This window comes from Alligator mississippiensis, chromosome 2, assembly GCF_030867095.1.
Source record: "Alligator mississippiensis isolate rAllMis1 chromosome 2, rAllMis1, whole genome shotgun sequence".
NCBI classification, from domain to species: domain Eukaryota; kingdom Metazoa; phylum Chordata; order Crocodylia; family Alligatoridae; genus Alligator; species Alligator mississippiensis.
The window spans coordinates 39,579,466-39,645,481 of NC_081825.1; the positions used below are offsets into that span (position 1 = coordinate 39,579,466).

The 66,016-nt window shown below is 41.7% G+C and overlaps 1 protein-coding gene across 1 annotated transcript; it reads left to right on the forward strand.

Moving 5' to 3' along the window:
* The first annotated feature begins 32,512 nt into the window (after nt 1-32,512).
* On the forward strand, nt 32,513-58,811 carry SLC34A2 (solute carrier family 34 member 2). Its single transcript, XM_006260441.3, has 13 exons — nt 32,513-32,620; nt 39,409-39,511; nt 39,615-39,746; nt 40,399-40,527; nt 41,733-41,876; nt 43,307-43,418; nt 45,860-46,055; nt 46,776-46,871; nt 48,971-49,091; nt 49,685-49,852; nt 52,066-52,182; nt 52,280-52,404; nt 54,132-58,811. Exons 2-13 carry the CDS (start codon nt 39,418-39,420, stop codon nt 54,708-54,710), a joined length of 2,013 nt encoding a protein of 670 aa, XP_006260503.1. The 5' UTR covers nt 32,513-32,620; nt 39,409-39,417; the 3' UTR covers nt 54,711-58,811.
* The last annotated feature ends 7,205 nt before the right edge of the window (nt 58,812-66,016 follow it).

A 66,016-nucleotide genomic window follows, 5' to 3' on the forward strand; every position in this document is an offset into this window, starting at 1 on the left:
GCTAGGGCCGATTGGCTGGCCAGTCACCTGGAGCTGGGCCAAAAAGCCCGGAGGAACTCCAACCAGGGGGACCAGGAGTGGAGTCCCCAGTGCAGCAGGAGGAGTGGGAGCACACAGAAGCTCCTTCTGGGAAGCCCTGGTGGGCACCCCAGGAAGGGGTTGCCCCAGGGCTGTATAGACAGCCTCAATTGGAGGCATTGTCCACAGGGCCACCATGGAGGGCTGAGACCTCCAGCAAAGACTGGAGCCTGGCAGAACCCAGCAGAGCAGCAGGTCAGCCACAACCAACAGAGACCCAACTATGACCTCTGAAGTGGGGAAAGGCACCCCAGAGCAGGGTGGTGTCAAATGCAGTCATGAGATAGCCAAAGAAAGAGGGCCGCCGGAGATGCCTACAAAGAAGAGCAGTGTTGCTACTGTCACCAGACCTGACGGGTTAGAGCGGGGAGAAATCCCAGAACACCATGCTCAATGATGAATGATTCCATCATGGTTGGTGGTAGGTGGGGTGTAGGGGAGGTGGAGCCCCATGAAAGAGCTGCAAAGGAAGTGACCCGAAGGGAAGTACCAGGGGAAGGGGGACCAAAATATCATCCTCCCTAGTGAAATGAACCAATCATCAAAGACGTGGCAGGCGAGGCTCCAGTCTCACCCAGAGACTGACTCTTCCGTCCCGAAGAAGTCATGGCCAAGCTCAAGTGGAAGTCGCATGCACGGCCTCCAGTAGATAGACACAAGAGGTTACAGCAAGTCATACCTTACCAAACTGATTGCTTTCTATGATGAGATGACTGGCTCTGTGGATGTAGGGAGACCAGTGGATTTGGTATACCTTGATTTAAGCAAAGGATTTGATATGATCTCCCACAACATTCCTGTAGGCAAGCTAAGGAAGTATGGGCTGAATGAATCGACTGTAAGGTGGATAGAAAACTGGCTGGAGCATCAGCCTTAGAGGGTAGTAAACAATGGCTCAATGTGTTGTTGGCAGCTGGTACCAAGTGGAGTGCCCCAGGGGTTGGTCCTGGGGCTGGTTTTGCTCAATATCTTCATCAATGACCTGGAAAATGGCAATATCTTCATCAATGACCTGGAAAAGTGCACCCTCAGCAAATCTGCAGATGACACCAAGCTGGAGGGAGCAGTAGATATGCTGGAGGGTAGGGCTAGGATTCAGAGAGACCTAGACAAATTGGAGGATGGGGCCAAAAACATCTCATGAGGTTCAACAAGGACAAGTGCAAAGTCCTGAACTTAGCACAGAACAATCCCATTTCCAGTACAGGCTGGGGGCTGACTGTCTGGGCAGTAGCTCTGCAGACAAGGACCTGGTGCTTACATTGAACAATAAGCTGAATAAGAGCCAACAGTGTGCCCTTGTTGCAAAGAAGGCTAATGGCATCCTGGGCTACATTGGTAGGTGTGTTGCCAGTAGGTCAAGAGAAGTAATTATGTCTGTCTATTCAGCACTGGTGCGGCACATCTGGAGTACTGCATTCAGTTTTGGGCCCCTCGCTATAGAAAGGATGTGGACAATTTGGAAAGAGCCCAGTGGCAACAAAAATGATTAGGGAACTGGGGTACATGATTTCTGAGGAGAGGCTGAGGGAACTAGTCTTATTTAGTCTAGAGAAGAAAAGACTAAGTAGGGATTCAGTAGCAGCCTTCAACTACCTGAATGGGGGTTTGAAAGAGGCTGCAGCTAGACTGTTCTCAGTATTGACAGATGACAGAATAAGGAGCAACAGTCTCAAGTTGCATCAAGAGAGGTTTAGATTAGATATTAGGAAGAATGTTCTTACTAGGAGGGTAATTAAAGATTGGAACAGGTTACCCAGAGAGGTGGTGGAATGGAATTTACATCCTTGGAGGGTTTTAAGACCCGGCTAGACAAAGCTGTGGCTGTTATGATCTAGTTATGGATGGACCTGCTATGAGCAGGGGGGTTGTACTAGATGACCTCCTGGGTTCCCTTCCAAACCTAATTTTCTATGATTCTATGCCTCCCTTTGCACCTGAATCAGGGTTCAAGCCCCCTCTCTCCTTTCCTCTGTCCTCTGCAGGGCCAGATCAAGCCCCCTCTCCTGTACAGCCATGTTGGGGTCTGTAGTTGGATGGGGCTTGCCATGCCCACCCTCACTGGATCGGGAATGCTGCCTGCATCTGGCCTGCAGACAGACTTGGCACTGGCCATCAACTGAATAAGTTGATATCAGAAGTACTGAATGCAAGGTTCTCCTTTTTGTGTACCTTCTATTTCAGTTTGAAATAGGTTTAAATGATTTGCATATTGAGAAGTGAAATAAAGGTCTAAGAAAGTGTAAAAGTTTCATTGTAACTAAGGCTTTCCAAGAAGCATGATTTCCATTTCACAAAATGTGTTAATGTTTCAATGTACAATGAAACTAAAACCTGTTGATCATATTTGTGTGTGTGTGTGTGTGTGTGTGTGTGAGAGAGAGAGAGAGAGAGAGAGAGAGAGAGAGAGAAGAAAGCAAATAGAAAAATAAAAATGAACCACAGTATCAACTGATAGTCTTGTTATGGCACTCTCCTTGTTTATGGGGGACCCAACACCAAGTCCTGGTCTGAATTGAGCAGATGGCCTGAACCACTTGGCTTTGGGACATTATGGGGTCTCTAGCTGTCTTTTTCCTTTTGACTAGAAATATCATTCCATTTTGGGCTTGTGAAACCTTCCTGACAACATTTTCATTTTCAAGTTGCAGCTTTAGTTAATCCATGTTTTCCAACACATACAGCATCCTCCAAGTTCCTAATAAGCTTGTATTACAAGATCAATTTTGAATACGGATTTTAGACTCCTGTTTTTAGAACATCAAAAAATCCATAGGGAAGTCTCCGCTATTATTTGTGTTTCCTGTTACTCAAATTACAAAAAAATAATTGAATATGTCATAAATTAAGTGCTCGTATATCTTGGTATGCTGTTGAACTACATGTAGGGGCAGGGTTTTTTCCTTGTATAATTTAAGTTCAAAGTTCCTACTAATTGTTATCTGCATTATTGTTGAACAAAAGCTAAACATCATGTCGCTCAGTTTTCTACAAAATTTAAATCAAGAAAAATACAAAAAAGTTTGAGTAGCTCTTAGAGAAAACAAAAATCATTCGACGAGAAGGGGAAATCTGCAAAATGGAAGTGGAGCTCATAGGGGAGGGGTAAAAGAGGTGGAGTTGCCTGGGTCAGTAGCATAACAAAGTGGGATGATGAGGCACCAGCCTTAAGTGCCGACACTGGGGGTGTATAAAAATAGTAGCAGCCAACAACACAACCACTGAGGTTGTTTCATGCACCGCTATTACCTAGGATGCTCAGGCATCTATTTATGCCTCTGGTCTTGGTTGGAAGCTAGGAAATTGGCTCAGGTTATCCATTTTGCTTCCTGACATGTACTGGCTTCCTGTAGTTCGTGCAACTGTTTATTTAAAACAGTGCTTCTTCATGTTTTGTATACAAGGTACCCCTCATTACACTGAAGGTACCCCTCCAAAAATGCCAGATATTTACTTTTACTCATTTTTAATTACAGAAAAATAATAGAGTAATTCTTTGGGTGCAACAAACTTAGAAACCACAGAGGTCAGAATGTTTTAGGATCCTCTGGGTTTATCTTGTGAACTTCGTGAAACACCTAAAAGTGGTATTATTGTGCAAAATTCTTTAAAGGATCTCATGGCACCCCAGAGTACCTTGGTTAAGAATAGCTGATTTAAACTTTTTTTAAGGAGTTTTGGGTATCTTGCCATTAAATCCAAGTCAAAGATCTGCCGAAGTCAAAAAGCTCAGTGTTCAGGCATGGTTAAAGCATGCCAGCTTCTATGGTCAGAAGGCAGATAAGGGAGTGATGTGATCACATCTGGTCACATTTGGTTCCTCAGCTTGAATAACCAGGTACATATTTACAGTTGGATCAACTAAGTGCAACTTTAAAACCTGGACTGAGGCCTTGAACTGAGTTCATATGTGACTTCCAATGAGCCACCATATGGCCATATGGACATGTACTATAGTTTGCCTAAGGTCAGTGGTTCCCACACATAGGAACCTGCTTAGCAAACTTCTCTTTCTTCTTATTAGTGCTATCACAAGAGCCACCTCACAGGCAGCACAGCAGCAACACAGGAAAGAATGAAACCAGCAGCACCTGAATCTTCATGTGATCATTAACAAAATATACCTAATTATTCTTTTATCTAAGTACCCTTATGCTGGTGCAACTCAATGGAGATACACCAACGCACAGTCTATGGAGAATCAGGCACACTGCCCGTAATGTATACAAACTTAAACTTGCATCTATGTAGAGAATTAAATGTGCGTCAATACAATAAATAAATAAATAGGTATTAATAAATTAGTATTTTTATGTTGCCAAAAGTCAATGTATCAGTATTTATTTCAAAATAAAAAGTCCTGCTTTGATTTTAAGTGTCTTAAGTAACTGCTTAAGTTTGAGTAGAGACTAGTTCCACTCAATTTTGAGGAGAGAGACAGAGTTATTTTAAATAGTGGCCTTATACAAAGCAGATATAATACAAAGCTGGTTCCACTTTTTTGTCCTGTGTTGGATGGCTGTCATCAGGTTTTTCTGTAGCAGTTTTGGGTCTGTTGGATAATATCAAGCTTGTTTATAATACATTATAATCTACTTGATACACCCTAATCTCTGCACTTCACAAGTGATATGACTGTCCTAAATGACCTTGCTCTTTTCCTTACCAGGTTTTTACTGTGAACCCCTCTACACATTATATTTATGCCATGATTAATGTGTTAATCATGGTGTAAATGGACAGGTTGCTAGATATGCAACCAATTTAAGGCTGTTAGGCATGGGGGTCAGAAATTCCCAGAGGAGCAGTTTAATTCCCTAGTGGGGGAAGCCCTTCCCCCCACTGGGAGCCTCTGATCCCCTACCCAAGCTGCTGGGCACCGGGTTTTGATAACTATCTGAATGTCAAGCCCTGGGTTTCAGACCTGGGGCTGTTTGGTGAAGGCCAACAATCAGCTGATTGTCTGCCCAGACAGCGTTGGGTGAACTGGACCTGGGGCTGTCTGAGCCAGGGCTGGCAATCATTTGATTCTCAGCTCTAGCCCCACACTGGGGAAGTGAACTGGTTCACTCCAGGACTGATCAACTGATTGTCAGCCCCAGCCCAACTTGCTCGTGCAGGGAAAGCCCAGCAACCAGCAAGTAATAATGGTAAATTGGGATCTGATCCCCAATCCCAAAATCATGCCTCCTGCCATGCATGTATGGCATAGCAGGAGGTGTAATTGTTGGGAGCGGGGATAAGGTCCCATCAAGCCATTAAATGAGTGTATGCTCCGTGCCACCATTTTGCCTGTCTATTAGCTACCAGATAATTTTTCTTATATCCTGTTTTTTATTTTCATATAAGAGTTTTATACGGGTCCTTGTTCCATCTGCTATTTAGTTCTGCTGTGTCTGCTTCTCTCCCAGAGACCCAAGGAAGTGGTCTGTGATACCCGAAAGCTTGTTTAAGTCTATCCAAGATATCATCCACAAGAAATCTTGCCTCTTACATATTTCCTAGACTAGGGATTTTCAATCCCTGGGCTGCAGCCCGGTGCTGAGCCATGGTGGGTCAGCTGCCATTCCATAGCACGGTTGGCTGCTGGACTGGAAGTGGCCACAGACTAGCAAATCACAGCCCCCCCAGAGCTGGGCAGAGAGGCTGCAGTTCCTTCTGCAGGGCCCACGGCAGCACAGGGTTTGGCCCACCCTCCTCCACCCAGGGGGTATCCTTACCTGTCTGCCGGCTGGAAATTGCAGCCATGGTTGGCTGTGACTCCTGGACCACAGTTTGCCAGGCCACAGCACAAAAACTTTGGGGACCCTGTCATAGACCATTGCAACTACATCACTTCAACACTAGTCTTCAGTAAAGCATTTGATGCAGTGCTAATTTGGAAAATGATTGAACTGGAAGGGAGGGAGATTATTACAAGAGTTGTGGCGTGAGTAAGGCAATGGCAGAAGGGAGGATGAGAGTAGGCTGTGTATTTCAGCACTGAGGAACCACTAAGGGGGAGAGAGGTTGCTGCTCAAGGATTTGTCTTGGAACTGATTTTATTAAATATTTTCATCAGTGATCCTGTCACAACAAATTGGAGTGTGATAAGGAAATTTGCTGATGGCACACATCTGGGAGATATTTTTAATTCACTTTCTTCAGAAAGTTGTATGTGAATCAATACAATTGGATTGGATTGGAATAACGTTCATGGAAAAAATTGGAATACAATTGGATTGGATTGAAATAATTCATGAAAAAAATCGGAATACAATTGGATTGGATTGGAATAACATTCATGAAAATAACATTAATGAAAATAGCATTCATGAAAACCTGGATGACTTGTAGTAGACAGATCTGTCTGTCTCACAAGACAATAAAATTGTGCCAAGTGAGATGGTTCACTGAACATGAAAGATGAAGCGAAGCTGGAGTTACCTCTCCAGGACGCAAAAGTCTGGGCAGTGTATATAGAGACACCAAGTTGCACACACACTAGCATCTTCCTTTCAGCCTTGCTGCTTTACTCCAAATGAAAGGCAGGTGCCAGTATGTTTGGAACCATCTTGGCTGCAGGAGTTGCAAGAACACAGGAGATCATCCATTTGTCCATCAATCAGAGCTCCACTCCTAGACTAGCTGCCAACTCAAGTTAAAGAGCCCAGTCTACCCTATTACAGAGTAGACCTTAGTTCTACAACCTATTGGCAGTATTTTCTCTGCCAGGAGTAAGACTAGTACCCACCTTTAAGGTGCTCTTCTAGACATTTGTATCCGTCAGGTTGCCAGGTTATTTAATTCCAAATACTGGGCAGTGGCTAGCAGTAGCAGGTAGTTCCATCTAGTGTAAACTATGGTAGCAGGCAAACCTGACCTGATTTAAGGACTGACTTGAAGGACTGGAGTAATGGAAATAAGAGGAAATGTAATTGAAAAAAGTTTTCCCAGGGATTAATAATAAGAATCTTGTCCAAATATCTGGTCATAGCAAGATTACTTGTCCTCTGGAAATGACAGGGGAGGAAGTAAGACCTGGGTGTATTAGTTGATCACTGTATGACTGTGAGCCACCAGTGTAACGTGCTCATGAAAAAAGCACATGCAGTCCTAGGGTACATTTGGTGAGCTATTTCCTAGAGAGTTAGAGAAGTATTAATGCCTTTGCAGAAGAAGTGATGAGGTCTCATCTTAGCTGTTGTATGCAGCTCTGTTCACTAACGATCCAACCAGAGGCACTGACAGAAATGACATTTGTCACATGATTGGCCCCTTGAAAGTGCTCTACAGCCATGCCCTGATAGAAGAGAATGGCTGCAGAGCACTTTAAAAATATCCAATCATGTGACAAATTAACCCTCATGTAATGAGGGTTCAGATGAAGGTGCTCCAAAGAAGAGTGCCTTTATTAACTTCTGTCTGATTGGGCCTGAGCTGATGCAGCCCAGCCCCACCTCTAGTGCTATCTGCAGGATGAGAAGGGAGGGGAGGGAGCTCAGGCTGCGGTTTGCCCAGCCTGCACTGGAGGGGAGGTGGGTACATTGGAGCCCCTTCCCTTCTCCCCGCTCCCATCCTACAGAGCACCAGAGCTGTTCGGGTGGTGGGGCTCCTCCTAGATTGGCTCCGAAGTGAACTTGATCCCCTGCCCCCCCCTCCCTCCCCCCCTGCCAGCAGTGAATGTCTGTTGTGTTGGGGGGGCAGGGAGGTTGCTGTAAATCATGGCACTTTCTGTGAAGCAGCATGAGTTACACTGGGGAGCTGCATGTCTGTCAGTGCCCTAAAAGACCATGGGTTGCTTAGCCTAGCAAAATGAAGGTAGAGAAAGGGATGTGATTGCTGCTTGTAAGTTAAATTGAGTTGGATTGTAAACACCAGACAGAGAGAAGACACTTTGAAACAAAAGGACAAAGTACAAATAGCTGTAGGTATTTTCTGTATCTTTATGGCTTGTGTAGTCCTTGAAGCTCTACCGTAAGCTATGTTATACACATTCTTGTTGAATGTCTTCTCATAAAACATACAGTAGTTCTCAGAGATTCTGTAAGCACTTGCAAATGTAAGAGTGGCATTAGGTCACACAGCTTACCTCCAAACTAAAAAACACAGCTGGCATTCTAAAACCATGCCAAACTAATAAATGTTCATACTGTGGTAAAAAGACCTTTTTATAAGCATTGCTTGGTCTACCAGAATTCATATTAAATTGGAAATATGCTCAGTATATAGACAATCTTAACTTCAAAGACAGTTGTAATCATCTCTTTCAAAAACTTTCAAATCATCATTTGTATCACTTTTTGTTAGATTGATAAAATCTTAACCAGAGAAGCAAGGGTTTTTCTATGTGATTTATCATTTGACTATATCTGTATCATGTATACATAATCTATATATGTGTGTGTGTGTTTGTGTGTGTACAGATCAAGAATACAAAAGCTGTATGAAAAATGGTAAATGAAAAAGCAATTGATTTACAATTAAAAATATGTTTCTCTCTGTCATTGGCAACCCTCACCGTTACCCAAGTGTGTTCCAAAATGCATTTCTAGCTTTTTCCCCCTCCATCTTTTAAATCTACTTACTTGGACTCATATGCTGGGCTAAACAGTGATGTCTGAGCATCTCATAACTTTTTTTTAGCCACAGTAGATCGTTTTCTCTTGCACTGGGGCCTAGTAAATATGGGGAGAATGTTTTTTCTTTTTTCTTTCCCTCTTGTGCCTTCTTATTGTATTGTTATACCTGTATGAAAAATAAATCAGACAAGTAAGTGTTGCACTTTATTTTGAGGGTGGCGAATTTGTGAATTTCTTGCTCTTGGGCTCACTTCAGGGAAATCCATCTTTTTTTTGCATTTCACCTTTGGTAGGATTGAGAGTTTCATTAATTCCTAAATAACATAACTGTTGTAGGAGATCATTAGTGTGGCAAAAGAGAGAGCATCTAAAGCAGCTTGAGCCATACCATGGACTTTTTGTTTAAGACATACCCAGGCTGAGCAACTGGTAGCCTGCAAGCCACTGAAGTCTATAAAGGGTTAAGTTGTGGTCCCCAGACTCTTACCTGGTCGCTGCTTCTCCCATTGCTCCAGGTGCAACAGCAACCAGAATCTCTGGGCTCCACCTCTCTCCTTTAGCTGCTGCTTTCTGTCTCTTCCCAGGGAGAGATGTGAAGAGCTAAAGGTGGATCTGGGGCCTGGTGCAGGGCGGATTGAAGCTATGTGGGAAGGGATTGTACCTGCATGGTTCAACAATGGGGAGGGATGCTCACATAGGCACATGTTGCAGGGATTGAGGGGAGTTGCAACAGTGGGGAGGAATTGTGCTCATGTGTACAAAGAGTGTACTGGGGTGTTGGGGGTGGGTCTAGTGCCACAGTGGAGGGGAGAGTGTCTGCACTTCTCATGAGGCATGTGGCATGAGGCACCAAGCAGCTTAGAAGTTGGGCATCCAGGACTTCACCTAGTATATAATGAGTAGACAGTATACCAGAGTATTTGCTCTTATGCCATCATGGGAACTATTATTGCCAGAGAGATAGGCTGCCACATTCTGGACCAAATTAAACTATTTAAAAGTCACTAGGCTTTTTCCATAGTTACAGTGAATTCCCTAGTTACAGAAATTCAGCTTGAGTATAACATAGGTAAAGGTCATTTCTTAACTTTGTGAGTCCCAGCTGTAGATGGAAGAAGGCATTTTTAGCTTCTTAGAGAAGATCCAGCTCAATAGGTGCAGTTGCAAGAAAAGCTGTAGCTAAGTTGGAAGAAGTTTTGGGGACACTGTCCTTAGGGCTTGTCTAAACTTGGAATTTGTTTTGAGTTAAGTTAGGGTGTGAACTGAAAGCATAACAATCATTCCAGATTAACTCAATGGCTAGGGACAGAAGTTACACATAAACCTGTTTAAGTGATCAGAAAATGGTTTAAACCTGTAACAGAACATAAGTTTAGTGCACATAAACCAGTTTCAAAATGGCTGAATCTGGTTTGAGATGAACTTGGTTGAATATAGTATCAGACTTAACTGATTGAGGTCAAACCAGGGTATGGAACATGTGTCCCAGACCCCCTCCTGGCTTACGTTAAATCAGAGTCCTTTAGCATCCCAGCATGTTTGCAGCCCTGGGGTGGGCTGTGCTATCTGTTCTAGCCAAGCAGGGTTGGCCCTGCCCCTCTCATCCTTAGCTGAGCACTATCACTGCTCTGGCTGGCTGAGAAAGGGGTGGGGTGGGAAACCCTATTCAGCAGTGCTGCTGGGTCTGCCTGGCAAGGGGGCAGCAGCCCTTGCTAGGCATCCCCACCCCCCTCGCTGCTCCAGGAGCAGGTGTAGGAACAGACCCCAGTAACCTGAGGGGAAGTGGGGGTGTAATCCCCCCCATTCTGGGGAGGAGTGGTGCAGGCACTGGTAGGTTCTGCTTGTGCAACTGTAGCTGTGCACATGGGGCTGTGGCAGCCGAGCACCAATAGCCTGGGGGGACAGGTGGAGGTTAATTCCCCCATTGTAGGCAGCAGTGGGTGGGGGGGCACTGATATGGCATCCTGGGCTGAGTTCCTCCAAAGAGCAGCCAGCTGGCTGCGGAAAGGGGGCAGGAAGAGGGGATGTGACCTGGATGCAAGGTGGGAGCTGGTCCTAGTTATGGAGCCCAACTCACCTCTGCCTCCCACTGCAGCAGCACGTCCCAGGCTGGGGTGGCCCTAGGGGGTGGGGGTCACTGTCCACTACCTCCTGCCTCCAACCCCATGCTGGGCTATGGTTTGCAGGTGGCCTGCAGCTGCAGCATGGCTCCCTTCCTCCCTCCTGCTCCCAGTGGTTGTGGCAGAGTGAACTATTGCAGCAGGCTGAAGTGAAGCACCTGTCACTCACTGCCGGGTGCTTGGGGCGGGCTGCTGCAGGCCAGGGTTGTGGGCAGTGGCGGGGGGAGGCAATGGACTGCTGCAGCCTGGTACAGTCCGGCTCAGTCCCACAGCCCAGGAAGTCAGCCCAGTCTGGCCCGGCCTTGCAGCCCAGGGGCGTAGGCAGCGATTGGCACATAGACTACCTTGAGCATCTGGCACTGCCACAAGCAGGCAGTGGGTGACCGGTGCCTCAGCTCTGGCCACTATGATGGTTTGCTCTGCCACTATTGTTGGGAGAGGGAACGGGGGGCTGCTGCGGGCCGGTTGCTGCCTATGGCCCTGGTCCGCAAAGCTGGACCAGACCAGGTTGCAGTCCTGGGCCGCGGGGCCAGGCCGGACTGGGCTGCAGTGGTCCATTGCCTCCCCCCACCACTGCCCATATCCCTGGCCCACAGCAGCCTACCTTGAGTGCCTGGTGCCTCTGTGAGCAGGCAGCTGGTGTCAGGTTCTTCACCTCTGCCTGCTGTGATAAGTAACTTTGCTGCCACTGGGGGGGAGCAGGGAGCCAAATTTCAGTCCACCTGCAAACCAGGGCCCTGTGCAGAGCTGGAAGTGGGAGGTGGGAGGTACTGACCCCCGCCCTCTGGGGCAGCCTCAGCTGGGGCTACGCTGCCACAGTGGGAAGTAGCGGTGAGTTGGGCATCGTGAATAGCCCCAGCTCCCCACCTCCAGCCAGGCCACATCCTCTCTCTCTGCCCCCTCCCTGCAGCCAGCTGGCTGCTCCTCGGAGGGATTCAGCCCAGGGCTCTAGTGCCCCCCAGCTTCTGGCCTGAGCCATAGCAAGCACGTGCCTGCATTTCCAGAGTCAAAAGTGAATGTCTATTCACTTGCAAATTGGTTCAATCTACTCAGGTTAGACTAACCTGCAAAGATTGAACCACTTCAGGCTCTGGCTTTTTGAATGTCTGTCCCTAGCCATAAGATTGTCCACACCTAGAACTTTTAAGGAATATTTGTACTTGTATAGCTCTGAGGTATGTAAGCACTTGGATTTTGCTTGGCTGAAAAGTGTCAAAGTCCAGACAAATGAGTGAAGTTTCCAAGCTATGTACTGGGTGGTGGGGAGCTTCCTTGTAACAAACATACAACAGATGGATTCTGACCTGCTCCTTTTTAAAATGGGTCTCAAACCAAAGAATTTATCTGACTCCAAAATTCCTTTAAATTGGGTTAATAATGCCAATGTATTTCTTTAAAAATTCTTTGGTAGATAGTGGAGTTTTAATCACAAATATCTACAAACCAAAAAATAAAAATATAAACATTGCAAAATATGACAATGCAGAGTTCTCATATGATTACTCAGTGGACCCTCTTCCTGGTCCACTGCTCTCAATCATAAAGCATGTGACACACCATGCATCTGAACATGTTGCTTTCCTTCAGGGTGGGAGGTGCTATGTAAATACCAAATACTTGTAATTACTATATAAACAGACTTCATATGCATTTTCCTTACAAACTACATAAAAAACATAGGTTCATGGCTTGCAAAACCCCTTTTTATTTAGCACCAGAATAAATTGTAGCTGGCTTAGTACTAGCCATGCTTACGTGGCACTTTAATTTTCAAAGTGCTACTACACAAACATTAACCAATCCTCCTTGCAGCAGGTAAGTAGTATTTCCATTTTAAAGATGTGCAATTGATACACCAAGAGATAGTGACTTGACAATGGCAATACATGAGTCAGAAGCAGAGCCAAAATTATAATTTCCTGAGCTCAGATGTTTAAACCATGCTCTTCTTTTTAAAATTTAATTACAATGATACTTGGTGTCTTTTATAAATCCAAATATTTTTCTTTCCCTTAGAGCCAAGCCTTGCTTTGAAGGTTTTAGTTCTTTCAATTGTAAGTTCCACACAATCTCTTCCAACTCATGAAGTGCTTTATCTTAGTAAAAAAATGGTTAATATTGATCTTATTAATTTAATGCCTCAGCATAACTGGTAACAAAGTACACAAGGATCTTTTCTGGGAAAAGAATCTGGAGTTACTTTCATAAAATTATTTGACAGATTTCATCAGAGCATCCATTCTTATCTAGTCATTCACGTTTTCCACAATCTTGTTCATTTTCTCTGCCGCATTCCCATTTGCCTTCATTAGATGAATTATTCAGTCATGGGAAATAGCCATCTGTTTCTGCCATACATTTTTTCCTCTATCATCTTCATATGGAAACACTGACATAACAAACCTACTTCAATCTGATCTGTCCCTTGTCCCTGTGTAGATGGGATTACCATACACTGAATTCTTGAGTAGGGATCAAGGAGAACTGAATTCCTTGTGCTGCTGGAAATGCAGTGACTGTTCCCTGTTAACAAAACTGGATTTTGTCCCATAGCAGTTAGGGAAGAGGTGAGGATTGGCATTACCATATTCTATATTGGCCAACATAGTTGCATTTTTACTTATTAGTGGGAACGTCTACATGTGCATTTAAGTGTGACTAAATTTAAAGTGCATTAAGCAATTTTGGCAGGTGTCCACACATGCAGAGACTTGGCACTAAAGTTAGTGCCAAGTCCCTGTAGCCCTGTCATGTGCCCCTAGTGGCTGGGAACACCTGGCACTAAAGTTAGTGCCAGGTTGCATCTACAGTGTGTTAATCCACTTGAACTAATGCAACTAAATTTGATACCTGATTTTTCAGGTATCAAATTTAGGCATGATTAGTCTAATTTTGCCATTTTTAATGCATGTTAAGGGTGCACATATGTAGACACACATCTGTATTGTGCATTAAATTAAGCTAATGCTCATTAACGTGTCTCATGTAGACACACCCAGGATCTCATACTTTTTGTCTCATTTAGAGCCATTAAGGTTAACAGAGAATTGGCTATTGTGGATTTAGGACCATGCTGAAGCATACTGTTAGGTCAGAGCTATTGGTCATACCAGGATATTTAGGTGAAAAGCAAAATGCACCCCAGGAGTTAGGTAATCTGAAATAGTTACTTCACAGTAGACAGGAATGATCCTGCCTTGAACTAGGAGCTGGACCAGATGGCTTCTTGAGGTCTCTTCCAGGCCTATTTTCCTATTATTCTATAGTAATTCTAGAGCAGTGGTGCTTAACCTGCAGCCCACAGGCCAGAGTTGACCTGCAAAACTGGCTTGGGTACCTCCCCAAGGGTCTGGAAGTGTGATGCTGGGGGAGCAGTGGAAGTGTTAATTGCCACTCCACTGCTGCCAAATTTCTGGACCCATGGAGTCCCATGGACTGGAGGATATGGCTCTGTGTATTGGATAACCAGTCTGCAGTGGGGCAGAGAGTCACTCTGTGGCCACATCTGGTGGATTGGGTTGAGCCAGTGCACAGCCAGATCTGGCACACAGGGTTGGGCTGGCCATAGTTGGATTCAGTGCAGGGGGTCAGGCCAGTACATGGCTGGATCCAGTGTGTAGAATTGGGTTTAACCAGCACAGGGCTGGCATGCGGGCTAGCCTATGGTCTGGTCCCACACCACTCTTCTGGTCCATGGGGCTGGAAGGCTGAGAAGTACAGCTGCAGCATGTCCACCTGAAGAGCTATCCCAGAATAGTTTTGCACTTCAAGCTCACAGGATATTTTCTTCACATTCAGAGCTCAGGAAGGAACTATCCTAATGCTCAAGAAGGCTAGCAAGTTTGGCAGAAGACCAGCTTGGCTTAGCAGGGAAGACTTCAGTGAGCTAAAACACAAAAAGGAAGTTGACAAGAAGTGGAAACTTGGACAAATGACTTGGGAAGAGTATAAGAATATTGCTTGGGCATGCAGGTATCAAATCAGAAAGACCAAAGTACAATTGGAGTTGCAACTAGCAAGGGATGTAAAAGGTAATAAGGATTTCTACAAGTATGTCAGCAGCAAGAAGAAGAGAAAGTGTGGGTCCCCTACTAAATGGGAGAAGAAACCTAGTGACATATGAGGTAAAAAAGGCTGAAGTATTCAATGCCTTTTTCACTTCAGCCTTCATAGGCAAGGTCAGCTCCCAGACTACAGCACCTGGCAGAACAGTTTGGGGAGGAGGTGAACAGCCAGCAGTGGCAAAAGAAAAGGCTAGTGACTATTTTGAAAAGCTGGAGGTGTATAAGTCCATGGGGCTGGATGGGATGCACCTGAGGGTGTTGAGGGAGTTGGCTGATGTGATTGAAGAGCCACTGGCCATCATCTTTGAAAGTTCATGGTGATCAGAAGAGGTCCCAGATGATTGGAAAAGGGCAAATATAGTGCCCATCTTTAAGAAAGAGAAGGAGAAGGATCTGGGGAACTACAGACTGGTAAGCCTCACCTCAGTCCCTAGAAAAATCATGGAGCAGGTCCTCAAGCAATCCATTTCTAAGCACTTGGAAGAGGAGAAACTGATTTGGATCAGTCAGCATGGATTCACAAAGGGCAAGGCATACCTGACCAACCTGATTGCCTTCTATGATGAGATGACTGGCTCTGTGTATGTGATACACCTTGACTTCAGCAAGGCTTTTGATGTGGTCTCCCACAATATTCTTGCAAGCAAGCCACAGAAGTATGGGGTCAGGGGTGATGTTGGATCAGGGGTGTCCAACCTTTTTGCATGTGTGGCCGGATCATGAACTTTTATCACCCAGTGGGCTGGCAGGAGCGGGCGCTCACACGGCCTGTCTAGTCTGGCCACAGCCTGGGGGCGCAGGGGTCAAGGGGTGCCGCCTGACCCTGCTGTGTCCTCCCTGCCACCAGGGTGGTCTTGAGGATGCTCCCACACCTGCACACCTGGGCTCTGCAGCCAGGGGGACATGTGGGGACTCTACAGGGGGTCTGCAGGATGTGCAGGGACACCCCCCTGCTCCCTCTCCCCTGGGGCAGCCCAAGCTGGAGCCCAAGTGGCAGAGGTCCCTCCCTCCCCGAGGCCTGAGACTCACCACCCCCAGTGTGATGTCTGCGGGCATGGGGGGATGCGGGGAGGTGGGAGTGGCGCTGGCTTCCCACCCTGACAGCCACAGCAGCAGCGACAGCATCGTCTCCCACAGGCCCGGCCACAGCATCCCTCCAAGCTGGCATCCGTGCCCCCTGCACCCACCCACCCACCAGCTGCACTGTGACCTGCTGCAGCCCACACTGCTGGTGGGGACAGGCACTTGGCGGGGCTGGCATGCAAATGAGGAAGGCGGGGCTAGGAACAGAAACCCTGCAATGTGGGAGAGGAGAGGAGCTGGCATGCAAATGAGGAAGGGAGGGGTGGGACAAGGAAGGGACACCATGAAATGAGGGGGGAGGGGAGGAGCCGCACTGCATCGGCAATGTCAAACTGGCGTGGTGCGTGTGGGAACTTTGTCCCTTCCCCAGCCCTTCAACAGCCATTAGGAAGCTGCTGAGGGGATGGGGGAGGGACAAGGGGTGGGAACAAAAGTAAAAGGTGTTTACTTTTGTTTCCTGTCGCAGCACTGTGGGCCACAGAAAATGGCTTGGTGGGCCACATGGCGGCCCATGGGCCGTATGTTGGACAAGCCTGGGTTGGATGAATGAAATGTAAGGTGGACAGAAAGCCGGCTTGATCATTGGGTTCAGAGGGGTGTAGTTAATAGCTTGATGTCTGGTTGGCAGCCAGTGGAGTGGAGTGCCCCAGGGGTTGATCCTGGGGCTCGTTTTGTTCAATATCTTTATCAATAACCTGGAAGATGGGATGGAGTACATCTTCAGCAAGTTTGTGGATGGCACCAAGGTGGATTCAGAGAGACTTTGATACACTAGCAGACTCGACCAAAAGAAATCTCATGAGGTTCAATAAGGACAAGTGCAAAGTCCTGCACTTAGGCTGGAACAATCCCATGCACTAGCGCAGGCTGGGGACCGACTGACTAAGCAGCAGCAGCTCTGAAGAAAAGGACCTGGGGGCTTACAATGACAATAAGCTGAATATGAACCAACAGTGTCCTTGTTGTGAGGAAAGTTAACAGCATATTGAACTGCATTAGTAGGAGTGTTGCCAGCAGATAGAGAGGAGTGATTCTTCCACTTTGTTCAGCACTGGCGAGGCCACATGTGTGGTACTGTGTCCAGTTTTGGGCCTCCCACTACAGAAAGGATGTAGACAAAATGGAGAGAGCCCAGTGGAGGGCAATGAAAATGGTTAGGGGACTTGGGCACATGACTTCTGAGGAGAGGCTGAGGGAACTGGATTTATTTAGTCTGGAGAATAGAGCAAGGGGATTTAGTAGCAGCCTTCGGCTGTCGGAAGGGAGGTTCCAAAGAGGATGGCGCTAAACTGTTCTAAGTGGTGGCAGGTGAACAATGGTCTCAAGTTGCAGCAAGGGATGTTTAGCTTAGATATTAGGATGAATTTTCTCACCAGGAGGGCTGTAAAACACTGGAACAGGTTACCCAGAGAGGTTGTAGAATCTCCATCCTTGGAGGTTTTTAAGACCCAGCTAGACAAAGCCTTGGGTGGGTTGATATAATTATGGACAGTCCTGCTTTGAGCAGGGGGTTGGACTAGATGACATCCAGAGGTCCCTTCCACCCCTAAATTTTTATGAGTTTATGATTCCAAGTCCTAAGTCAGTGTAATGATATAGATGATGCAATATAATGATAGGCTTATGCATGGAATATGAAAATTCTGTAAATGATCAACAGAGAAAAGGGTTGATAACACAACCTAGCACAATAAAATACACTTTTTATTAAAAACAGTTCAGGGCAGATTCTACATTAAAACTGATACAAAGGTCTAATAAAAAATGGACCATTTAGATCAAGGTTTGGTGATCAAGGACAGCACACCACACATTTGTAAATGTGTTTTACATAATTTATTGAGATTAACATAAAGTTACAGTTTTGTAGACTCTGTAGGTCTTGAGTTACACATCAGCAGTAACAGAGACACCTGTTTAAATCTTAATATATGCAAAATCGCACTTGTTACCTGTGGGTAAAAAATGTCCTTTCAGTACAAGTTAAAAAGTAATTCTTGTTTCTTTAGCTGCATTGATTTACAGTTAATTAATTGCTGTTAAAAGAGCTTCTTATTTAAAGAAAATCTACTTTCTATAGTTTGGTCATTTTATTGATGTTACGATAACTGATGAACTGTAGCAACATCTCACTACGCTAGTCTTGCTAGTACCATGAGCCTGTGAATATTTTTATGCAAATTTAAAACTTTACTCAAATGAACAAGCCTATTTCGACTTTTCATGCAAACACAGCTATGCTTCTGCTCAGGTTTAGGTCCTAGATTTGACTTTGAAGAAGTTTTTGTGATGTAGGTATCAAGCCAGAAGTCTACCAGTTGCTGTTTTAAAGATGTAAGATTATATTTTCCTGTATAGAAAATGTTTTATTATCCTCAGTAACAACTTTGAATTTTATAGTGACAGTTGTCTGATGTATCACTAAAATTTTTTTTTTTTGTATTGTTTACTTTCACTTGAATGACTAGCCAAAGTTTGGGGCCCTGTGAGGTGTTTCCAGTTGGAAGGGAAACTGAGGGTTGTATCTTTGGTACAAGCCTGTACATTTACAAGAATGTTCAAATTTCTGTTTCCCTTAATGCGAGAGGAGTTGAACAACAGGGGAGAAGTATTTTTTTGGCTCCTGTTATGTGCCCTCTTCTTCTGAAACTCAGCCCAAAAGCATACACTTGATAACTCTCTCTTGTTTATTTGCAGGGCAACGTATGATGCTTTCCTTGCTTCTCTCACACATACATTTTTACTAAAACCCAAACACAGCTAACCTCTTCAGCCATGTAGTTCAAATTCCTGAACAGCCCACGTGTGCCTTTGTTGGAATTAGAGTTATGGTTTCAAAAAGATGCTTTTGGGTGCAGATACACAGGAGATTTGCTGTGGAGCTGCATAATTAGCTCCACAGTAAAGTCTTAACAACAACATGCGTGGCCCTATTAGGCCACAGGAAACTAATTAACTCTTCTGCAGGTTACTACTTGTAAATACAGGTACTACCCTATGGCAGCGTTCTTTAGTGGGCAGCAATGCACGTGTAGATGCTGAGAAGGCTGGTTGGGGCATGAGGGTGCTTTAGTACAGAACTGCCTGCTAGCTAGCCCCACACTGAAGCACTCTCATACCCCAGCCAGCCCCTCTGCAGCACATTGAGCCAGGTTGGAGTAGCCCCTGGCTGGCAGGTTGACCCCTGAGACCTCCTGCCAGCCAGGGCTGCTTTGATCCAGCTCAGTGTGCTGTGGTACTGAGCACATGTGAAGATGCAGTACCCAGGAACAGTAAACTCTGGTGCAGTATGTGCCAGAGTTGATTAATTTGTATTAATTTCATGTGTAGATGTGCCCAGTATGTTTCTTACAGTTCTTTGCAATGAAGGGCAGTGGTTACTTGTACCAGTTGCACATTTTGTCTAATCCACAACAATATTAAATTGTAAATACTTATCTTTGTTATTTCCTTCTTTAAGAAACTCAGTTATATATCTTTCAAAATCAGCTGCTGTTAAAAAGAAACTAATCATAGCAACTGGGTTTCAATACATGGGATGTTGTAAGCCTGTAGACAGGACTATGTGCTTATAGAAGACAACATTTTAGAGTCTGATTTTGTAATTGTTGAGTGGTACATAAGGGCCTGATCTTGCAGACACTTATGTAAAGAAGTAACTTGACTTACGTGGGTAACTCCATGGAAACAATTGTGACTATTTGTATATGTAAAGTTACTCTTGTGCATGAATATTTGGAGGACTGGGCCCTACTCTGGAATGCTATGCTATTTATTTTGGCTTGATGATTTGCACAGTAAATGGTCTGGGCATTTCCTTGAAGACTTAATGCAAATACAGGGGGTGGGTTTCAGTTGAGAATCTGGGTTAAGAAAAAGATAGGCAGAGAAATGTGTACAGAAAATAGAGGAAAAGGCAGCAGACAGCAAGAGAAGCAATGAAAAGCATCACCTTGAGAAGAATCAGAGGTAGACATCAGATTCTTCTGCTAATTAAAACATTTGGGCAAGGCTCTGAATATTGGCTACTTGCTTTAGCCACAGAACAACATCTATAAAAATGTTTTTATATTCTGGCCTTTGAGAAACAAATACTGTATCCATTAGTCCTTTACTCATCTGTTAGGTAAGTTTTAAAAGGATAACATGGACATATTTAAGAAGTGGCTGCTGTGCATGTGCCATTGTAAATTAAATATTGGAAAAGATGCTGTATTGAAACACAAAAGGGTTCTGCTTTGTTTTAGATACTTACATGCAATTACTTCTGAAGTTAGTGAGAATTTGTGTAAGCAGAATTTACTTAAACAGTTTGCAAGGAATTATTCTATTAACAGAGAGAGGCCAATGCTATAATATTGCTTCCATTACTCCAATAAAGTTCTTTATGAGACATGAAAAGATATAGAAGTTTTTGTAAGCATTTCATTCAACTGACACTTCTCTCCTTGGATTGGGTAAACAGGTTTTGTTTAAGTGGATAAACAGTTGAATAGTTTTCCCAGTTTGCCACCCTCACCAAGTATATATACCCCAACTTCAGAGAATTTTACACAGACTAAGAGGGGTCTTATTCTTATATGTCAAAATATGCTCAATAATGTATATTCTAGTAAACTGCTGAAAATTGAAGGTAATTATTATCCCAAGATGATGAAACCCTTGTGGGATTATCTGAAGGGGAAATCTCTTACTGCAGTTTGTCTGGAATGTAATCCTTCTCCAATTTTGAATGCCATTGTTTTACATTCATCTTAAAACAGAAAATGCTACCAAAGCTATAAGGTGGGTGTGTCATTTCAGACAAGATGTATTTGGATTGATGAAGCCTAGGTGCTGGTCAGCATACAAGGATATGTAACACCAATACTCAGGTTAACCCTTCCCTGGCCCTGCAGCTACTGTCAAATTCAAGGCTTTGGCTCCTTGCTTGCCATATAAAATTGCAGTGATTATAGGGCCAGGGAAGGGTTAACCTGGCCCTTGGTGGTTATACCCTGTCTTGAGGCAGTGTCCACAGCCAGACATTCAGGGACCACAGCCAGAGACTCAGGGACTTGAGGTCCCCTTCCTCCATTCTGGTGCAAAATCTTATCAGGTATACTTTGAGGGGAAGGGGAGGAAGAGGATTGAGGGGAGCAGCAGGATCAGGGGGTGGGGGTAGGAGTTTAACTTATGATGTGCCTATCAAAAAACTTGGCCACCACTAACCTAGAATCTCTCAACTGTGATGGCTTTCACAAAATGCACCAATCTCTCACTGTCTCATTAGACACATTAAAATGCCAAACAAAATTACAACTCACTATATCACTGTATCTGTGGAGAAGAGAGCTAATGCACTCATAGAATGTTTTATTTATAAAGCTGATTAGTTTGTACATAGTGCCAAAAACCTGCCATTATGGAAACCTTTGTGGTCTTATGCAGTTAAAAGTGATGACCTGCTGTAGACCAACAAATAGGACCTTGGCCCAGACATTTATACCTCCATAGATAAGCGATATGGGCTCCTCAGGAGCACAAAGCTCAGGGTCCTTTGCTGTTTTCTGGTGATTAGATAGATTCTAGCATTCTGTGCTCCTATTATTATCTGCTTCAAGTACTGTGGGAGTAAAAGAAACAGAACTAGGGAGTTATCCTCTCTAATGCATTTCTTACAGAATTTTGCATGAGGTTCTCCAGTTCTGAGGCTACATCTGCTGTTATGGTCTCAGTTACTTATTGAAGTCCTTCCCCAGCTAAGAAGATTCCACAGATGATATTTTAAGGAATTCTGATCCTTCAGGATCAGGCAGCTGTTCTCTGTGATGGATGTGATGTCCTGTGTGTGAGGTTTAAGTGTAAAAATTCTGATTGGCTAAGTGAAGGCAGTTGTTACTCTATTTGGTAAGGAGGATGTTTTGATTTTGTAAAGTCTTGCATTTCAGAATAGGAACCTCTGTTGCAACTCCTGTAGTTAAATGTCTGTAATGTTCAATGAATGTTCTGGTCAGAGTAATTAATTTGTCTTTCCAAATTTACTTGAAGAATCACCCAGAATTTGTTTCCCTTCCAGCTAGGCAATCAGGTCCCTTTTTACATACCATGAAGGCCAACCTAATTCTACTGAAAGAGGCAGCTTGATAATCATTCCATCCCAAAGCATCTTGCACATTATGATCATCCACACATGATTGGCTGTGAAGGCCAAGAGGCAACCTGGTACTTAAGTTATAGGATTTAATTTCTGTTCTAATGGCAAGTTAAAATAAACAGAACCAAAAAAAAAAAAATAAAAACTTCAGGCTTGTCTAATAATTTTCAGAACACCAATAGCTGATGTCAGAATTTGGACTAAGCAATCTTCCTTCAGTTGGAAGGGATCTATCTTACCAGTCGGTACACATGTATTGGGCAAAAAAATAAATCTTTGACTGTGGGATTCAGAGGTATTTTCCAGTTGCAGGACTGAATAGCAAATGTAATCCCACACCAGTGAGATATCTAATGCAATTCTATGGTACAGTGAAAATTTCTGTGAATGTCATATTTTACAAGTGATGTTTGGGACATAGACCAATGCCCTATTCACTTGGCAGACACGGTTCTTTAGGTAAATCTGATAACTTTTATTAGACCAACTAAAATATTTGGAAAAATTCTTCTTTGCAAGCTTTCAGGTACAAACACCCTTCTTCAGGCAGAGGAAGCATCTGCAGTTGTTTTGTGCTCTTCCTGGATGATTTAGTTGGTTTAATAAAAGATATTGGATTAAACCAAAGGACCTTGTCTACCTATGTCCTTAGACCAACATGGCTACAACCAACACCCCTACTCACTTGGCAGCTTATGGCAGTTCCAAAAATGTACCTTCTTGGCAGGTTGGTAGTGATTTTATCCATCTAAATACGAAAGACACTGAGAAATTTGCTGGGTTTTTCATTGTTTTTGAAAGCATGAATATTCTGTTCTGCTTTATTTTTAATGTGGAAAGCATTTGCCTCCAGAAGATAAATCTCTTATAGAAATGCAATTTACACACCTTCCTCTCCATGAAAGCAGACATTTATTTGCCAGGGCAACTAAGATACTTTACATACGTTCAAAGCATAGCTGGCCTAGTCATATGTCTAATAAAATAATAACAAAACCTGGATTAAGCTTGTTGTGGGCTGGATCTGGCCCGGGGCCTGGAGCAGTGGCAGTGGCCACTGTGGTGGCAGTGGCAGTAGCCACCACAGCAAGTAGTGGTGGCACCAAGTACAATGATCACAGCATCAAAGGTGCAAGTGGCCATGGGCAAGTGGGCATTTGCTGTGGCAGAGGTCACAAGCAGCAATGGGCCACAAGCAGCAATGGGCTGCAGAGTGACCAAGGGCTGTATTGCAAAGCCTTCCCCTCTCCACTGTTGATGGGCATGCCTGCTGGGGCCCCAGGAGCCTGAATTCAGTGGCAGGCCACAGCCATCACTGGCTAAATCCCCAAATCCAGTGGCCCACTAGTACCCCAGTGGATAGGGTGGAGCAGTTCCGCAGGCTGGATCTGACCTGCAGGCCATGTGTTTGATATGTCTGATTTAGACAATGTAGATTCTGCCTTCAGCAAAATTTATAGTCAACACAGTACCAAAAATATTTATATCTGAGAATATAGAACACCATCACTACTTGCATTAATGACTTTGAGGTAAATGTCATGACTTTTTTAAATTGCTGACCTCAAGAAAAATAACATTGCAATAGTTGGTATTTGCTATGGACGTCCATATTGAATTTTCTCTCTATTTTAGACTTATTCAGTATAAAATAGGTGAATTCTGAGGCAAGTTTTTCCAATATAATTTCAATGTATGTACAGAATAAACAAGTTGAATGAGCTGCATTTGTTTAGTGAAATGTTAAATTTCTCTCTCTCCACATGATAAACAGTGAGCCATGTGAAAAGGTTATTTTAATGGTCATAACTTAGGAAGAAAAGATTACAAAGGATTTTCCAAACATATGCAACAAATATTATCTTCTATAAATTAGGTGTATTTTCAATTGTTCCTTTCCTTTTTTGCATCCTTGTGACAAGATATTTAGCAGATTCATTGGAATCTGACAGAGCCATGCTGGGAGTGCTTCTTTTATGGCCTCAAACTTGGGATCACTGGGCTGTCAGCTATGTGCCTTAGCACCTGTGCCACCCAAGCCTGGGGATAGCTACAAGCTTCCCTTTTGGGCCTGCCTGCTCAGGGAGAAACTATCCCTCCTGGAATTCTGGAAAGCAAAGCATGGTACTGCCTCTTCCATAGCACAGTCTCAGGTACAATCTGGTCCACAACTCCAGTGCATTTTGACAGATGTGGCATAACAATTTCTTGACCAGGGTATTCTAGGTACCTGAAGTTTTTCTTTTATTTTGTTTGGTTCTGTTTATTAAAATCTTCCCATTAAAATGGCTGTCTCTTAGAACTTATAAAAGATCTTACTGAAATAAAAGAGGGTGCTCATATACTGTATCTGGATCTCTAAAAAGTGGGGCATTTCTATATTGAATGGCTATTTCACTCTAGGGTTTATCTGGGTGGCAGGTGCTACTCAGGGAAAGAAAGAGGAGGCAGGACACTGAGATCTCCAAACTTCAGTTGGAATGAATGGTTGGTACATATTGGATAGTGCACCTGAGCTCTGGTCCAAGAGTTGAAGTACTAAGAGATTATACTCTGAGACAGGCTGGGACATGATGTCCAACCCCTGAAGTAAAACCAGAAACAAGGGATATAGTTAACTCAGTAACTAAGATGTTTATCAAGAACATGTTTCAACCCTATGTAAGCAGGTTGCTTCCTTTTCCTTTCTTAAAGTAGGTTCTTCTCCTTTAACTGAAGATGAATGATTGCACATGAGAATTACTCAGTAGTATTTGTTTATGTCCACAGTCAAACTCTAGAGCTGAGTGAACTCTCTAATTTTGTGATCATGAGATGAGCCGGTGATTACACACACACAAGAATGCCAAGGTTTGAATTGTACTGGTCAAACTGGTAAATCCTCTTTAAGAAATTAATCTGTAGGTGTGCATCTGGCTTTTTTGATGAGTTAATGAATTTATTTTTCATTTTCTGAATTGTCTTAGGGAAGCTTAAATCATATTTTCAATAGTATCCATGGCTTGAGTCTGTCAAATCAAGTTGATTTTGAAAAGCTGGGAAAAGGAACTGCCAATTTTTAATTGTAATTTATGGTGTTAATGTTTTGATTTTTATAGATTGTAACTTTGTCTGACTTTACACGTGACTAGTACGATGGCTGGATTTTAAAAACATGCTCTATTTTTGAGAGAGATGGTATAGATCAGTAATGCCCTCATTTAAGTGTAGGAAATCTCTCAAATTGGTAGAAATTCTACCATTTTATATGTAAAAAAGCTTTTTTTAGTGTAAGTGCCTAGCCTGCTCTATATATAGTAGATGGAAGTTGGAAGGCTGTACGACAAGTATGGAGAGGGGGAAGACAGACTGGAAACATGTGATAGGTCTGGTGGGGATGATCCTTTGGTGTAAAAGCACTCAGTTGACAAGCTGTTAATTATACTTATTCATTTAACTGGCTGCAACTTAATGATCAGAGACAATGGAAAGTTAAAAGAACTGGTGGGGAAACAATGGATTTTAAAAAAATAAAAATTCTTTTTTTTGTAAATCAACAAAGGATCCTAAACAGTCTTTTTATAATATAAAATATAATAATTAACTCTTCCGAAACACTTGGAAATCCTTTGATTAGGCTACCTATAGGAGTGTAAACTATTATTATTTATTTAAGACCTCTCACATTTCTCTTCACTTCTTCTCTTACTCCTCCTCCCCTTCACTTGTGTGTTGGAAAGATCCTATTTACATTCATTAATATGTGGGCAAATTCCAGAGAGGAAGGCAATTGGAAGACCTGGGATAGAAACAAGAAGGGATAAAAGAATAAATACCTCCAGCTTATTCAGGGTACTATAAAGAATTGTCCTATGCAATGGAAAAAATAGATGCATCATTGACAATATGGAGTAAAATAGATTAAAATTTGGTATTGTGTCTTTACTATGTAGAGTCTTATTTGATGTTGGTGTTAATGTATATTATACCCAAACACATCCTAAAGTATACATGAATGTAGAATGTCACACATAATTTTAGTCTAATATAATTATATACTGGGCTTTCCATTTTTAATAGAATACACTATTTAATTGTTTTCATTTAAATACAGAGTACCTCTTGATGACAATGGTACGTCTATCCTGAGAACTACTTTTTCTGAGATGGGATGGGAGGTGGCAGTAGGATCTGTCCCTGTTGTAGAGCACAGTCCATATTGCAATCAGCAGAAATTCTAATATAATAAAAGCCTTAGTCTGTCTGTCTCTCTGTCTGTAATGCTTTATTCGCACTCTGATTGGTTGTCTCAGCAGCCAATCACACTCCTGACTGAAACAACCAATCAGAGTGCTCCAAGAGTGTTCCGGACAGGAAGTGGTGGCAGTGGTGTGGCAGAGCACTGCCATGACAGCAGGGATGGAGGGAATGGAGTGGGGGGGAGGGGTGAGGCCAGTGCTGCTGGCCTTGCTCCCCCTAGCCCTGCTTCCTGGAGATGGTGGCAGAACGGGGTGCTGGCTGAGGGGGACGGCAGGGCAAGCTTCCCTCCCACCCCTGCTTCTGGGAGGTGGCAGCAGTGTGGGGTGGTGGGTAATGGGTGGTAGCAATGCGTAGGGGATGCACAAGGGTACACGTGGACCCCCTGAGGGCGCTAGTGCACCCTCTAACAGCCAGCACTCTCCGCTTAGGTGACAGGCAAGGGGGCAGACGGGAGTGCCCTGGGAGCACTAGCTGGGGAGTGGGAGCACTGGATGAAGCACCGCAGCCACTTCTGAGAGTGCCCTGGCCACTTTTGGTAGTGCCACGGCTGCTTCCCGTTCGGCACAATCGACCGCGGAGGGACTCCCCCCAGTCAGCGAGATTGGCCATGGGGGAACCCCCAGGTCACTGGTGGGGCACATGCCCCCACTGACTAAGGTGGCACCAGTTGCCCATGGTGGTAGCGCTCCGTCCCCACCTGCCCTCCCCACCCATCATTCCTGACAGGCAATTGACTAGTCTTGTATATAAAGCCTGGGGTAGATCCAGAGGAGATGTGGTTGTTGCAGTTGCACCCTTTTTAGACCATGCCACTGAGCAGCAGCCAGGGATGTTTAAGTCCCCAATGCAGGTAAGAATTTCCCCTTCACCCTGCTGAGTGGCACGTCCCTTCTGTATCTATTCCCTCTCTCACCTGCCCACTACTGCCCCTGTCCCCCGCTGACCTGAGGGTAAGGGAAACTCCAGAGATGCTCCTGCTCCTCCCTAGCTAGGGTGCATGGGGAGTCAGGGACCATGGCAACAGCAGCAGTGGGAAAATTCCTCCTACATGCCCAATCCCCTTGCATGTGCCTTACCAACCTGCGAGCAGGCTCAGAGAGGGGGAACCCATCTGCCACCACCATCCCTGCTGCTGTCCTTGTCTGAGCTTCCTTCACAGCCCAGCTGGGATGGGGCAGGAGTAGCTGTGGAGCTTCTCCTGCCTTTGAGTCAGCCAGGGACAGTAGCAGTGCAGGGAAGAAAAGAAGGACAATGAGAGAAGGGAAGTGCTACTGAGCATGGAGAGGCAGGGTAGGGAGTCAGGATTCTTACCTTATTTGGGAACTTAAGAGCTGCCTATAGATGTGCTTGTTCACATTCTAATTAGAAAGCTCCAGTGTCACTTTACCTTCATGTGTATTAAGCCCCACCACATTTCAAAATGTCCACAGGGGAGCTTTAACTAAATTCTGTCAAATCAGCTTTAGTTAAAACACCCCTGTGGCCATTTTTAAACACAGGGGGGCTTCATACACATGACGACGAGCTGGTTTAATTAGAGCAGCTGTCTGGTAGCCACTGTAATTAAAATGCCCCCCCACCACCGAGCACATGTACAGGCAGCCAAAATGTCCCTGGCTGCTGTTCCCATGGTGGTCTGCCCACCCCAGTGGAAGGGGTATAGTCTGAAAGTAGGTGGTGCAGCTACCCCTGCAGTTCCAGTTGCTGCTCCTTCCCCCCCACCCCCTGCCCGCTTTACAAAATGCTGGATCTGCCTATGCTTATAGCCAACATTTTAGTGTGTTTGTAGATACCTGAAAGAATACATCAAGATACAATAATTTAACTATATTTATCCAATTTCCAAACGCAGATCAGCAGCCAGATTTTGCCAGGATATGTTTCAATGGACATTGTGGGTTTCAGAGTCCCTGAATGCATCAGATGAAGTAGGTTGTACCCAATGAAAGCTCATGACTTTCTGAATGAGTTAGTCTGTAAGGTGCCACCTGTTCTACTTTCTGCCTTCCTTCATATAGTGAATGTATTTTTTCTGATTAGGCCATTAACAGTTAAGTGATATATTGTAAGAGAGGTGATTATTCTCTCTTTTTTGAGCTAAATATGTTGATGAGGAATGCCATGTCTGTTAGGATCATGTCTTTTGATACTACCACTGTGACCTTATATATTAAGATTGACAAGTAAATGCCATGTGTTTTTAATTATATTTTTAGTACATACAAGATATGCATTAAATACTTCTTAGGGTTAAGAGTAATTTAGGTTCATAGTTATGGCAGGAGATAGTTTTAGGGTTGTTTTACTGAATTTTAACTTAATATGACATATGTTTTTCTCCCTAATGAGTTATACTCAGAAATGAATATTGCTCCATGGAGACTTATGGGGCTTGTCCCAAGAAGTGTGCACATGCATTTGCAGCGCCTCAAACCCCTTTTGAGGCATCAGAGACCGCACATGGCACATGTGCACCTGTTCACTGTGCTACTGATTTCCAGTGCAGCAGTTTTGTTTGACACTGGTAGATCCTGGTGTAAAAAAGGAAACCTGCTGCTAAAAAAAGCAGCGCGGTGAATGCAGCAGCAGCGTACACTGCCAGAAACAGAGCCTGACTGACCAGTCACACTCTGGCTGCTGACCAGGTGCTGAGTGACTGGCCCCTTGCTGCTGCTGCTCCAAGAGGCCCCCAGGACCTCAGGTGAGGCTGCTGGAGCCAGCACAGGTGGCCCCAGCCTCCCCTACCCCACCTAGATCAATTTTCCATGTGGTGGAGTGCACACACAGGGACGTTCCCAGGGACAAATAGCAGCGGCACACCCCTGCATGTATGCATTCATTGGAACATGCCCCATGGATTTGCATTTGTGACCCTCTCAGCGTTAGACATTTACATTTCAGTTCTGTTTGGGGGCATCATGGTGGAGAGATTGAGCTTGTTGTGTTATGTTTGTATGTTGGACAAATTTCTTATATATGCAGTAGCTTCCTGTAACATATAACAGTTATGGTGTTTTGAAAGATCACAGTTTTCAATTTATATCTGCATTGAATTTTTGTGAAATAGGTGAGATAATAGAGGTTGATTTTCCTGCCAAATACAGTACCAAGGTATTTCAGATAGTATCTGTCTCAGTAGGGCTCTTGTAGGAAGCCATGCCTATAAAGGGAGTTTGGTTGGTTTATTAAATATTCCCTAGCTAAGGACTTTTTTTTCCTACTCCTTTGATATTAGGTCATTTGCTCCTCAAAGGTGTCTGCCTCAAAGTGAGCAGCAGGTGATAAAAAATTAAGAATAGTAACATCTCCTTCCAGGTGTCTTCCCGTTCTTTATAACCCATCCCTATTTCTTATCAATCATAGCTAGGACCTTGGACTGTAGCATAGCTGCCTTGGGGAGAATTCCCAGCCTGTTCTCTTCTGCTGGAAGATAGTGTGAGGTTGCTCATATGAGTAATAGCAACCTTGATCCCTGGCTACTGAGAGGAAATGTGAGTTGCAGCCCTTCCTGTCTTTGGGTATTACTTAGGGGCCCTCAAACAGGTTTCATAATACATTTCCTAGAATAGCAGGTGGCCCTCCTGAAACCACTGCCTTTCTGCCAGTGACAAACTAACCCTTCCTAAAGGTATTTTTCCTAGAAAAGTATATTGATGCAATAGAGTTCCCTTCCTGTATGGCCACTAGGCCTATTATAGCACTGTTCTGTGTATAGCAATCAGAACAAAGCATCTTGAATAAAAATCAACTACTTAGGGAGTCTTCACATACCTGTTTGAAGGATGACAGTGTGTTTGAAACATGTCTAACAACTGTCTCAATGCCCAAACTGCGTTTTGTGAATAGCAAGCAAGAGAACAGCAAGCCATATATACTTCCAAATGTAACCCATTTATTTTCATTGTAGGACATCTATTACAAGAGTTGCCTTTTTTTCTATATCATTTTCTATATCATAAAAATGCTTTCCTACCATGACAAGTGACGCTGTAAAAATGTCCTGGTGGATTTCCAATGTATTTTTCTCATTTATTCCCAATTCTGATATTCTCATCTTAATAAGATTTTTGTTAAAGGCCATCTCTGAAAGTTTCATCTGTAAGAACCTACCAAATTCATGGTGGAAGTGGGCTGCATAGCAATCCTTTAATCTTACATGTTCCCCCATGTGCCGCCCTGCTGATGGGTGGAGGGACCCCACCACTTGCTCCTGATCAGCAGAGAGGAGAAAACCGCAGTATTAAATATGGTGCCATTTTTGCCTCCCGGCCAGTCAGCAACAAGCAGCAGGGCCACTGTGGCCCCTCAGCCAATCAGCAATGTGGGGAGGGGGGAGTACGGGGGAACCTGCAAGATTAAAGGAGTTGCTGCATGGCCCACTTCCACCGTGAATTCAGTAGGTTCCTCTTCATCTGGGAAGCAAGAGCCAAGCTGAGGATTTTTTTTTTCAATTTGTTTATCATCTTCCTTAGTAAGAACCTTTGGACTTTTGGTTATGCCCTTGTAGCCATGTGCAGGCATTATTTTTCTACTGGGAGAACAAACTTTCATTCAGTTTCTCCCTGAGGGAAACATGCCCCCACTGGGAGAAAATTTTTGAGGAAGAAACTCTCCTGAAAAAATGAAAGCCGGTATGCTTCCCGCCCAGAATGGCCTGATCCCGGGGGGAGTAGAGCAGTGGGGCAAAGTCCCCCCCCCTCCCCCCCCAATTCCTCATGCCAGGGGCTCCAGTCTGGAGAGTAGGTCAGAGGTTTGCCCATTGCTCCCCCACTCAGCTCCTGTTACTGGGAAGAGTTGGGGAGCAGCTGATCCTTGCCCCTCTGCCCCCTCCTTAGATTGGGTCCTAGGGTTTGCCTTGCTGCTCCATTCCCTTCTTGGACCCTTCTGGGAGGGGACTGGAGCAGCCCCTGAAGCGCCTTTTCTACACCCCAGAATGGGTGGAGGGCTTTGCCTCTCCAGTCCAGGAGGAGACTGGAGCAGCCCCGGCTCCCCATGCCTTGACTGGGATCACCCCAGCTGGGGAAGGCATGGAGAGAAGGGAAGAGAGGGTGGTTGCAGGCTTGCTCCCTCTCCCAGAATGATTTCTAGCAGTAGAAGTTTCTGAGAAATTTTCACCATGAGAAATTAACTCCTTTTTGAGGCCATATTCTCCCAAGTAATACTCAGTGCTACTGGTGTCAACCCAGAGCCTCCCTGGCCAGGCTGCCCCAGGGTTAGCACATAAGAACTTAGTAAATGGTTCTGTTGATGTGGTACAAAAAGAATAAGATCTGCTTGCATCTTTGCTGTGCTGCCAGGGCTAGCAGGAATGAAAAAGCAACAGCCTTATTTTAGTCAGGAAAACATGAGAGAAGACATGACAATGCACAGAGAAGGTGAAGCTTTTAGTTAAGATGCCTCTATGGAGTCTTTTTCCAGATGGACCTGAGAGCAAATGGGTCTGGACAACAAAAATTCAAAGAGAATAACACTGCAGTCTTTGTGGCTTGGTCAGTACCCCAGACTTCCTGTGCACCTACCCCTGTATAGTAGTCAGCAGTGGTAGTGGCTCACTTTCGTACTTGTCATTTGTTTGTATAGGTCATGAATCTTTAATATCATACTGAGCTTATTCGTACCTGTTGTACTACTTGCTAGCCTTCAGGATAAAATTACCAGGAGCACTCTTATATCTTTAAATCTCTTTTATTTGAGAGCCAGAGTAGCAATGGCCAAAATGCTAATGATCTCTGTAGCTTCTTTTTAATTGTAAACACTGGGCACTGATAAGAATGAAAACTTCATCCTTTGTTCTGAAAGAGGTTCTTACAGGTTTCCTAATTAGACCATTTTTTTTATCTGATTCTCTGTCACTTTTCTTCTGAGGCAGACAAATAGACAGTAGGATAGACAAATGGACAGATAACAGCACCATATCCCTGTCAGAACTCTATTGATCAATTTTTGGTATAAGAAGACGTTTTTGGAAGACATTTATTAGAAAGACGACTAAATGACAAAGTGGCCAGCAGTTTGTCAGAGTGGAACAAATAATTCCACGTTACTCAGATGAACATATTAGCAACTCTTATTGATGATGGGACATTTCCTAGAATATGATAAGTGTGAAACAATTTGAGGTTTTATTGCTGTTGGTTGCTCTCCACTTCTGCTGAAAAGAGCTGATTGAGATCATTAAGCTGCAGGTAGGCAGTGCCTCTAGAGTGTAAGATAGGAATGTGTGTGCGCGCTGGTGACAGCAGACTTTGCTCAACACCTTCCTCTCTCTCTCTATAAATTGCAGGTTTCAGTGGATACCTGGCTGATCTGTTCTCACTGTTGTTGGGGAAGAAAGAAGTGGTAAGTAAAAGCAACTCAGGCAAACTTCCCTTTTTTAAAAACTTTAAAGTAATTTGTATGTTAAGTTTCAGACTGTTTTGCAGGTCACATGAAATAGCAGCAGAGAGATAAAGTAGTGGAATTGGAATTGTACTTCAAAGTATAGTCAAAGTTTTAAATATTTTGGAGGGTATCTTTTTGGTTGTATTCCCTTAATTTTTTTAAAACGCCAAAATTAAAATTGATTATAAATGCATGCCACTGTAAATATCTTCTACAAGGAGGACAGACTTTTTCACATAGAATTCGAAAGTCGAGCTAAGAGGTATGTTAGCAGTGGTAAAGAATCAAAAGTACAATAACTGCCTGCTGTATCAGGAAAAGTATTTAGTGTTTTACTTTCTTTAGAAAACAGAGAGTTTAATCAGAAATAATCAGTAGGATCGGATGCTGAAAAATGCCTAAGCTGCAATCAGTGAAGCATCAGCAGTCATATGTTACTACATAAAATCGTACAAAAGGGCTATGTAAAACATTATTACACTAACAGGCTATTCCAAAACCAAACATTTTTAATGTTAATTCAGTTTAATGCACTGAGGAAAGAGGAATACATTAGTCTAATAGAATCGGCTGAATTAATGTGACAGAAGACAGAAATTTGACTGATATTGGAGTTTTCATTAGTGGCTTTTATTAAGTCAATAAAACTTTTCAATGCTGTTCAGTTTCTTTTCTTGAGATTCTTTACCAAGTCCCTCAGCCTAGGTATGGGGGCAGGTATCCATTTTAATTATATTGTTTTCTTGTGGTGAAGAACTTTTTTCCCGTTCCATTCTAAAGAATTGTACCACTTGTTACTTTCAGATACATTCCAGATTATTCACTGAAATCGTGGTTGATATGGTTCTGTTAGCTAGAGTACTGGTTGTGAATGGATAGATATTGGCAACAAGTGGATATTGTGAAGTATTTGCTTTATTTCTGCACTGGCTTAGACATTCATTTATTTACTAGTGTACGCTGTTCTTGGTTTGGTTTTGTTTTTTCATGGTTTAGATTCAGTTCTGTGAGACAACCAGAGATCTAAGGACTCCAATAAAATAAAATATTTATATATTAGCAACTGTATTTAGCATTTGTCCCCTGCACTTTCCCTTCCACAACAGAGAGGTTTGATTAAAAACATTACATCCTGGTTAAACTTGGTAACTTGAATGATACAAATAGTCCTATTGGAGTGATGATAGCTGAAGCAAAGAAGAAACTTGCCCTTAGCACAGTTGAATCATTGCTTGTATCTGTTATAATTATTACCTGTTCTCTCACATTTATGGCAATAGGGCGGTAATGCTATGGATCCATGTCCTCATCTTGTCTAAACTGGTTAGTTAACTTCAGTGGTGCTACTCTAGTTTATGCTGACTAAGAACCTGGTCACCTATAAGATGTGAATTTTATCTCTGGTTATGTGTTTTGAAGTTACACATATTGCACGCATCTTCAATATGTATGTGGAGAAGGCCTGAGACATACCTATTCACTAAAGTATACTTGTTGAAATAGTATGAATGCAAATAGAGCTGAATATCAGATGAGCTGCAAAAAAACCCAACCAAACCCCCCCCCCAAACCCCAAAACTTTCTGAAATAAACATCTACAACGTGGATAATAGCAATAATGCACTGCATTTTAGAAAAGTAAAAGAAGCGAGAGAGTAGCCTGCTTGAAATGGATACCTTGCTTTGGAAACTGTTTGATGGGTCTGGAAAAAAATTTACATGCATGATAGTCTAGCTATTCACTGGGTTTATTAATGGTTGTATTTGAAGTACTGGTATATGGTTCACATAGAAATCCTATTTCTTCTCACTTCTACTTTGCAGTTTCCATGTAATTTTGATTTTCTTAATACTATTGCTTCACATTACTTGTTTCAAGTACAACTTGTCCTTTCACTGAACTGTCATGGATGGAAAGATAAAAACAATACTGAGTACACATGTGCAGTTGGTAGTTTATATCCCTTATGTTAAGTCCAGCAAAATAAGTGACTTGTGACTATTTTAAGGTGAAATAGAGAATTATTGAAGGTTTAGGTCTGTAAAACAGAAAAAAGTAGTAATTTCATGAGTCACTCAGGAATGTAATAGTCCCAATACTGCTTTAAGTCTCTATGGGCGCTGGAGTAGGGATTGCGCATCTTTTATAATTAAAGGCACCCAAAAATAGTGAGCACTGTTGGAAGCAAATAATAAATAATAATAAAGGAGAAGGTCAAGAGTTGCAACCAAAGGAGCACACACTATGGCATGTGAGGATTTATTGCATCATTCATTGAGACAGACTGGATTACAGTTTGTGTGGGCATTAGTTTTCAGACCTTTGAAATGCTAATTTCATATAAAATGCATGGAATATTTTGACCTACCACTTAAAAAAAGAGAAAAGGTGTGTGGGGGGTGGGGGGTTGCTTCCATTTCAGAGCTTGCATCAATGTAGCACTGAGGTGACAGCCACCTAAAGTAGCATTGACAATCATGAGTTATGTGTTCTAAAGTAAATTGTTATTGAGGATTATGATCTTGATTCTCCACTATCTTGCACTTTGTATATCAGCATACAGAGGATCTAAAATGCTACTTATTCTTATGCTCAGGTGCAAGGGAGTAGAGTATATGGTTATGATCCTGCTTTTCAGCTGCTTTTCAGTGCTTAGGGTTTTTTAATGAATATTTTTCCTCAAATATTAATGCTTTCCTTTGGGGAAAATAGTTGTCTTTGAAAGGAGCGCTTTTGTGATAATACCTGTTACATGTTGGGGATAGATATATGCTATAACAATAGCAAGAAGCTGTGGGTTAAAATTCTAATAATCAGTCTGACTTGTGGCTAAAAGTTACTCTTCCCACACACTTCACAGGGTTAAGTTGTCATCTTGCAGGGTTGCTTCCAGAAATCCACATGTTTCCATTGTCAAAGATCCTTGATAACATTAGCCAATCTGCTTTGGCTGCCAGAGTGATATTTTCCTGGGAAGCACAGATGCTGAAAGTAGTTAGTTGTAGGGACTATGGTATTCAAGCTGTACTTGCCAACACAAAGTTTGATCAGGACTGAAATTGATTATTTTTATATGTATTGATCTTATTTTATATATCTATATAGCACCTCTGCCCTGCCTCCAAAGGTACTTTGTATTGCCAAGATAAGTGAATATTCTAAAATAATAATAGTAATAAAAACATATGACCTACCTGTCGGTGTCTAGACATCATAGTGTTAATAAAAATCTCATGAAAATATTTTCTATCCAAATGCTTCAGTTCGGAAGACTTAGTTTAGGGGGAAAAACGCTTTCATTAGATGGAATTTTCTAATCCGTATTTATCACACCAGTTCAGTTTTCAGGCTGCTTCTGTAATAGGGGAGGTTAAGCCCTTGAATTCCATCTTGAATATGGATGTAGGAAAAGAGCTGTAAATGTATTAAGTGGTGTGTTAAACCCATCCCAACCCTGAATTTCAGATGCTTGCTTATAGTTGCAGTTGATTTTAAGACGACTATTACTAAGCACTTATATCATTCAAAACTCTTTTAATGCTGAATGTGTGCAAGGGCAACTTGTTTAACAAGACTGAGTTCTTCTGACATGGGCGGGGCCTTGAGGTTGTTTGGACATGAATGACAACATGAGAGTTGCTCTGAGCAAATGGAAAAAACACTGTTGAAACCAGCAAGTGATATTCTTAGCTGTTTAAAGATCCATCTCTATGCACCTTCCAAGTTGCCATATCCACTCTACTGATGAAATCCTGCACATTATAGTTGTGTAATAGCTTCCTTGTTGCTAGCAGAATTCTCTCAACAGGTATGGAAGAGGAATATTTTTCTTATAAAAATGCCACAAAACTGTACTATTGACTATTACAATAGGCTTTGAGCGATCATGCTATCTGACATTCTCCCTCAACCATGGGCTACACAATAGGAGCATAATTGGTGACTAATGGGGGCCACCTAAGGGGCAACCCTGTTCCAATATCGGACCTAGATATTAGCCCATTAAGTGTGGGATTAAGTACTCTTCTTTCAGTGGATGCTGTTCATGCTTGAATCTTGTTTATAGCACAATAGCAATCTTCATACTGGCTTATTGGGGCCTTATCTTAACTGACATAGGGATCCTGCTGGTGGTGAACATTTTACCCAAGTTCTCCCACTGTTGATTTACTGTGGATGCCAACCAGTGCTGGCCTGTGAAGAATCAGCAGGGTAGACCTGTCACTACTGCTTTTATCCCCCTATCATACAAACTTGTTCACAGTAAGGTACAATAGATAAAAATGCCTATACTAATCTAAATTGGGACTCCCAATAGTGCTACCTAGGGTAGACCTGCAACAGCGACAGTACAAATGTAAGGTATTTCCTGAGAAAGGCTAGTGAAAATGCAGCCTAAGGGAGCAAAGGACCTTTGTACCAGAATTTTTCCCATTGTTGTTACCACTATTTTCTCTTTTCCTGTGACTTCAATTCTCAGAGTATTACTGTAGACAGAAGTGCAAGTCCTCCTGACATTTGAACATTGTAGGCACACCCACACATGCAATTAATGTGGCCAAATACAGTCTGGTGTAGTTCATACCAGAGTTTATTGCTCCTGGGCACTGCATTTACATGTGTACCCGGGACTGCAGCATGTTAAGCCAGGTTGGAGCAGCCCTGGATGGCAGAGGATCCTGGGGGATAGCCTGCTAGCTGGGGCTGCTTTGACCTGGCTCAACATGCTGCGGAGGGGCTGATTGGGGCACAAGGAAGCTTCAGTGTGGGGCTGGCTGGCAGGAAGCCACTGCACTGAAGTACCATCATGCCCCAGCCAGTCCTGTCAGTGTCTAGATGTGTGTTGCAGTGGAGTAAATAACTCCACTGTAGGATAGTACTTGTGTCTGGCAGTACTATCCTATAGTGGAGTTAATTAGTTTACTCCATCCTAACAGTACTGCACGTGTAGACAGTGACATTTTACTGTGGGGCTAATTAGTCAACTCCACAGTAAACGTCTCATGTAGACATGCCCTGTGTTATTTACCTATCCAGAGCAGGGCAATACAATAAGTAACTTAAAATCCTAGGCACCTCCCTAGGCTTGCCTATGCTCTCATTGGGTGACCACCGGTATGGCTCAAGTGGTAGTAGTAGTGAGGTTATATGTTAATAAATATTTTCCAAGGTAGACAAAGCTTTTGGAAACAACTTCCCGGAATATCCTTGTTTGATGATGGTCCTCTTCAAAACAAAAACTTTGCTAGAAAAATGTAAGCATGTTATGCTAAATAGACTCCAGCATGATTGTTTTCTTACAACCACCTTATATCGCTATAACTGTGTGTGGCAAAGCAGTGGCATAGCTGCAAACCCCTTTTGCATTGGACTACACCATGGGAGCTGCCAGAGACTTTTTAAGCCCTTTAAGGAAGTGACAATTCCCCTTCCCTCATCATTCCCCCTCCCACGCCTGCTGTTGTTGCTTTCCCTGCTGTCCCAGGGGTGGGGGAAGCACCAGAGCTGTTGCTGTCCACCCCAGCCAGGCTGCATGTGGACTGGGTTCAGCTGGGAATGGGGAAAGCAGCAGTGTGGGTGGGTGGGGAGATCCCCTTTCCCAGGCCTGCTTCTAGGGGATGGGGCAGGGAGGGGAGGACTACTGTTCTGACCTGCTGTTGGCACTGTCCCCATCCCCAGATGAGCCCTGTCCTGGTACAGCCCAGCTGGGATGGGCACGAGCTGCTCTGCTGCTCTCCCAGCCCTTGGAACAGCGGGGAAAGCAACAGCGGCAGCTGGGGAAGTGGGGAGGGAAAGAGAAGGAGAGGAGGGGTTTTCACTTGCTTTAGGGACTTCATAAAGTCCCTGGAGGCTCTTGAGGGCAGTCTGCCCTCATTGGTGGAGGCAGAAGAGGCTCGGCGGTAGGGATGCAGCTTCCCCTGCAGCGGAGGTTGCTGCTCCTGCATCCCCCTTTTGGGGAATCCTGGATCTGGCCAGAGCTGTGTAACACAAACCCTATCTACTACATGAAATAAGTTAACTGCTGTTTAAAAGCAGGTGCTGTTGAGCCACTTTAAAATAGTTAAACTGCATGTATAGATCAGACCAAACCTGGTTCACCACCCATAACTGAGACTAGCTCAACCACACATCAACAGTCCATCGATTTAGAAGGCATCTTCATTTAACTGGTGTAACGGTATGGCAATGTGTCTAGCTGGCAGAGTTGAGACTTTTTTGTTAGTACTGGAAATAAAATGGGCATCCCTGGATGGGTTAGTAGAAATGGATTGGTCAGGCTTGAATTCCTTTTAGTTCAGCCAGTAATAAAAAATGAGACAATTCCTTTTCAGATCTAATAATTGTATTACCATTTAAGAATTAGAACCATACAGTTAAGAATGAGAGAATGACAAAAAGTAAAGTAGCAATTTGTTTCCTATAGAAGAATGACTGACTGACTGACTGACTGACTGAAGACTTAAATTTTAGACTGTATAAAAATCTTTGCTTTTGGTAGCAGCCAAAACTTAGCATAATTATAACTGGGAAGAGGAAATGAAATTTTTAGTACTGACTTAAGCAACACAAGTAAATCTAAGTTAATTAATAACTACAGTAATTCATAAGAATTAATGAAGATCTGTGCTGGAAGACAGATTGTTTTCTTTGTGTTGTTCTTAGGTAAGCCTTTCTTTACATCATATTGACAAATGTTAAAGAATGTTTTCATAGCACCGTAATTTTGATCAGTATATTTCTTTAGTAACAGACCATGGCTCCTTGGCCTGAAGTGGACAAGCCTGAAGCCAATAACTGCATTGATGAATCCTCCAAGCAAACACAGCCTGTGACTGCAAAAGATGGAGGTAAATATATGTTTTCATGATTTACATGAAGATCTTATATTTGTGCTTTTGGGTTAAGGCAGCAAGTACTTAAATTGATTTGTTTTGTGTTTGATTTCTATAGGTAATGTGGTTTCAACAGGGAATATTCAGCCTGGATATTCTACAATTGCCTTGATAAATCAGACAGGGACAGAAGAAGGTGATGACCCTTGGACAGTGCCAGACCTTCCGGACACTGGGATCAAATGGTCAGGTAATAAGCTGTCAGTGTATAACGTTTACCTGTTTTTATTTTTTTTAATCTACTGCTGTTTTATTTTAATCTTATTCTGTAATATTATTTTGGAAAACTGGTTTTATGATTTAACTTGAGTAGTCAGGGCTCCTATACACATGCAGGGAGGCTGCTCTGACGCACTGTAATTCCAGCGTATCAGAGTAGATTCATTTAATTGAATCCAGCATCATGTGTAGTAGTGGCCCTGCGCTGGAAAATGGCGGCAGGGTACATTAAACTAAAGCTCATTGAACAAGTTTTGGTTCAAAGTGCCCTGCCATTATTTTTCAGTGTGGGGACGCTGATACACATGATGCTCTGGGGACTTTTAATTAGCATAGCTCCACCTTTTACAGTAATTTAAAAATCTAATAGTAAACATTAAAAAGGATGAAGTTCAAACTTCCTGGAGTCTTTATATGCATCAAAATATTTAAACTAAAGTGATGCTGTGGTTCAAATTTTAGTAACATAAGCATTCCTTTGGATTTATCATTCACAGAGCTGTCAATATGATTGTTGACTCCAGATTGAGAATGTGAGATTTTCTAAAAGTGCTAAACTGTTCAAAAAGGAGTGCCAAAGACATAAATATTTTATACATGAAAACTTGTCTTATGTTTTGCAGATCGGGATATGAAAGGAAAAATACTCTTTATACTCCAAGGGTTAGGAAAGCTTGTTCTCATGCTTGGATTACTCTATTTATTTGTGTGCTCCTTGGATGTTCTAAGCTCTGGCTTCCAATTGGTAGGAGGTATGTAAATACTTTTAAAGTACCAGATTAATCTATGGATGACTGGGTTGTTGACTCTAATACAATTCAAAATGAAATAACCATGCTAAGAATATCGAACTGTAAGAACTCACGTTATATACTTACATACGAACATACATATATAGAAGTTGTCTTCAGTAACTAAAAGTTGATCTCCTTTTGTTTGAAAGAAGTCTTTGTTTCCAGAATTCCAGACTATTATTGCCATTGGAAGTCCCTGTTGTCCTAATAACACAAATACACCTGTGCATTTAGCTTTACTATGTGAACGCCATTGTAACATAGAGAAAGTTTAAAAACAGGTGCTTATTTAAAAGATTCAACATTAAAGGACCCTAAATCCTTTCAAGGTGAAAAACATTAGAATATAAAAGGACCAAACTGTGGTTTACTTAAATTTGTGTGGACTCCTGTTTGAGTTTAGTGTTTTTTTCCATTTCCATTCAAGATTTTTAGCAGTATAATTTAAAATATAAAAAAACATCATGCTATTTACAATTATTAAAATATTATTCCTTAAAGAAGCAAACCAAAAATGTTAATGATATGAAAATATTTTGGGTTTAAAACCGAAACTAGTTTTTTGGGATTTTTTAATCCATAGCATTTTGTTGATCTCTTTCATATCATTTTGTTGAATTTACTATTCCAGGCATAAAAACTACACAACCAAAATAATGCCTGAGTTACTGAATATGCTATGTAGGATTATACCATGGAGGCATACCCTAACTAGGGGAAGATGCAGAAAGATTTGCTTGTGATAGTGCCCTGTCACCCATGTCTGTGTCTAAAATAGCATCTTTAGGGCTCCTACATGAAGTAAGCAATTGTCTTCTCCTCAGTGATTCTATTTTTTTCCTGAGCCTCAAGAAGTCCCAAATTTAGTGGACTTCCCTCTGACAAAGTGGCTAGATACACTTATATCCAGGCCTTTTCACTGTTGTTTTTTCTGTCATGTAAAAGAATGAGAGAAATATGGTGTATTTCCTGATAACTTGGAAGGAATTAGTCTAAGTTCAGGATTTGAACTTGGATCTCTGAGCTACTCACTTTAATTCACCTTTAGACTGACAGGTAGGATTGCATACATTGCATTTTAAAAAGTGGAATAGTTTTTCTGTAAATGCTCTTGTCATTGACTGTGCAAGGCACTTTTCTCACTAGAAGAATTTTTTTTATAGGTAAAGCAGCTGGGGACATTTTTCGAGATGATTCTGTGCTGTCAAATCCAGTGGCTGGACTAGTGATTGGAGTTTTGGTGACAGTCATGGTACAAAGCTCTAGTACCTCTTCATCTATTATAGTCAGCATGGTGTCTTCTTCATGTAAGTCATCCCACACGATGGTAGTAGAGATCATGATACTTTTTACATTAGCAGTTAAAAAGTCGTAAAAGTAGAAGCTTTGGGAATAAGTAAAGGATTGAGGGGAAAACTTCACTGCAGTTCTCCTGATACTAAATTAGAAAAAGTTAGCAATAACAAATGGACATTGAGGGTATGGGCAGACAAACAAATTATGATGGCTTAGAAGAGAGGGACATGGAAGTAACTATGTTTCAGTTGCTCTGCAATCATTTTTTTTTAATGTTTTCACACTGTTTTGCAGTAACTGGAAGCTTAACTGTGAAAGCTGAACTGTGGTAATGTAGCCCTCTTTCATTCAGGGCTATGCTAGTCTAGTTCATTTTTCACTTACCACAAAGCATACCTAGTGCAGAAGCACAAAGAAACTACCATGGGGCATTGGATATGTGACAAGTCCCTCCTCCCTTTTAACTAGCTATAATTTATTTGTTTCTTCATACTATAATACACAAAAATGCCATTCAGCTGTAGGGAACCTATTTAGTACATTGACACTGAAAGTACTAACTTTGGCAACTGCATGCTTTTACCTGTCAAAAAAGTTACTAGAATCAATGTTTTTGTTTCTTGGTTTCAAAATTCTGAAGTATATATATAATACGTGGGAGAATGCTTAGTAAAAAAAAAAAAGAAAAAAAGGGTAAGGTACTTGAATATTTTGTACTAGAAACCAAGGACTAGTATGCTTCAGATGCAAAGTGGGTTCTCAGAATAATAAAGCAGCACATTCCCAAGATCCTTTGACTAAAAACAAGTTTGTTTGGATCATAGTGACAACTAGTTATGTTTGTTAGACAAATTTGATCACATTGAAGTCAGTGGCAAAAATCCCAGTGACTTCAACAGGAAGGTAATTTGATTTACACTGAGTGCATCTACACAAGATGTTCACTGTGGAGCTGCCTAATTAGGCCCACAGAAAAGTCTCAGTGTCTACACATGTGGCCCTATTAGGCCTCAGGAAATAAATTCACTCCACTGTAGGTTAATACTCCTAAATACAAGTACTGTCCTTCAGTGGCATTCTTTAGTGTGCAGCAATGCATGTGTAGACACTGACAGGGCTGGCTGGGGTATGAGGGTGCTTCAGTGCAGGGCTGCCTGCCAGCCAGTCCTGCACCAGGGCACCCTCATGCCTCACCCAGCCCCTGCGCGGTATGTTGAGCCAGGTTGGAGCAGCCCTGGGCTGGCAGGCTGACCCCCTAGCCCTCTGCCAGCTGGGTCTGCTCTGACCCTGCTCAACATGCTGCAGTCCTAGACACACATGAAGACATGGTGCTCAGGAGCAATACACTCCTTCACATTAATGTCATGTGTAGACTAGCCCTCTGTGTAGACTGTGCGTCAAGTATTTGCTTTTCACCTAATGTTCCTTTTTTACTTTATAGTGTTGACTGTACAAGCTGCTATTCCTATCATAATGGGGGCAAATATTGGTACCTCAATTACAAACACAATTGTGGCACTTATGCAAGCTGGAGAAAGAAATGAATTTAGAAGGTATTGTGCTTTAATTTTACCCCATAAGCATTTATTTTTAACTTTTAACAGGTTTTCTTATGTTTCTTCCTATAGCTCTTATTACTATAGCAGCTTCTCAGCTAGTCTGTTGTCCAAAATTACAATCTACAGCTTGAAAATGGAAAGTAAATTTCTAAAGCTGCTTTAACGATGTGCTGTGCAGCTCCAATTATGTAATTGGATATAAAATAATTAAAATAAGTCACGTTTACTTCGCAATCATGTAAAAGAAAGTATCTGATCCTACCTTACTTAAAACACTGAGAATTTGCCAGTGATCTCAATGGTATGCAAGACCAGGTGCTATCTTGCTTAGTCATCATAAATAATTACAAGGCAATTCCATAGCTTTCTGCTTCATAAAACTGTCAGCTTTGATGGTACAGTAAGTTCCACGTTGCCTTTATTCTTCAGTTATCTGACATTACAAAGCACAATGCAGTCTAGGCTTACTGTAAGTTAACTTTAAAATATATCTGAAATGCTTTCTGTGTTCCCTAAAAAGCTACATGGGTTTGAAAGATTCAAACTTTTTTTAATAGAATCCCATAGTATGGCACTTATTAAACTTTTTTTAAAAGTATATCCACTTTTCCACCCATATTTTACCATATCTTTATAACAGAGAAAATATGTGTGCAGAAAGTTAATGTTACATTAAATAAAACGTTTTCCACTTGTTGTGTACTTTCTGTTTCAAGGACTAGCAAATTAGCAATAAGCAAGATATGATAAATAGAGAAAAGTGAAACATTCTAACAGCTACGCGTATATGCACTGACAGTTTATGAACTCCTAAACTCTCATTAGTACTGAGATATGGTAACTGACAGAGTAGTAAAACTGGAATGGGTGTGAGACTCTGGTGCCTTGTTATTCTTCTTATTTATAGTAATTTATATGGGGACACTGCCAAATTTGTGAAATACATTTAGCCAGATTATATTTCCCTGTTTGTTTTCCCTCTGTGTCTTTTATTTATTGGTTTGCCAATTACAGACAAGGAAGAAAGATTGAAAGGGAAGTATACTGTGATGTTTGAAAATTGTACATAGCATAGCTATAAAGAGGTCAGAGACTAGTACTTTGCATTAATCAGTGGGCAGAGAAAAGCTGGCAATGGACTTTAGAATGCCAGAAAAAGCAATGGGTAGAATTCTGTTTTCCTTTGTGTGCCTAAATCATAGCTTGCAAGCCACATAAGTGGCATTTTTTGGCATTTAAGCACAGGTTGCAATTCTTTTACCCCTGCACTGTGGATGTGGAAGAATATGTGTGTAGACTGAGCATGCACAGTAGGCTACACACTGGTGGAGCACATATGCAGCTGGGTATACATGTCCATTATGGTTGTGTATGTGCATCCAAATTAAAAAAAGCACATGTCCAGAAACTCCTGACTAACTAATAGGTGTTAGATGCTGGAAGAGGAGGAGGCCCCTACTAGCTGAGTGGTTAGGGTACTTGCCCAGGAAGTACGAGACCTGGCTTCTAGGCCCTTTTTGCCCAAAGAGAGTTTCAACCTGCATGTCTAACTTTCCAATACAGTGTTCTAACATCCTCACTGCAGGCATTATTCAGTCCTCTCTCAGGCAGCACTCTTGAAGCTGGCTGCCTGGGCAGCTAAAAGAAAGAGATTCATTCAGTAGCATAACTTGGGGTAGGCGATCAGTGCACCAGCCCCAGGTACCAACCTAGAGGAGAAACCAGAAAGGTAGCCCCCTGTAGAGTCCATGACATGGCAACAGCAGCAGCCCCACACCATTGCATTGCTACCCCAGCAACACCACATCATGGCAGTACCAGCTGGGGGCTTTGAGATAAGACTCCCACCCAACCAGCACTCGATAACCTTTTCTCAGCATTCTGGATACATGGGGCCAGGAGGACAAGAGCAAATTAGAGTGTGAGACTGAGTAAGATGGATGCCGCTTTGAAAAGGAACAGATCCTGAGTTCTAGCATAGAACCTTAGTCCCAGTGCTTTCTGTCTATTTTATCAGAGATTATTGAATGCAAAGTGCAGTGGCTCAGAAATGCCCAGGTAGAAGGCTAGAAAACTGCCATTTAAATGCACAAAGGAAAATAAAAGTCTGCCCTACATAAGTATACTTAGGCAATGGGACAAGCTAACAGAGGCCTTTCATTTGAACTAGTCGAGGGTAGGCTGTATCCCCCACCTGTCAAGGATAGTTTCCTTTGTTTTCTCTAGTTCTGTTCGTATTTTTTAAATCCCTTGGTTAGCTCTGCCAGTTAGACTGCTTAAAGAGCACACTGTAACACAAGTGGTAATCTGTGGCTCTAAAAATTATATAATTCCTGCCTTGGTGCAGGCTCTCTTCTCACTTGTGTATTTTCATACTTTATTTATGCTATGAATGTGCTATTAAAAACAATTTGCTTTTAATTGTCTTTTTGCAGGGCCTTTGCTGGAGCTACAGTCCACGATTTCTTTAACTGGCTTGCAGTGTTTGTGCTGTTGCCTATAGAAGTTGCTACTGGTTATCTTTATCATCTTACTAATGTTATAGTTAAATCCTTTAATCTTGAAACGGGTGAAGATGCCCCTCAGCTACTAAAAGTTATCACAGATCCTTTTACAAAGCTTATCATTGAGGTAGGTTTTCACTTTAATGAAGCCACTTGATTCAGCTACAGTTACTTAAGCTGCTCTAAAGATACTAGGCTGTCTGATAGTATTGTTGTCCTCATGATAAAACTTCTTTGGTGGGTGGAAATTTTTATTTCTGATTTATGTTTCATTATATACTAAGTATTAGTGGTATACATGGGCAGATCTAGGACGTTGAAAAGGGATGGGTGCAAATGGTGACATTTTCTCTTTCTACATATTTCGAATATAATTATTTGAAATATGTAGAATAATTGTCCCCTTTATTGATAATAGCTCAACCAAGCATTTAGGGGGGAGGTTACCTTAGACTGAAAAATAGAGTAAGTGGAAGGTTGCATTGAATATTTGATTTTATATGAAATCAACCATATTTTTGTTTAAGTGAGGAATAGATGATTTTGTTTGTAACATGGGAGAGGATGCATGTTTGAGATCTCTCTCTCTCTCTCTATATATATATATATAGTATTGCAAATATGAAAAGGAAGATTATTTTTCTAGGAGTTAAGTCCCTGCTTGTCTTATCTGCTGGGTAGGAGAGTAGTTTGCAGTAAGAATTGTGCTATCTTACATGCATAAGCAGTTTTATTGATTTCTGTGGCACTGCTTGAAGGGGGTAGGTGAAAAGGTTTTGGCTTAAATTTTGTAGACTTAAGATTCAGGTTAGAATAATTTTTCTATTTTTTTTCTTTGACATTTAAGCTTGATAAATCTGTAATAAATGCAATTGCTATGAATGATGACTCTGCGAAAAATAGAAGCCTGGTGAAGGTTTGGTGCCTAACTAACACCAATGTGGTGAGTATTTGTTAAAATGGCTTTTATCTCCTAAGGAAAGATATTATTGCTACTTAAACAGCACTCCAGATAGAAGGAAAATATTCACAGTATTACAAATATACCCATAACAGAAGAGTTTTCTCTACTACTGCTGTTACTTTGAGTATACAGGTAAGGAGTTCATATATATCAATATCGTAGAATCATAGAAAATTAGGGTTGGAAGGGACCTCAGGAGGTCATCTAGTCCAACCCCCTGCTCAAAGTGGGACCAGCCCCAACTAGATCATTTCAGTCAGGGCTTTGTCTAGCCAGGTCTTAAAATCCTCCAAGGATTGGGATTCCACAACCTCTCTAGGTAGCCTGTTCCAGTGCTTCACCACCCTCCTAGTGAGAAAGTTTTCCCTAATATCTAACCTAAACCTCCCTTGCTGCAACTTGAGACCACTGTTCCTTGTTTTGTCATCTGTCACCACTGAGACCAATCTAGCTCCAGCCTCTTTTGAACCCCCTTCAAGTAGTTGAAGGCTGCTATCAAATCCTCTCTCAGTCTTCTCTTTTGCAGACTAAATAAGCCAAGTTACTTCAGCCTCTTCTCAGAAGTCATGTGCCCCAGCCACTGAACCATTTTTGTTGTTCCCTGCTGGGCTCTCTCCAATTTGTCCACATCCTTTCTATAGTAGGGAGGCCCCAAACTGGACACTCCAGATGAGGCCTCACCAGTGGTAAATAGAGGGGAATAATTACTTCCCTTGATTTGCTGGCAATGCTCCTACTAATGCAGCCCAGTATGCTGTTAGCTTCCTTGGCAACAAGGACACACTGCTGACTCGTATTCATCTTCTTGTTCACTGCTACATTATGAACAGAAACTGGTCAGAATATTTTTTACAATGTGAATTTTCTTAAAAATTGAAATACTTCAGTGGTATAGGTGGTAGAGAAATTTTCTTCAGAAGGGAGAGGGGGAGAGAGAAAAATCATTCTGTAGCCTTTTTGATTCAGAAAGGTGTCTCTGTCTCTATATAGCTTAGTATTTAGGGGATTTAGTGAGAAGACAAATTCAAATCCACATTTTACCTGTTTCAAAAAAGACTACTGGGAATCAGGCAGAGAACCTGGTTCTCCCACAGTTCTCTCCCTTTCCTGAAGAAAACTTAATTGAAATGTTTCTCAGAGATACCATCCTGGCCTCTGGTGGTGTTCACAGTCCATTTGGCTAGCAAACACATTGGTATAGTTCAGTCAGCAATCTTTTCCAGCATTTCTTAATTTGCACTAACAGTTACATACTGAGTGTTGTAACTTGGTGTCCCTTGATCTGTGAGCTGTAGAGTCACTTCAGCTAACTGTATGTACCTACCATCCTAAATAACCTCCTTCACATCTCTTAGTGCAGAAGTTAGACTCTTTTTCTCTGAGACAGCTAATTTGATGTATTTTGGGAAATTACAGCCAATAGAGCAGGAGGCTGTGAATCAATCCCCTCCCCATAGGTTGCTTTCCTTGTAAGCAAGATGGTAATTGAGGGACAGGTGAGGAGTCCAGGCTGCATTCCATTAATAATAAGGCTAATAATAAACTAGCCCTCAGGTGGCACTTTTCATCAGATCTCAAAGTGATTTACAAAAGAGGCCAGTATCACTCTCTCCTGTTTGCAGATAAGGGAACTGAGACATGGAGAGGTGACGTGATTTGCCTCGGGTCAACCAGTAGGCAAGTGGCAGAGACAGGAATGCAGTCCTGGTCTTTTGAAATCTAGTCCAATCTCCATCTAGTAGGCAATGTGGCTGCATCAACTACAGTTAAGGACCTGCAGAAGAGATAGAAACTTATATGATTCAAGGAAATGCCACTAGTTGGAACAGACAAGAGTTCCACACACCCTTCTTCATTTTTTTACACTGATTGTCTTGATTAAAATAACAGCTTTTTCCTGAGTGAAAACTATTTCTCCCTCTTTGGGACTGTGATGCCATTCAACTATAGACTGAACTCAACCCTTTTTCACCTGTATTTTATTCATTTATTTTTAGTTCTTGAAAACCTAGAGGAATTGCACATGAGCTGGTAATATATGAAACTAAACTCTCTCTCTTTTATATGGCAATCTTTAGACATTGCAGAATGTCACAATCCCACCCTCAGAAAACTGCACATCTCCTGACCTTTGCTGGACTTCAGGCAACATAACATGGACCATCAAAAATATAACTGAAGTAGACTATATTGAAAAATGTAAGTAGGAAGATAGATACCCACTCTACAAAGTGAATGTTTAACTGGGTATTGTAAAAGGGCAGAGGGAAAATGAGGTTTGGTTCCTGTAGTTGCATCAGTAACAAAGATTTTCAAAATCATGGCAGTCTTTGCTCTCCTAGTTTGGGTTCTTTATGGTAGCAGTTTCTTGCTATTTTGGTAACCCTTGTGTGTGCTGCTCAGGGCTCACAAGTGCCATTAGTATGTTAGTGCAAAGAGGTGACTCACTAATCACGCTGGAGTGCACCAAGATTTGCTTGTGCCTTTGCATGTCATTCCCTTGCACCCTGCACCAAAGTGTGTGAAGTTACACCAATATACCTGCTCCTCTTTCTGTATCTTTCTGCCCTTGAGAAGGGAGTGTTGTATGGTTTAATAGCCCTACCACACAAGAACAACGCATCCTTCAGAAATGTGCCTCCTATAGGGTCATTAAGGTGAGTATCTGCTACTGTTATCATATAAAACAACATGCATCTTTGTCCAATATGTTCAAGCCTGTGTAGAGCAGAACTAGAGTTTGGCCTAGTGAATAAAGTACCAGTCTGACTTTAATTTTTTTAATTTTGCAGGCAAGCACATCTTTGTGGATGCAGATCTTCCAGATCTTGGTATTGGTCTCATTCTCCTTGCATTTTCTTTGATAACTCTCTGTGCGTGTTTGGTGATGATCGTTAAGCTACTGAATTCTGTCCTTAAAGGACGAATGGCCAGTATCATCAAGAAGACTATCAATACTGGTAATTATACACTATTTCTGAAGATCTTTTTCAGACCTGACTGTGACAGTAAGCTCATTTACTCACACCATTTGCATATGCAGATCTAAAGTGATAGTGTCCATAATTCATTATTAAATGAAAATCCTAGAAGAAAGTTTCATTTTATCATTGTTTATCATTTCTTCTTAAAAATCTCTGAGTGAACACTTTGCTTGTGAAATGTGGCAGATTAATGACGATAGAGACCAAAGTCCAGACTCTGTTTATTGAAGTATAATCATTATCTGGTAGAAACGTCCGTGTGAATGTGCATATCGTCAGCAAATAGCACTTGAGCGCTGAGGTGGTAATTGCTTACTACTATACAGAACTGAAAATAGAGACAACTTTTTTTATTACTTTTTTTTAGTTATTTTCTTTCCTTGCCTTACCTATTGCATCCTTTAATCCTCTCCTCAGTGGCATATGGCAGATAAAAGAAGCACCCTCTCCCTGGACTGTGCACCATCAGCCTCCATGTGTCATTAAGAAGCCATCTGTTTTTTAGCGATAAAGACACTTTGTACACAGAGATTTTCAGTAGGCCACCTACTGATGCCTTCCCCTTTGCTTCCTAGATTGAAGAAAAGGGTGGGATCTACCTATTGTCACATATAAAACAAAACATATTTTTTCCAGTTAAAAAGAAACTAGAGGCTTTACTAATATGCTAGGAGACTATGGCTGTATTACTCAGTTTAAGATTGAAGCAAAAATAAATATAACTTTATTGGAATGAGTTAAAAACAATCTGCACAGCTGTGAAATAGAAACTTCATTACAAGGAACAGCTAACAGACAGCAGAATTGCAAAACAAAGGATAGCTTGATTTGTGGAACATCAAGGCCATTACAAAGAAGAGAGGGTCATTAATACCTGTGGAACAAAAGACTTAGAAGGGATCAGGTAGATTACAATAAGCCATGAAGTCAATTGACTCCCTCAGCAATGTCTGAGTAGAAATGCTGCCACCGCCAGCATTCCCTCTAAGCTGTGTGGTGTGTATGGCTGCTCAGGTACGCCTGGCAGCACGGCATGAGCATGCCTGCTTGGCTGTGCATGCCACACAGCTTAGAGGGAATGCTGGCCACCACACAGGCAGTTGGTTTTAAATTTTGGATGGGGCAGGAATCAGAGAGGGGTGCAAGCTCACTCCCTCTTCCCCTACCCCTGAATCTGCCCCTGCTCACGTCACTTCTTCTAGGGTGAAGAACATCTAGTAGCTCAGAAAAATAAACTAGGAAATCAGTCAGTTGCCAGTTTAGATCTGGATGGGAACCTGTCATATCCCTGAGTCTGTAGTTGCAGGTCTTCTGAGCTTCAATTAAGTTCTGATTTCTTAGCTGACTATGACAACTGCTGGCTGCAGTGGAACACAGTGGGCATGTCTACGTATGCATTTACACTGGCTTAAATTTACTGCACAGTAACTGCAGGAATAGGCCAACGTCTACATGTACAGGTGTTAAAGTGCATTAACACTGTATGTGGACTGACTTCAGACTAAAGTTACTGTAGTGCAGTAAGGCATCTACATGTGCATTACTGTGCAGTAACTAATCAGTCATAAATTTGATAACTGCATGATGCAGGTATCAAATTCATGCTCAAGCTGGCATAAGTCACCATATTTACTGTGCAGTATGGGTGTGCATGCATAGACGTGCACCCATACTGCGCAGTAATTTGGGGTACTGCACAGTAAATACACATATGTAGACACACCCATCGCTTACTTTTTCTGATCTAACCTCTTTAGACCTTCATTTTCAAGAGAGAGTTATTTTAGGATGTCTGATTTCAGACACTTTAATGTACCCTGTTTTCATAGCATGGGTTCTGGATGTTTTTGAAAATCAGCCCCCTTAAAGACTTTATGTTGCCAAAATTGAGACATCTGCTATTTTTGAAAATGAGGGCCATATTATTTTAGTTTATATGCTAGAAGCATCTAGAGATTGTGTAAATGCTTTAATTCTTTATTAGTATTATTCATTAGTCATATTGCAGTAGCCCCAATTTTATACCTGGACTTCAGTGTGCTAGGCACTGTATGAACACACAACCAAAAAAAGGCCATTGCCCTAAATGCTTTAAAATCTAAATAATAGTAAGATTTTCACAGTGGTTTCACATGTAGTACAAAAACTTTCTAATTCTAAAAACAACATGCCCCCTTTCTGCTTTTCAGATTTCCCATATCCTTTTACATGGCTTGCTGGATACCTGGCAATGGTGGTTGGAGCTGGTATGACCTTCATTGTCCAAAGTAGTTCTGTTTTTACATCTGCTATTACACCACTGGTTGGTAAGTTCTTTGGGCTTTCCTTTCCTTTGGATTTTAAAATCTCACACGCTATATTTTTTAAAATCCAAAATACTCAATGCTATTTCTTTTCTTTCAGGTATTGGCGTTATAAGCATTCAACGTGCTTATCCTCTTACCTTAGGATCTAACATTGGTACAACTACAACAGCTATACTTGCAGCTTTAGCAAGTCCAGGAAGTACATTACAGTATTCATTACAGGTTAGCATAAAACATTCTTATTACAACCTACCTACTGAAGTCAATGAGAATTTTGCCTGAGCAAGGACTTGAAGATTTAGCTTTAAAAATGCTGGTGCACCAATATTTCATAATAATACCAGTGTATGGTTCTTGATCTCCAAATGCTGAGGTCAGAGCAAAAAAGCACACTGAATGTTTCACAACATTTTGTTATATAACCAAATCTCAGACATTCATGAGCTTGGTTACATTTAATTAAATAAGACAAAAGTTTTTTGAAATGGGTGTCTAAACTTAGGTTCCTAAGTCTTTTTCTAAATATCTAAATTGGTTGTATAGTTTCTAAAACACTGAGTTTTGAGAGTTGAAGAAGAGATTTGAACCTAACTCCAGAAGAGAGTTCATGTCTGTGTGTGCCAGGCAGAGATAAGTAAGCTGCATCTTGGAATTAGGGCCTTTGTCCTAGACCTAGAAGGCATTTCCTATCAGCTGCCTTAAGAGGTCCCCCAGTTGTCTTTCTGGCCTCTGTGAATCCCATTCTCGGGTACTTAACTTTTTCTCATACATTGTACAAGGAGCTTAGGCACCTTAGTGGAGGTTGTGAAATCCATTGGACAAAGTGATTCTAAATGAGAGGCATCGGGGGTGTTGCAACGTTTGATAAATCTAGTCAGAGTATGTCTCATTGGGTGCTTGTCCACATCCATTGACTTCTCAACTGTACCAGTGCATTTGAATAATAATAATAACAATACTAGTAATAATAAAGTGGAAAATAGTTACAGTAGTCATGTTATTACCTCCAAATAAAACAGAGTTGCTGTAATCTCAAACTGGGCTAAATCCAGTTCAGTTAATCTCATGTTAAATAGCTGTTTTACAAGGTAATTTAAAAAACAAAATGATGTAGTTAAATATTTGCTTTAATTTGGTAATCACAGAGGGTATATGAGATAACAAGCAGGGAAATTAGTGATTTGGTCAGCATTCACTGAACTTCTATTTTACCCAAGCCAACTTTCTATTAAAGTCTACTTTGCATGTAGAAAAAAATATAAAACAAATTATGTAAAAATGTCCAAATCAGCTCCTAATTTTAGGATTTGCTCAGTTACCTGTATTTCTTCTGTTGGGTTGGGCTGGATACACACTATCTTTGCTTCATTAATGGCCATTTATCAGAGGCCTGGAAGGCACCAGTTACTTTATTTATTAACTGCATATTTTATTGAAAAATGTTAAGGGTGCACAAAGCTAATACTGATTGGGCTGGTATATATATTTGGTTGGTGAATGATCCCATGATGTTGGGTTCATCAGCACTGTATTCAGCCTGCCTAACTGCAATTAATAGCTACACTTTAGAACTTCTCAGTCTGCATTTGATCATGTTAATGTTAAGTTCCCATACTCCTGTTGCAGATTGCTTGACAGCAGTGAGAGTTTTGCTAGAATGGTAGAAAGCATGCTTAAGCCAAGCCAGATAGATTTTAGCTTGTATATGTTGATGACTTAGGGAAAATACTGACAGAAGTCTGCATAATTTGCACATATTATTCTGTAACGTCAAGAGTAGATTCTTATTATTAATTCTATAGTAATGCATATGTGATCAGTGCTTACCAGGCAAAAAGGAGAGAGGGGGAAGGGAGATCATGGCTTCTGAGAAACATCATGGGTTTTGTATTCAGTTCACAGTTTTTCTAGGAACTCTAACTAACCTGTCAAAATGTGTTTACTTTCAGATTGCCCTGTGCCACTTTTTTTTCAATATTTCTGGAATTATTCTTTTTTATCCAATACCTTACACCAGGCTCCCCATCCACTTGGCCAAGGTTTTGGGGAACATAACAGCCACATACAGATGGTTTTCAGGTTTTTATCTCTTCATCTGCTTCTTTTTTATACCTGTGGGTGTCCTATTCCTGTCAATGGCTGGCTGGCAAGTCCTCTTGGGCGTTTGTGGTCCCATACTACTTTTATTTATTGCAGTGGTGGTAATTAATGTTCTACAGTCTAAAAAGCCACATATACTGCCTGCAAAGCTCCAGAACTGGGACTACCTTCCCTTGTGGATGCGATCCCTGCAGCCATGGGATGATATGATAACGTCTTCGATGACCTTCTGTAGAGAACGCTGCTGCTGCTACTGCAAGGCCTGCAAACGCAACAGGGAAGAGGCGGCTGTCAAAGACAGGCAGATAAAGGCCCTGGAAGTTTATGAAAACACCGTTGCAATGGCTTGTGATGAAAACCGTGTTCCAAAACCACAGCCTGCAGCTGGTTCACAACCTGCAATGGGCTCTAACAACACAGCCTTATAGTAGGAGATCAGCCTGCATTAACAAAGACACAGTATAGGACAATCAGTCTCTTGAAAATCAGTTTGGATAATGCACTGAGGACTAAATGAAAGTTTTCTTAGTTTCCTGATTCCAGTGCTACACTACTTATCAAGGAATGGAGTAGAACAAATTCTACAGGGTGCCCAGTAAGTCTCAGATCAGGTAAAAAGCTGAGAATAGATCTGTGTGTGGAGGATGTTCTATATGGTTAGTAACACCAAACACAAGAAATGTTGATGCACTCCAACCTAACAGAGGATGGCTGAAATAAGTTCAGAGGCTTATGAACTTAACAAAACAATGTAATGTGTTGAACATTCTCCCTGAATCATACTGGTATTAAACCAAACTCATTCTATGATATAAAAAAGGTTTTGTGAGAGAAAAAAACAAATCAAAAGAATGAAAATGTTTTCGCATGTTCATTTCCTTCAGTGTTAGAGAGCTTAATTGCTGTATTTTGTGATGTCTAGCTAAAGGCCAAAATGTAAGTATTTTAAATTGCTGGTGCATTTGCCTTTGGAAGATATAAGTTGGTTGAAGATCAGCTGTCCGTTAAGGGAGTAACTACTGAAGAATTTGAAGGAGACTTGTACTAAACCTCAAAACAGGCTTTTAAAATAGTGGTAAGGATTGGATTAAGAGCTGCAAAAACAAGGATGTTTTGGGTTCAACACTGTGGCTAGTGTCTGGTGTGTTATAAGATCACACGTTCCTAGGACTCATTTAATATTTAATGTGGAGAAAATGTGTGTTAACTCTAACCATTTGCAGCATGATCGATATCAATGTCCTTGGAGTTGCTATAGTGCCTTATGGCAATTTGTGCTGACAGTGTTATAAAGTCATCTATTGGAAATCTGTATCCCTAATAAAAATCCATGGGTTAAGTAGCGATCCAGCACAGGCTGGAAAGCCTCTTGTCTTCAATGTTGTTGTGTTAATAAATGCCAGTCTGCATCTCTGACTAGCTGCAACATTTCAGTGTTATAAATGAGCCAGTTCAGGAAATATTAAAGCATTTGACATCAGTGAAGTTCTGCTGGCTTGCAGTAGCATAAAATGACCAAATTCTGGGAGATGGAAGAGGTAAGAAGGTGCAATGTGTGAGGGCTGCAAGTCATGGGGGGGAAAATTACAGCCCTGGGTCTATGCCAAGCTTCATCCAGTTTATATGACTCTGTTTTAAATGGGATTTAAAATTTAAATGCAAGCAGACCTTTCATTGTAACGTAGGCTACTCAGTGCTGCTAAAATATATTTAATTCTGAAAAAGTTTATTTTCTTTGAAGTTCTCTAGTGTAATAGGCAGAACTAAGTTATCAAGTAAATATGTTCATTTTAGAGATTTGTTCATTTACATTTTTTAAACTGACATGCTTCTAAGTTGCCTAAAAATGCTTTTTTTGTTAGAGTATACTGAATATTATTCAGAATCAGCTTTAGACTTTTTCTGTTTTTGTGGGCCACTGACACATTTTTAAGAATAGGTGTGATTTTTCCCTACATTGACAAAGATGCGGTTTTCAAGAGTGTTTCGCATTGGACTAAATCTTGCTCCCGTTGATGTCAGTGGAAAAGAGCAGAATTAGCCACCCTTTTGCCTGTTCTTCCTTCTCTTTTCTTGATGCTCCTCAGATAGAATTTTCTCCGTTCCTTGCTCAAAAAGTGTAATTCTGTTGTCTTTCGTAACTCCCCTGAAGTCAAGTGAAAGTGAACAAAATTTTAAGGCTGCCTCTCTTGCTTTGGATGTGCATGCTCAAAGGCTGTGTTCCTTCATAAGCTGGTGTGCATTTCCTTTGCTCTAATTTTTAGTGATTATAAGACTATCCAGTAGTCCACATGACTCCCTTATTTGCAGTTGAGTAATCCGAACATAGAAGAGGTCTCCTGCTCTTTGCCTACTAAGTTCTCTAATAAAGTGCCTGTTATTTTGTAGCATGAAATAAAGGAATAAACAAACTGTTAACAGCCTCTACAAAAAATTCTGGGGTTGGATAGGAAAAGCACTTGCTACAAAGGAACCAGAAGAATTATGTATAAGTATAGCAGTGTTTTAGGCCCCTTTGTTGTAATTTTTTTCCTATCATATTAATGCAGCTCATGTTTATTATCCATCCCTTTATCTACTTTATACCATACTGTGCTGTTGCTTTTGGCGGAAGTCAGATTTCAGTGAATGCTTCTTAAAAACAGATAGCACAACGTGACCCCTGATATAACCGCCCCCACCTCAGATTCTAACTAAAGATATTTATAATTTATTTATGATTATTCTAGTGTACAGAATTTTTCATAAGTTATGGAGTAAGTGTCTTGTGATCGAGTGGTGTATTACTTATTTGAAAACATAATGCAATGTTTATCTATAGAAATGTAAAAAGGAAGTACTGTATATTTTGTAACATATCTTTCAAAATTGTGTATACTTCATTTTACAGAGGTGCGTTATTTGCTCCACTGTTCAGTTACATTGTGATTTGCTGGCAAAGAAGGAACAGAGTGCTTAAAATAAAGATGACAGTGTAGCTAAATACCTTTATATTATGTCTACACAAGGGTATTGAATGCTACTTTTTCTAGCCAGATGTGTATTTTCTTTAATGAATAACTTTTGAGGTACAAGGTTTCTAAAAAAAAATTTTTATTTTTTAATTCTAAAAATGTTTCTATCTTTTGTGGGGACAATATATAGCTTTATAATTTGGCATGAATATTCATCTTGCCCTGATATGGTAGGTGCATTGAATGTGAAAATAAAAATAGTTTAACATTTTAAACATTTTTCATTATAACTGTTTACTTACGCATAATGGAGGCTGATGAAAAATAGTTCTGAACAGAATAGCTCCCTTTAGAGACAGCAGAGTTTGAATGGTATGAGCTTATGTATCAGCATTGGGCAGGCAAAGGACATCTCAGGAGAAATGTGCCTTCATTCATACAAGTGAGTATGCTGCCCATGAGGCTAACATAAGGTTCAGGGGAGTTATGCAGGGCATGGATGTTTTTCAGGCAAGTTTCTTTGGGCTGCTGTTAGTGAAAATCAGGTATGGAAGGGAAAGGTGAAGATTTGCCATAACATTCTTGGTGTTTATTTAATATTCCACAGTTTTTGGAGTGATGTTTCTAAAATAGTCATACCTAGATGTGAAAGTACTGGAAATTGTAATTCCAGAATTCCAGCATACTTCAATGAAATTAAAAAGGCACACAAAGCATTCCTTCACCAATAAAAAGAGCAGCCATTTCAGGTACTTGGTTTAAAACTGCCATCACCCTCCATTAGCCCTGAATCACTCTCAGGAGTTAAAGCACATCAATGCAAACACAGATTGTATCCTCCACTTTATGTAGACTATTTTAAAATCAGGTCTGAATTTTCACCAAGGGTAAAGTACAGCAATGCATTTAAGCCTATGTTTAACTTCAGGCATATGTTTAAGTACTGCACTGAATACATGCCTAAACATTCTTATAATGATATTTCATCTAGGTCCCCTAATTACTGTCTAGCTTAGCTATTGTTATCACTGTTCTTCATTTCTCTTGTTAGGCATTCTACTACTTTTCTCTCTTGACTTCTACACTGGGAGCTATGGAAGGATGGAAGTGATTAAATAGTCTTTCTCCTGTCTCTCCTATATGGTTTCATAATTCATGCTTATCACTGAAGTATGTATGAACCTTCCAGTAGTGCATTAAGTAACATTGAGCAACATCTGTCATTTACTTATTTATTCTCTCATCCTCCCTCTTGGGGGAGAATTGTGTGTGCAGTGTTGTGTTTTGTTTGCTTTTAAACACACTGCTCTGTGTTTCTCTGGGCTAATTGAAATATGTTCAACTGCAATTTTCCATTGGAAGATGTAGCCTTGTTGAAATTTACTTCATGGGAATATGTCAATTTTGACAGTTTTCAATGGGAAAGTGTTGAAAAGATTGATTTACATTTCCTTGTTTCAATTAATTTGAAATGTATTATACTAAAACAATAGTTTTGTTAAATATTAAACCATATATATTGTTAAATACTTACTATACTGTTTTGACATTATCAAAATAAAACATTTTGACATTTCCAAATCCATTTTTTTCAAAATTTCTGCTCCATAAAAAAATTCTAAATGTTATCTTTCATTCCAGTTCAGAACGAAAAGAAATTTTGAAATGTCAGGACTTCTTGCAGCAAGGATATATAATTTTCCAGCTCCAATGATTAGAATAGAGAGGGCAAAGTCAAATAATTGAGCCAAAGAAAAGTTATCTTTGGCTTTGCATTAAAAATTTAAAAAAAATACAAAAAGCAAAAGTATTATATTACATCATGCAAGAGACTAACAGTTATAAAAAAGATGGACATAATTCACCTAATATCAAAAGAATCTTTAGGGGACAATGCTGAATGTGATAAATCTTAGAGGATTTTGAGAAACTAAGCTTCCAGGACATTTTTCATTTTGGCCTAGAGACTGAAAGAGGAACCAACTGATTTAATACAAGAGTACAACAGTGCAACCAAGCAAGGATTGCTCTCATAGAAGCCTATCATCAAGGCACTGGTTTCCTCATGCTAACTGAGAACAGCATAACCATGGTTTACAGATTAAACAGCAAGAAAATCAGAACCCTAGGGACACAAAATACAGTTCCCTTCCACAATCACTGCAGAAAATAGTTGAATATAAGCTATTTCATGTTATTCCCTGACTAACACTCCAGACTATATGGTTCAGACATCAACTTCAACCACAAACTGCTCTGAAGAATTCTCATAAGATTTTACAAAATATTTGACTATGAATGGAAATAACAAAGGTAGAAAATAACAAATTAGACCAGACCTTATCTTCATGTTTCATGCTTGTACAACTGGCTCTGTCTTTCCTTCAACACAATATGAAAGGTAATATTAAGGTCTCTACCACTCTGGAGCAGCTGACAAGGCATTATTATGATTCCAACATTTCCTATCTAGCAGAAACTAGAGAATGACAATCAGGATCTTGGGGGATCCCATAGAGATACATGCTGTCTCTTCTCTTCAATGCTTGTATGGGATCTGTTAAAGAAATACCAAGAAGCCACCAACTTTGCTGGCAATAATATACACTGGAGACACTATAGAGGCAATTAATACTACAAATTAATACAACTATTGATACTCTGCTGTACTTCCAAGAGACAAGTGGTTGATGAGGCATGGGTGGTTTCAACTCAGTTTGGGCAAGCCCCAATTGTTTGGAAGAGGATAAAAACTGAGAAACCAGCTGGGGTGCTGTCCCTAGCCCTTCCTGTGCAGTAAGTGCTCCCATTGTCTTTCAAAAGGATGTAAAACCTTTAATCCTGTTTGACTCATCATAATAACCCTAGGTAATTATAAACAGACAATGAATAAAGAAAACCACCTTCTACCTCCTGCTGCTTAGGTAACTTTTTCTTTTTACTCCTAGGCAACAGCATAGGCTCTGTAACCCGTGCATTTGTCATGTCCACATTGGATAGCCATAACTCTCTCTTCTTGAAGATAAATATGAAAACAGCACCAAGGCTCCGGCCTGAATAATGTCTGGCTGCCTACTTCCTCCACAGGTTGGCTTCTGTAAACACATCACCCCTAAATTCAAGTCCTAACTTTGCTTGGCAAGCCATGTCTGCTGCCAATTTAATGTTTTGGCTTTGATGTTCATGATCTTGAATATAACTCAGTTATGTTAGAAACTATACTTCTATCTCCAGACAGCCAAGATAACAGTAGGACATGCAAATTACGGAGCCTAAGATTCAAATAAATGAGGTTGGAATATGAAGTGTTATCAGTCAAAGAGATTCAGCTGTGGATTCCAATGTAGTACTAGGTTATGGTATCCTGAAGGAATAAACTGCCCAGTTCTTACCAGTTGTAAACTGGTATGGTAACTCACTCTAGATTAACTTCAGTAGCAGAGAATTTGACCCTGTGTTACTAAAGAAGTTAAAATTTAGTGAATAATACTGAAAACAAATCCATAATCCATATATTTCTGTGAATGCATAAGTAAAAAGCTGCTACATGTCAATTTTGGAGATGGCACATCCAACATATCAGAATGAAAGGAGATCAGAACAATTGCTCACTGTATATGCTCTTGTGCAATGCTGTTTGTAGCAGGGCACTAAAGGGTCCCTGCTAGTTTAAGGATGAGGCTGCCTGGCCAGAGAGCTCTGCTCATTCTGCAGGGCTCTCCAGCTGCGGTTGCTGGAGAAACAGTCTAAGGAGGCAAAAGGGAACACCTGTAGGAACCACATGATGGGCTGGTGGCAGGGTTTTGGCTGAGATAAGTTACAGGCTGGAGTCACCAAGAAAAAGCTCTAGCAGCCACCAGAGAGCGAGCGAGCAAGAGAACAAACAAACGAATGAGCTCCTGCAAGTGGAAGTGGTTGGAGAACTGATGCTGTCTGCTTTGTTCCTTAGTGCAGTGAGATCCACCTAGGAACCTCCCAGGTACTTAAGCTAGAGAGAATGCAGTAGGGAAGGGGCATAGTACTTGTGTTGTCAGTGATAAGCAAATTACAGCCTTTGGTTTGTGTTTCTGTCTACATTAGGAGGACTGGGATGAGGCTAACAGGGGAGGTTTGGAGGCCTCATTTTGTGCTCTAGAGCCAGAGGGGTTCAGATACAAGGGCACAGGGAGCCCATAGAACCAGAGGGGCTCAGGGCTGGTAGAAATAATAGCACCTGTGAGGCTTCAGACACGCTAAGGGGGAGGTTGGAGGTGTGGCTAAAACCCTTATCCCCAGGATAGAAAAAAGGGGCATTCTCTCCCCTAAACTAAACATTTATTCCATCAAAGGTGAGAGGGGCAGGCAGACTGCCCAGACAGGCAAGCAGGCCGCAGTAGCGACCAGTCCTGCGAATCCTGTCTGTCGCACTGTTGTATAAGCACTTGTCCCCTGTGTTGCTCTTGATATATTAGCAATCATTTTGAACTTTGGTGTTAGGGTTATGTGGGTTGGTTTTGTTTGGGTTTTTTTCTGGCCAATGGATGTTTTGGCATCACTGAATGCCAGTTACTACAAATATTTTTGTCCCTTGACTGGCTGACTTGATACCATAAGTATTAACTCATTAACAAAATACTCACTATGAAAATATGGTGCATCTTAGCCTTTCTAAATTATTTTTACTACAAGACAATAGTACTATGGCCAGGAGAGTGAAAGGGTCTACATACTGGATGGCAATTACAGTACAGGTTTCCCTCGCTTTATGCGGGTTCTGTATGTGCAAATTCGCTCTTATGAGACGACCCTTTTTATACCAAAAATTCATTTTTATGCGATGTAAATTCACTCTTACGCAATCGGTGTTGTGGAAGCCTGCAGTCAGCTGCTTTGTGAGGTGCATTGTGGGAGTAACACGCACCAAAATATAGTCTCCTGTGTGGGTCTGTGCTTCTCACTCATCGTCTGACACGTTTCTGCAGTTGCCATCCCCATTATGGTTTCTAAGCATCCCGCTACCTTATCTCCCATCCCTCTCCCTGCTCCATCAGTGAAGCGCAAGAGAACTTCGCTAACACTGGAGACAAAATTGGAGACCCTTCACCACTCTCTCTCTCTCTCTCTTCACACCAACTAAGCATTCATCATCACCCCCGTGTGTTTGTGTGTACTGTCCGCTGTTGGCGAGTACCAAAATTGTCTTGTAAAAGTGGTAGAAATGGGTCTGGGGGCAGTACAGTTAAGGTCTTGGAATGTATCCCTATTTGTTACATTGTAAAGTGGGGTTCCTTTTATGCAAATTCAAATTGTGCGCCATTTTCCAGGAACTCACGTACAGCATAAAGTGAGGGAAACCTGTATTGCAACAGAAGGAAGGCCAATATGAGAATGCAATGTGCATTCCATCTTAATCACAACTTATGAAATTTCATAAATACCATTTACGCTTCTTGAATGTACCAATTGTTCTATACTAATGTGTAAGGGCACAAATCCTGAAATGCAAACGAAGTTTAGTCATAGCAGAAGCTATATTGCAAGCAATTGATATAGTAGGCTGTATAGTATATTATTCCTAGTTTACCTAATGCAGGAAGTATAAATTATGGGTTATACAAACAACTTGTGGGTCAAGCTCTACCTGTGGTTATGCAACACTCAACTGTCGTTGATTTCAGCAAGTTCTGCACGTGTAACCAAGGGTAGTATATGATCCTGTTCTGTTTGATTTAACACAATGGCTTCAGGCATTGGTTATCAAACCAGTGTCTGCAGACAGCTGGCTGATTACATGGTGCCTAGTTCCTTTTCCTTCTAGCTGCTATATCACATGAAAACATTTTTTTTTTTTTTTTTTTAATACATGAACTATTTTCCTACTATATTTTGCTATGAAAGCAGTTGCCATAGGACTCCTGGTCATGAATGAGGGTAAAAATCTAGAGGTGATAGTTACTCTGGACACCTTAAGAGAACACAAACCAAAAGACTTCTAGGAGGCAGCCAGAAACAGAAAGCAGGGGAGTGGTTCCATTGCACAGGCCAGATGAGAGGTGTGTAGCACTGTTTGCTTCTCCTGGAAACAGTATGCATAACATAGTGGCTTGCCAAGGGCTCACTGCCATGGGAAATGAAAATTTTAGAAATGCAAGCTAGATTGCCCATGGGCCAATAGTGTAACAAGGGGTGGGTAAGTGGGGAACTAGCCCCAGGTGCCAGTTCAGATGAGGCTCTGAAATGGCAGCCTCTGAGGAGCCTGCACTAGACTGTACCTATGCACTGCTCTGTGTTTAGGGAGCATGTAGGGAGATGGTGGCGGTGGCAGCAGCAGCAGCCCCTGAGGAAGTAAGTGCTGGGCACCCTCCCCCATGCACTGCTGGCTGGTGGTCCACTCCTTCCCCCACTCCCTAACTCCTACTTATGCTTCTGTCAAGGTGTTAATGGTATCTGGGAGATGACCCCTTGCGCCTGCCCCTCTCCCCTTTAGGATTAGAGAAGTCAATCGGGGCTGCTTAGGGTTGCCAACTTTGTTTGAAACTATTCCAGAAGGTGTCATCACATGATGTAATGACCAATCTACTGTACTGTACTTGGGAAGGCAAATGCGTATTATTATTATTACATTTTAAAACTCGACTACTGTATAAATTGGATTCAACATTTTAATATTTATTTTAATGAATGCCCTATCATTTATCTCTTGGGTGACTCTCTGCAGTGTCCTGGAGATCTATATCTAATTCCTGGAGACTCCAGGGCAATCCTGGAGGGTTGGCAACCCTGTGGCTGCTGCAGGAAGCAGGCAGAGTTCTCTCTTGCTCTCGCTCCTCAGGAGTTGACACTGATTTCGCAGAAAGAGAGGGTGAGGGGAAGTAGAAAGGGCCTAGCTATTATGCTCCCCCTAGCCCCCTGGAAAGAGCTTTTCTGTTTCTCTTCTTCCCTGTAGCACCTAACCTGAGATGGGGAGTGATAGGGTGAAGAAACCACGGAGTTGTCTCCTCCCCACCCCCAACCTAGAAAATGAGGCTAGGCAAGCTCCCACAATGGTCCCCATTGCCTGAAGGGGAAGGAATCCCTGCCAGAGGGACAAGTACATGTGGGCATGATGATACAGCCCTTCCTTTGCCCATGTCCCCACCCCAAACATACTTTAAGTACAAATGTCTAGCTGGCTGAGTCTGACTGCATGTGAATACAGCTTGCAACACAGGGTGAGGTTTCACACACTCTGCTAGCTGGAACTTGCATCCCCCCATGAAGCTGCCTGTCACTTATGAAATCTTGTGGCTTTCTAAACCAATTGATCTTTAAGGTACTACACTCCCCTGCCTTCTGCCTGACTTCAACATGGCTAACTACATTAGTCTAAGCAACTTGCAGGTTAGAAGGCTGATATGTGGGCTCCATCTATTGGCTTGTTTAAGGTGAACAATTCTAGCTCATAGAATAAGGTTGCTGAGGTGGTGACAGGCCAAAGCAATTTGGGGCCCTCGTCTCACTATACACAGCCCTTTTCACTTGCACATTTTAGCTTAGCTCTCCACTGCAGCATAGTGGAACAGCGCTCCCTTCCCAGAGAAACCTCATAATAAGTTTTCACTTCCCTCATCCCATTCACTCTAGGGGGGGAAAAATGAAAAGCAAAATAATTTAATAGGTTTGATTTGCTACCATCAGATTAAAGTGGTGCCTAAAGATAAAGAAAAAAACCTGGCTTTGAGAGACCTTATGCAGGTGCTATAGATTGCTCCAGTGCCATAGAGTGCCTTTTTGAACTCATGAATCGGCCTGTTTCCAAGGTAGTGAATGATCTAGCTCAAATTTTAAGAACTGAAGATCCTTTCATGTAGTTCCTTGACTTAATTTATTTCCAGAAGTTGGGGAAGGAACATCTGGCACAAGTGGAAAGGATCTTCATGCTTTATAAGGAGTCAGGTCTTTAAATTGCCATTTATTTTCTGTAAGTTTGCAATGTATTGCATCACATACCTGGGACTCAGTGAGGACAGATTGAAGCCTCAAATCTAGAAACTGAACACTATAAGGAATTGGAAGGTTCCTACAAACTTGGAGGACAATAGTTTTTAGGCCTCTGAGCACTGTACAGAATTTCACAGAGTTGGAAGTGCCAGCTAACTATGTGTAGTCAGCAGGACTTACCATTCCCAGTGATGGCATTCCAGAAATATGACTTTATGTATACTACCCTGTGACCGGAAGCAGTACATTCACTTCTGTGTGGCAGCATGTAAGCAATTGAATGAGTGTGCATGAAGCATCATTCTGGATGACTTTTTTTGTGCCTGAATTCTAAAAGTCCCATGAAGGTGCCTGGGGGACTTTGATCTGGCTCTAAATTTGTATGCCAATCTGGCAAAAAGCCTAAAAAATTACACCTAGCATTGCTAATGGTCTCAGCAGAGTTCAGCTGGTTCTGGAGTGTTTAGAACGGAGTCCAAAGAGGTCTGTAATTGTGTGCTCAAGTGCTTGCTACACTGTCTTTGTTCTAAATCACATTTTCTCCTTCAGAATTACAAAGGCACGATGAGTCACATTCTCTAAATCCCAAGTTAACTGAGGTACCAAATGTGTAGCCTCACTTAGTTGCCTAAGTTTCTGAGACTAGCAAGAGTTCAGATACTCCTGTGCTTATTGCTTCCTGTCTGCCAAATGTAGGCACCTCTGGGCTCTCTGAAGGCCCCTTCTAAGGGACCAATCTCTTCTCATTCTTTTTTTTTTATATAAAGCCTAACCCTGTAAATTTGGACCAACTTCTGGAACCTCAGTGGAGAGTCTGAATC

Coding starts and splice junctions, on each gene's coding strand:
- SLC34A2 (XM_006260441.3), top strand. CDS start 39,418: ATGGCTCCTTGGCCTGAAGTGGACAAGCCTGAAGCCAATAACTGCATT. Junction 49,853..52,065: donor CAAGAAGACTATCAATACTG/GTAATTATACAC, acceptor TCTGCTTTTCAG/ATTTCCCATATCCTTTTACA. Junction 52,405..54,131: donor CATTACAGTATTCATTACAG/GTTAGCATAAAA, acceptor GTTTACTTTCAG/ATTGCCCTGTGCCACTTTTT.